Genomic DNA, 72,089 nt, shown 5'->3' with positions numbered 1-72,089 from the left:
TGTTTCTAACACACCTTAGTATGTGAGAAATTCCCGGACAATTTCAGCTTTACTTTTGACCTTGATTAAATCCAAATCTAACTTCCTTGCTAATTCTAAAAGTTTGGCCTTTATCTTTCCTTCTTAGATTTCGTGGCAAATTTGAGAATCATCATTAAACCCCTCTTAACTGTTTAACAGCCATTTTTCTCACTTTTAATTTAAACAAACACAAGTCATCGGAATTAAACAAGTTGTCTCACTGACATTTTACTTAAAGATCTCAGACACGAACGTGCAAATGTTTAAATATACTTTGTTTTCTTTTCATCCCTCAAATCTATATAAATCTGCTCAAACCTCAGACTGGATCTGTCTAAACCTGTTCATATCGTGGACGAAAGCCCCCAAGCTGTTACGACACAGGGTTAACCCCCTCCTAATTTAAACCAGCCACAGAGAAAAAGTTCATGCCATAATCCATTAAATTTCGAGATGCAAAGACCCATTTGCAGAGGTCACAATTTAAAGTAAAATTAACAATTTTGCTATTTAAGTACAACAGAGAATAATAAAACAAACAATTATTTAGAACTCCCTTCGGTTAAACGTATCTTTTACCTCCCACTCTACAATACTGGTCCGATAAAACAAAAAAAAAGCTTTACAAAAAATTATCATGTTTCAAAACCAGTGCACTTTGTCGATTCTCCTTTGTAGACTTTCCTCTGTAGGGTTTTCTCTCGATTGGCTTCGATGTTCTGCGGAGCAAACCTCTTACAAACAGGTACCTTTCAGAAAGTCCTGCAGCTCGCAGTCTATCTTTCTGGATGCCCTTAGCAGTTCTTCTCCCAAAATGTTCAAAATGTCCAGTTTTAAACATCGGACCATTTCATTGATTTTGATGTCATCAAGTATTTCAAACTCAATTTGATTTCAGTTTGTTGGGGCAAATTTTAAACTGGCCGAATTTGAATTGGTTTTTGTTTCGTGCCAACTCAGCTATTGATTGCACAGTCAAATGTTGCATTTACCTTCTTTCAGAACACTTTGTGCCAGCTTCCAGTCTCTCTTAAATGTAACATATATCTCTACACCTTCATAACAATAACTTTTATCTGCCCTGCATACCTTTCCATAAATTTGATCAACTTAGTAAGTTAACACATTCGTCTTTTCTGTCCCCAAAAGACCCATTTTCTCTCTTCCTTCCTTTACCTAAATCCTTCTTTCCAGTTATCATTCCAATTACTTACAATGTTACTAGTATTCTTCGACAAAGAATTACATTGTGTGGATGTGTGTGTGTATGTACGTGTGTGTGTGTGTGTGTGTGTGTGCTTGCATGTGTGTCTATGTGTGTATGCATGTGTGTGTGTGTGTGTGTATGTGTGTGTATATGTATGCATGTGTGTGTTTTGTGAATAATTCTCTGTAATTGGACTGACATGAAAGAATGAGATGTTATCACATTTCCATATGAAAGAGTAAATGTACCACGTTTCCAAGGTTTCTGATACCAAAAAAGATGTAAGAACCTCCTTTATTCATGATTGAAAAAGTGAACAAATGGTGTTCACAGACCGAACAGCAGTAATGAAATTAACCTTTATTGGGATCATTAAACGACCAAATATTTAGTTTTCGCGTGAGAGTTTAAATTCAGCTTTTCTTTTTCAATTGTGTGATGCATACCTTTTTATCAAAATGCAATCAACATCGGTGACAAAACCAGAGGTTTCTGGAAATGCTCAGTAGTTCTTTCAGTATCTCCTGTGAGAAAGCTGATTCAACATAACGTAGAGAATGGGTCTGGGTTGTGTTGCCAATAGTGTTCAGCGATGTGCCACTTAGGTGCAATAGTCAGGGGTAAATGTCGAGTAACAGAGTAGGGGAATGGGTCAGAATGGGTTACTCTTCAAAGTGTCAGCGTGGACGTGCTGTTTGAAATGGCCTGTTTCCCCACCGTAGGCATTCTATGATTCTATGATTTCTTTATAAAAAGGCAGGTCGGTGCCAGGATCAAGAATGTCTCCGAGCATGCTCAGGGCGTATTTAAATCAGAGGGTAAACAGCCAGATGTCGTGGTTCACGTTGACACAAATGACATCGGTAAGAAGAGTGAAAGGTTGAAAGGCCCTGCTAAGAAAGTTCAGGGAGTTTGGAGTGAATTTAAAAGGAGGATCTCCAGGGTTGTAATCTTGGGATTACTCCCCGGGCATCTAGAAGTTAGTCAAGGAAGAGGAAGATAGTCGAGTTGAACATGTGGCCAAGAGCTAGTTTGGAAGGAGGGTTTCTGATTTTTGGATGATTGCGATCATGTCCAGGGTAGGTGAGAACTGGACAAAAAGGAAAGTGCGCACTTTAACTGGAGGGGCCCCAAAATCCTGGAAGGGAGGTGCGATCACGTCGATTTAAGCTAATGATGCAGGAGGATGGGAACCAAAGCAGCAGGTCAGAAACTGAGCAGAAAGTAAAGGTTTGTCAAATAAACTTGAGAGCCATTTTAATGACCATGCTGAGGGAACTAATCACAACAATTTGAAAAATGTGAGTTGCAGGTTGGAGTAAGGCTCACTATTATCAGGGATCAATAAATAAAGATGAAGAGACTGTGCACACAAGTATTAAAAGAGAAAGATAAATTGATAGAACTTATTTTAACACGTTTTCTAACTAAATATGTGTAGTTGTAGTATTTCGAATAAAATGTATGAGCTGATGGCGCAAACAGTTATACATAAGTACGGCATGGTGGGCATGACTGAAATGTGGTTACATGAAGGTCCGGACTGGGGTGTTAAATGTCCAGGCTACTCAGTATTCAGATAAGAAGGAACAGCCATTGGAGTGCCTGTATTCGTTCAGGATTATGTCAAGGCTGTATTAAGAAATGATATTAGAACGTGGGACAAATCTGATGAATCAGTCTAGTTTGAAATAAAACACATTGAATGAAATATATTGGTAGGAGCATTTCCAGCCCACAAACTACCCCCACCCCACCCCGACAAATTACATTCAATGTAGGGAATAGCATGAACCAGGAAATAACGATGGCTTGAGACAAGAGCACAAGAGTGATTATGGGAATAAGAGCATGCAAATTGACTGGATTAATCAATTTGGCAACGGTAGCCTCAAAAAACGATTCGTCGAATATATGATGGATTATTTCTTTGATTAACATGTAATGGAACCAACCAGAGAACTGGCTTTGGTATTACATCATGAGGAAGGAGTGATAAATCATATTGTAGTTCAGAATCATCTTAGAAATAGTGACCACAACTTGTTTGAGTTTCATATTCAGACTGTAACAGCGAAGACAGAATCACATAGGAGAGATTTAGTGTTGGACAATGATAATTTTACTGGCCTGAGAAATGGCTTGGCCTGAATGGACATGTCAAAAAGATTAAAGTACAAGACATTTGAAGAAGAGTGGCAACTACTTAGGGAGATAGTCAAAACCCCTCAAAGTGTAATCCTGAGTGGAAGATGAATTGTAAAAAGATGAAAAGCAATCCATGTCTTAACAAGGAAGTCAACAATAACATGAAGGTTCTTGTCTGGTGGTAGTATCGCTGACTGCTAATCTAGGTAATGTTCTGGGGACATGGCTTCAAATACCACCACGGCAGATGGTGGAATTTAAATCCAATATGAACCTGGAATTAAGAGTATATTGATGATAATGAATCCATTGCTCATTGGTGGAAACACAAATATGTTTCATTAATGTTCTTTATGTCCAGAAAACACCATCCTTTACCTGGTCTGAGCGACATGTGACTTCAAACCCATACAAATCTGGTTGACGCTTAACTGCCCTCTGGGCAATTAGGGACAGACAATGAGTGCTGTCTAACCAGCAACACGCTCATCCTTTAACGAATTAAAGAAAAACACTTTAATTGTAAGCGAACGGCTACTAAAAACATCATCAAAATGGCTATGAAGGAAAATGAGAAGTAAACATAAGGAATGATAAAGAACACTTCTCAGAATAGTCAAAAAGCTTAAAAATGCTGAAATCAAATTTTGTCTTTGTGAGGATGAAAATGGCGAGGTAATAATGGGAAACCCAGAAATGGCAGAGGCAAAACCAACACTTTCTGTTTTCACAGTGCAAGATAATTTCTTCCCAAAATGTAAACAACTGCAAAGGATCATGATGGAAGTACGATGACGAGGAAGAAGATGTTAAATACATTGATGGCATTATAGACAGGTCAGACTCTCGGCCTGCAATATATCATATTACAGGATGTAACAGCAGTGATAGTGGATGTGTTAGTAAGGATATTAAAAAAATCCTTGAATTCTGGAACGGTACTGATCTATTGGAAAATTAATAATCTAGTACTCGTTCCCAAAACAGGAGATAGGCAAAAGTTCACAAACTGTAGACCAATGAGTTGAACCTCTGTAGTGGGTAAGTTTCTTCAGTCAACTGTAAAGTATGAAATAACTGAACACTTGGAAAAACAAAGATCAATTCACCAGTTTCAGCACAGTTTCATGATGGGCAGGTTGTGCTTGACAAACCTGCTGGAGTTCTTTGAGAATGTATCCAGCAAAGTGGATAATGGGGATGCAGCAACTGCTGTGCATCTGAACTTCAGAAGGCATTTGACAAGGTGCTGCATAAAGGACTGATCTAGGCAGTTAGAACCGAGGGGTTAAGGGTAGAGTATTGAATTGGATAGAGGATTGACTGACTAACAGAAAGCAGAGCATCGGGATAAATGGTCTTTCCCTGGCGAACTGAAACTAGTGAGGTGCTGCAGGGTTCAGCTCTCAGACCTCAATTGTTTAGAATCTGCTCAAATGACCTGGAAGGAGGGACAGAGTGTAGCAACTAAATTCACAGATGGTATTAAACTAGGTGGTAAAACAGGCTGTAATGAGGAGCTAAAGAGTTTACAGATGAATAATGGTAGGGTTGGAAAATGGGGCGAATTGCTATATCTGGCAGATGGTATTAAATGTGGTTAACTGCACCGTTGAATTTCCTACTGCCAGTCGTAATTTCTATTTTCTTCAGTTGCACCACCTACAGTTCTTTGGATTTTATTCACCGTTGGTGGCTGGGGTCACAGGAGTCGAGAGGTTTGGTTGTGGGAAATGCAGGTTGCTCTATGTGTCTGGAACAAGACATTAATGTGGAGAAAATATCGCAGTCAGGCCTTGTTGATTCCCACAGCAGGCCTGGCAACCAGATGGCCTATCCCTGTTCTTACCCCCTGATGTCTAATTGCCTGGAGTAATCCACGTCAAAATGTTGCAGTCAGATAGACAGTCTGTAATTAATATGCCCATTTCGTAATAAAGAGACAAATGACCACTTAGATCAGAATTAAAGACTTGGCAATTCTTTTAAGATTTAATGACTATTTGCTGCACATGCAGGCTGGAACTGGGTGATGGGACAACAAAACAGTTCAGCATTGTTGCAAATTTATAGGTTAGATATTGAGTAAAAATATTCTGTTCGAAAGGGTCCATACACTATATCTTATGAAAAATGTGTTGAAGGTATTGTGGGAAAATACAACATTGAATTGATTAAAACAGGAAGATGTGAAGTGGATATAAGTCATAGAACATAGAACATTACAGCGCAGTACAGGCCCTTCAGCCCTCGATGTTGCACCGACCAGTCATACCAATCTGAAGCCCATCCCACCTACACTATTCCATGTACTTCCATATGCTTGTCTAATTACGACTTAAATGTACTTAAAGTTGGTGAATCAACTACCGTTGGAGGCAAAGCATTATATAACGTTACTACTCTCTGAGTAAAGAAACTACCTCTGGCATCTGCCCTATATCTATCACCCATAATTTAAAGCTATGCCCACCCCGTAATCGCCATCATCATACTTGGAAAAAGGCTCTCCCTGTCCAACCTATCTAAACCTCTGATCATTTTATATGTCTCTATCACGTCACCCCTGAACCTTCTTCTCTCCAACGAGAACAGCATCGAGTCCCTCAGCCTTTCCTGGTAAGACCTCCCCTCCATACCAGGCAACATCCTGGTATCTCCTCTGCAACCTTTCCAAAGCTTCCACATCCTCCTCATAATGTGGTGTCCAGAACTGAACACAATTCTCCAAGTATGGCCGCACCAGAGTTCTGTACATCTATAGCATAACCTCATGGTTCTGGAATTCGATCACTCTATTAATAAATAGCGAAACCATTTATGCCTTCTTAAGAACCCTGTCAACCTGGGTGGCAACTTTCAAGGATCTGTGTACCTGGACATGAAATCTCTCTACTCAACACAACAACCAAGAATCTTACCATTAGCCCATTACTTTGCATTCCGTTTACTCAAACCAAGGTGAATCACCTTTGTCCACACTAAGCTCCATTAGCCACCTCTCAGCCCAGCTCTGCAGCTTATCTATGTCTCTCTGTAAACTACAATATCCTTCGTCACTACCCACAACTTCAGCGACCTTTGTGTCATCTGCAAATTGACTAACTCACCCTTCTATGCCCTCATCCAGGTCGTTTATAAAAATGACAAACAACAGTGGACCCAACACCGATGCTTGTGGTACACCACTAGTAACTGGACTCCAGGATGAACATTTCCCATCAACCACCACCCTCTGTCTTCTTTCAGCAAGCTAATTACTGATCCAAACTGCTATATCTCTCACAATCCCATTACTCCGCATTTTGTACAATAGCCTACTGTGGGGAACCTTGCCTGGCTGAAATCCATATACACCACATTAACCGGTTTGCTTTCATTTCTCCTTTCTGGTCACCTTCTCAAAGAACTCAATAAGGTTTGTGAGGCACGATACCCTTCACAAAAGCGTGCTGACTATCCCTAATCAAATTATTCCTTTCTGGATGATTATAACTAAAAGCTCTTATAACCTTTTCCAACACTTTACCAACAACTGACGTAAGGCTCACTGGTCTATAATTACCAGGGTTATCTCGACTCCCCTTCTTGAACAGGGGAACCACTTTGCCTTCCTCGAGTATTCTGGCATTATTCCTGTAGACAATGATTTAAAGATCAATGCCAAAGTTTCGGAATCTTCTCATTGGCTTCCCAGAGGACCCTAGGATAAATCCCATCCAGTCCAGGGAACTTATCTATTTTCACATTCTACAGGATTTCTAATACCTCTTCCTTGTGAACCTCAACCACACCTTGTCTAGTAGCCTGTACCTCTGTATTTTCCCCGACAACATTGTCATTTTCTAGACTGAATACTGTCGAAAAATATTCATTTAATGCTTCCCCTATCTCCTCTGACTCCACACACAACTTCCCACTACGATCCTTGATTGGCCCCAATCTTACTCTCGTTATTCTTTTAATACTTAAATACCGATAGAAAGCCTTAGGGTTTACCCTGATCCTATCTGCCAACAACTTCTCATGTCTCCTCCTGGCTCTTCTGAGCTCTCTCTTTAGGTCTTCCCGGACTACCTTGTAACCCTCAAACGCCCTAACTGGCCCTTCACATCTCATCCTAACATAAGCCTTCTTCTTCCTCTTGACCAGAGATTTCACTCCCTTCGTAAACCATGGCTCCCGCACTCTACATCTTCCTCCCTGCCTGACAGGTACATACTTATTTCGGACACTCAGGAGCTTTTCCTTGAATAAGCTCCACATTTCTAATGTGTCCATCCACGGCAGTTTCTTTCCCCGTCCTTTGCTTCCTAAATCTTGCCTAATCGCATCATAATTGCCTTTCTCCCAGCTGTATATCTTGCCCAGTGGTATACACCTATCCCTTTCTATCACTAAAGTAAACATAACAGAATTGTGATCGCTATAACCAAAGTGCTCACTTACTTCCAAGTCTAACACCTGGCCGGGCTCATTACCCAGTACCAAATCTAACGTGGCGTCGCCCCTTGTTGGCCTGTCGACATACAGTGGCAAGAAGCCCTGCTGCACACAGTGGACAAAAACTGACCCATCTATATTTCACATACCATAGCATTAGCAGTCAATATTTGGAAAGTTGAAGTCCCCCATGACAACTACCCTGTCTCTCTCACTCCTATCAAGAATCATCTTTACTACCCTGTCCTCTACATCTCTGGAACTATTCAGAGTCCTATAGAAAACTCCCAACAGGATGACATCTCCTTTCTTGTTTCTAACCTCAGCCCATTCTACCTCAGTTGACGATTCCCCAAACATCCTTTCTGCAATTGTAATACTGTCCTTGACGAACAATGCCACACATCCCCTCTTTTAACATCTTCTCTGTTCTTACTGAAACATCTAAATCCTGGAACCTGCAATAGCCATTCCTGTCCCTGCTCTAACCATGTGTCCGAAATGCCCACAACATTGAAGTCCCAGGTACTAGCCCATGCTTCAAGTTCACCTACCTTATTCCGGAAACTCCTGGCGTTGACGTAGACACACTTCAAACCAACTTCTAGCTTGCTGGTTCCATCTTGCATCCCTGAAACTTGATTTCGAACCTCCCTACTCTCAATATTTTCTATACTCGAACTACAATTTTGATTCCCATCCGCTTGCTGGATTAGTTTAAAACCACCCAAACAGCCTTAGCGAATTTCTCCCCCATGATATTGGTACCCCTCTGGTTTAAATGAAGACCATCCTGTTTGGAGAGGTCCCACCTAGCCTAGAAAGAGCCCCAATTATCCAAGAATCCAAAACCTTCATTCCCGCATTTCCCTGTAGCCACGTGTTCAATTCCTCTCTCTCCCTGTTCCCCGCCTTACTAGCACATGGCACGGGCAACAAACCAGAGACAACAACTCTGTTCGTCCTAGCTCTAAGATTCCATCCTAGCTCCCTGAATTTCTGCCTGAAATCCCCGTCTGGCTTCCTACCTATGTCATTGGTGCCTATGTGGAACACGACATGGGGCTGCTCCGCCTCCCCTTTAAGGATCCCAAAAACATGATCAGAGACATCACGAACCCTGGTACCTGGGAGGCAACACACCAACCGTGAGTCTCTCTCGTTCCCACAGAACCTCCTATCTGTCCTCCTAACTATGTAGTCCCCAATGACTACTGCTCTGCTCCTCTTCTCCCTTCCCTTCTGAGCAGCAGGGACAGACTCTGTGCCAGAGCCCTGTGTCCCACTGCTGTCCCCTGGTAAGTCCTCTCCCCAACAGTATCCAAAACGGTATACTTATTGTTGAGGTGAATGGCCACAGGGGATCCCTGCACTGCCTGACGATTCCCTTTCCATCTCCTGACTGTAATCCATTTGCCTTTTTCTTGTACCTGAGGAGTGACTACCTCCCTGTAACCCCTCTCAATAACTCCATCTGCCTCCCGAATGATCTGAAGTTCATCCAGCTCCAGCTCCAGTTCCCTAACGCGGTTTTCAAGGAGCTGGAGTTGTGTGCACTTCCCGCAGATGTAGTCAGCAGGGACACTAGTGGAGACCCTTACCTCGCACATTCTGCAGGAGGAACATTCAACTGCCCTCATCTCCATCCATTATTGTGAATTCCCAAAGAGATGTTAAAAAATAAGGAATAAAAAATAAACTCGCTACCTTACCAATCTGGCGCACAGAAGTTTGTTTTTGGTCAGAGGAGGAGATGGGTGGGAGACACGACCCGTGTAGTGTTTTGAGTAACGCAACCACACAAATATATGACTTCCCAGAAGTCGTTCGCTCCTCCCTCACACCTCTCAGCAAATGGTGGCCCGATTCCCAAGGTAAGTCCCTTTTAATTCTTTATATAGGTCTCGGCATGTCAAGGAACAGGCAAATATTGGTCTTTGGATCATATTAGGAAAATGTGCCTGTATTAGAGCACAATGACGAGTGGAATGGAAAAAACAGTGTATTATTTCAATGAATTTAGTTCAATGAATTATTTCCTTATTATTGAGTCTTCGAGTAAGTGGAAGAGCTACTCTTTGTTTTCCTTGTCTAGACCCCTCATGTTGTTAAACACTTCCATCAGGAGGACCTCTCAGCCTTCTTTGCTTAAAAGTAAAATCAAGTAGATCCAGCCTCTCTTCAGTTTGAGTACACTCTTTTCATGTAACTTCTGAAAGGTATCAGTGTTAAATTTCATTAGCGATTGATCTGTCCACCTGAACAACAGGTTTATACCCTCCTGTACCCTCACACTGTCCTCCTCACTGTGAACCACCAGCTCATCTTGGTGTCATCCACAACATTATTTATCATTCCCTCCAAACTCCATCCCTCCCATTCTCCTCCTCATCGTTTATGAAGTTCACAACTAAGCCATGAATTTCTCCTGTTCTTCAGATGTTGTTCAAGGGAAGGCATTGAGAATTCCATTCTCTTGTTTTTTCCTATTTTGGTGAATTTACAGCGTGATGCAGTTGAGTTCTTTTTCACGAGGGAGCCACCAATTTTATTTTGGACATGGAGCTGAATTCTACTTTTATACAATGCTCCTCTGTATATTTTATTGATTAGCTTGTACGTAATTAGTATTGGATTAGGTTTAGATGGCTTTCACTGCAACATTTGTGTTCCATGTGGATCTGGAAAATGTTCTTTATATCGTTCCCTGCAACAGCCAGAGCTGAAGCAAGTTTCCGTGTCGACGATAGTGACAGATTCACAATTTTGTTTGAAATAGTTGGAGTGATAAGGATAAAGATTCAGCTAATTTCTGTATATAGACGTACAGAAGGAGATCAAATCATTTCGTCAAGTCCACCTTGAACTGGAAACAAATTAATAAATTATATGCCCACTTTTCTTCTTATTACAAAAACATTTTCAAAAAAATGTTCTTAGAGCAGCGTGGATCTTCTAGCTGCTCCTGGGAATGCAGGCAGTTAAATATTTAATATAGTCTTTTTGCAGTTGATGTTATAGTTTATTAATTTAATATAATTATTTCCATTTTGCTTTATTAACATTCAAAAACAAACAAAACAGCAAAAAAACCTCATGATTTTCTTTCAAACGAACTTTTTTTTAAAAAGAGTTGTTTAAGGGTGGTTTACAAAGAAAACGAAAAGTCTATTTTTATTTTAAAATGTTTCTTTTATTATACTGCAGAAGGTTTTTTGTTTTGTAAAATTAATTAATTAAAATAAGGAGGTGTACCTTCATTCCAGAGAATCGTACACATTTTCAGCTCTGGAGAAGACTATTTTCTTCTCGGACTTTATTGAAGAGGAATATTTTTATTAATTTATTTAGTTAAATGGTTTATTTTGTTTAATCTTTCTATGTTTGATACGTGTATGTCTCTATTTTTCAATTTTAACTTTGTCTGTCGGTAATGAAAGGTAACAGAAGGTGCCGTAAAAAGGTTCTGCTTTTAGGCATAATATTATTAAGGTCTCATAAGGCACAGAGAGGACGGCTGGAAGATTTGGAAAAAAAAATACTATCCAGCATATCAGTCATATAGGTGTTTGGCTCTCAGGAAAGATAAGAAAGTAGTTCAAAATTCTCCTATGACTATTCCTCTACCAAAATGCTTTTCAGCTTTTAGAACAGCTGAAGGGGATTGTTTCTCTGAGGAAAATGGAAGAGTAATCAATTATTGGACACTTGGAATGATTCTTATGTTCAGCAGCTTTTGAGGATATTTAGTAGAATTATTGCTTCAGTGAACTTTTCTATCAGGGGCACTAACACAAGATTCTGTGGCATTGACCACTAATTCAGGATGCTTTGTTTATTTTCCAGTGCTAAGATTAAGAACGTCTCGAAACATTTCAAGCACGTTGTTCAAGATGACATTGAGTAGAGAAACATTACTGTAGATATTGGCAGTAATGATATGTTTTAGGGAAAGATTAAAGCAGTACAGAGTGAACTTAAGAGGTGAGGTAGAGTATTAATAAAAAAACTTTTAAAGCAATACTTTCTGGTTTACTCCAATGCCAAACCCAACTGGGAAGGAACAAAAGGTTAACCGAGAAAAACAAACGGCTGTAGAGCTACTGTGTTATTGAGGGATTTCGATTTTTGGGAAATTAGAATCTATTTTAGAATAGAAATGACCTGTTTGGAAAGGATTGGTCTAATCTAAACTGGAAAGCAACCAATATCTTAGCAGGGAGATTTGCTCCTTCTATGTAGGGAGACTTTATGTTGATAGAGGTAACAAGGGAGATATTCCAAGTAGAATTACAAATGGTAGGATGGATGGAGAAGTTTATGAATGTGAGGAGTACACAGCGATTAGAAAAGAAAAACAAGAGAGTCAAAAGTATATAGTAATGCTGAAGCACGAAATTGCATTTATTTCAATTGAGGGGTCTTACAGGGGAGGCTGATGAACTCGGGGCATATTTAAGAACATGGGATCGGGACATCATATGTATTAAAGTAAATTGGTTGAGAGATGATCAACTCGGAAATGTCGTACTGGGAAAGCACAACAGGTCAGGCAGCATGTGGGAAGCAGGACAATCAACGTTTTGGGAAAAAGCCCTTGATCAGGAATGGGCTGATGAAGGGATTTTGCTTGAAGTGTCGATTTCCCTGCTCCTGGGATGCTGCCAGACCTGCTGTGCTTTTCCAGCACCACACTCTCGACTCTAACTTCTATCATCTGCAGCCCTCACTTTCGCCTGAGAGATGTTCAAGCTGAGAGATGGCAATTCAATCTTCCAGTTGTTAAGCGTCATAGAAAGGGTGGAAAATATATACGGAGGGCAGGGAGGGGATGAACTGCATTTTTGATTAAGGAATAAATTGTTGCTGGAACAGGGAAAGGCATTTCTGAAAGATTATCCAGTTAAAATATGCAGGTAGTATTAAAAATAAGAAAATAAAGTTAACTTTGAACAGATTGCACTAAATGCTCTTTTATGAAAAACCGTCCAGTGAAAATATATTAGTCGAAATTAAAAAGAAGAAAGGAAAGTACACGTTGATTGTATTGTACCAGATGCTCTGCAACAGTAAGAAAGAAATTGAGAAACAAACATGTAGGGAAATCTCGGATATACATATAAGCTTAAGGTTGTGATAATGGGGGATTTTAATTTTCTAATAATTGATGGAGACTACCACAGCGTTAAAGGGTTGGATAGTGAAGAATTTGTCAAATATGTTCACAAAAATTTTCTTCATCAATATTTGGATGATTCTAACAGAGAAGGAGCAAAACTAGGCTTCTTTTGTGCAAAAGGCAGGGCAAGTGACTGAAGTAAACGTGAGGGAATGTTTTGGGCATTGCAATCATAATTCTATTAGTTTCATAATGGTTATGGAAAAGAAGAAGCCGTTCATTACTTTTTTTTATTTGGAGTACCATAAATTTTAATGGCATGGGACAAGGACTTATCAAGTTTGATTGGAGTAGACTGTCAGCAGGTAAAACAATGTCTGAAAAGTGGGGGCCATTCAACAGTGTGACGATGGGAGTTGAGGGAATTATGTTCCTGTTAAAGTGAAGGGAAGATTAAGGAACAGTGGACGACTACCGTTATTGAGCTTTTATGCAAGAATCAAAGAAAACCTTACATGAGATACAGACAACTTTATTCAATTTAATCTCTTAGACAATATAAAGAATGTGGGGCATTATTTCGAGAAAAATCAGGAAAGCAAAAAGGCGATATGAGATAGAATGGGCAGATAAGGTTAAGGATAATCCAAAAATATTGTGCAACTACATTAACAGCAAGAGGGCAACCATAGAGAGGGTTAGGCCTCTCAAAGATTATGAAGGACATCGATGTTTTGAACTCAGGAAATGGGGAATAAAATCATCCCATTCCTGGTGCAACAGACAGCAACAAACACACACAATTGCCTGCACCTCACATTCATCCAACTAGAACTCTATCTGCTATCTGTCAGTCTATTAACCCATTTCATCAAGATCCTTTTGTATTCTTAGAAATCATTCTTCACTGTCCAAGTTGCCACCAGTTTTGGTGTCATCTACAAACTTACAAACCATGCCTTCAATATTCTCACGCAAATCATTTACATACATGACAAACAAAGAAAACTCAGAACCCACCTCTATGAAACACTGCTTGGCATAAGCTTTCAGTTAGAAAAGCAACCACCCACCATTACTCTGTTTCCTGCCATTGCACCAATTGAAAGTGCTGGAGAGAAACAGCACTGTTCAGGCAGTATCGGAGCAGAGAACAATGGAATTAACTTTTTTTTAATCCAACATAACTTGTTCAAGATAGGTTCATATAAGACTCGATATATTAACTCTGTTTCTCTGCCCAGATCCTGTGTTAGCTGTTGCATTTCTCCATCATTTTGCATTTGCATTTCAGATTTCCACTATTTCTAATATTTTGCTTTTTCTTGATTGGTCTGGATGTTGGTTATATTTGGACAATATGCTCCATTCCTGTCCCTATCACCTGTGTCAGTGACACATGTATTACACTGGAGTCTGTTTCTTCTTTAAGTTCTGAAAATAAATGCGCGGATCACACCAATGTGATTTTGATTTAAAAGGCCTTTTAGAGACAGCTACACTAGATGAAAAGTAGGAATAGTTTATTAATTATGATATTGCCTGTGTGTTTTATGACTAGACTTGTCTCCCCAGTCTCAGAACATTTTCCATAAGACCATAAGACCATAAGACATGGGGGTGGAAGTAAGGCCATTCGGCCCATCGAGTCCACTCCACCATTCAATCATGGCTGATGCGCATTTCAGCTCCACTTACCAGCGTTCTCCTCGTAGCCCTTAATTCCTCTAGACAACAAGAATCTATCAATCTCGGCCTTGAAGACATTTAGCGTCCCGGCACCCACTGCACTCCGTGGCAATGAATTCCACAGGCCCACCACTCTCTGGCTGAAGAAATGTCTCCGCATTTCTGTTCTGAATTTACCCCCTCTAATTCTAAGGCTGTGTCCACGGGTCCTAGTCTCCTCGTCTAACGGAAACAAATTCCTAGCATTCACCTTTTCCAAGCCATGTATTATTTTGTACGTCTCTATTAAGTCTCCCCTTAATCTTCTAAACTCCAACGAATACAATCCCAGGATCCTCAGCCGTTCCTCATATGCTAGACCTGTCATTCCAGGGATCATCCGTGTGAATCTCCGCTGGACACGTTCCAGTGCCAGTATGTCCTTCCTGAGGTGTGGGGACCAAAACTGGACACAGTACTCCAAATGGGGCCTAACCAGAGCTTTATAAAGTCTTAGTAGTACATCTCTGCTTTTATATTCCAACCCTCTTGAGATAAGAGACAACATTGCATTCGCTTTCTTAATCACAGACCCAACCTGCATGTTTACCTTTAGAGAATCCTCGACTAGCACTCCCAGATCCCTTTGTTCTTTGGCTTTATTAATTTTCTCACCATTTAGAAAGTAGTCCATGCATTTATTCTTTTTGCCAAAGTGCAAGACCTCGCACTTGCTCACGTTAAATTCCATCAGCCATTTCCTGGAGCACTCTCCCAACCTGTCTATATCCTTCTGTAGCCTCCCCACTTCCTCAGTACTACCTGCCTGTCCACCTAACTTCGTATCATCGGCAAACTTCGCTAGAATGCCCCCGGTTCCCTCATCCAAATCATTAATATATAATGTGAACAGCTGTGGCCCCAGCACCGAACCCTGCGGGACACCGCTCATCACCGGCTGCCATTCTGAAAAAGAACCTTTTATCCCAACTCTCTGCCTTCTGTTAGACAGCCAATCCTCGGTCCATCCCAGCAGCTCACCTTGAACACCATGGGCCCTCACCTTGCTCAGCAGCCTCCCGTGTGGCACTTTATCAAAGGCCTTTTGAAAGTCTAGATAGACCACATCCACTGGGTTTCCCTGGTCTAACCTACTTGTTACCTCTTCAAAAAATTCCAACAGGTTTGTCAGGCATGACCTCCCTTTACTAAATCCATGTTGACTTGTTCTAATCAGACTCTGCTCTTCCAAGAATTTAGAAACCTCATCCTTAATGATAGATTCTAGAATTTTACCAACAACCGAGGTTAAGCTGATTGGCCTATAATTTTCCATCTTTTGCCTTGATCCTTTCTTGAACAAGAGGGTTATAACAGCCATCTTCCAATCATCCGGGTCCTTTCCTGACTCCAGTGACTCTTGAAAGATCTCAACCAATGCCTCTGTTATTTCCTCAGCCACCTCTCTCAGAACTCTCGGGTGTATCCCATCGGGGTCAGGAGATTTATCAATTTTAAGACTTTTTAACTTTTCTAGCACTATCTCTTTCGTAATGGCAACCATACTCAACTCAGCCCCGTGACACCCTTTAATTTTTGGGATATTACTCATGTCTTCCATTGTGAAAACTGACGTAAAGTACTTGTTAAGTTCTCCTGCTGTTTCCTTATCTCCCATCACGAGGCTTCCTGCATCAGTTTGAAGTGGCCCAATGTCTACTTTTGCCTGTCGTTTGTTTCTTATGTACTGAAAGAAACTTTTACTATTATTTCTAATATTACTGGCTAGCCTACCTTCATATTTGATCCTCTCATTTCTTATTACACTCTTTGTTATCCTCTGTTTGCTTTTGTATCCTTCCCAATCTTCTGATTTCCCACTGTTCTTAGCCACTTTATAGGATCTCTCTTTTTCTTTAATACATTTCCTGACTTCCTTTGTCAGCCAAGGTTGTCTAATCCCTCCCCGGTTAATCTTTCTTTTCTTGGGAATGAACCTCTGTACAGTGTCCTCAATTATACCTACAAACTCCTATCATTTTTTGCTGTACTGTCTTCCTGGTTAGCCTCTGCTTCCAGTCTATTTTAGTCAGTTCCTCTCTCATGCCCTCATAATTACCTTTATTCAACTGTAACACCATTACATCCGATTTTGCCTTCTCCCTTTCAAACTCCAGACTGAACTCTACCATATTATGGTCGCTACTTCCGAAGGGTTCCCTTACTTTAAGATCTTTTACAGAGTCTGGTTCATTGCAAAGCACTAGGTCCAGAATAGCCTGCTCTCTTGTGGGCTCCATGACAAGCTGTTCCAAAAAGCCATCCTGTAAGCATTCCATGAATTCCCTTTCTTTAGATCCACTAGCAACATTATTTACCCAGTCCACCTGCATATTGAAGTTTCCCATGATCAATGTAACCTTGCCTTTCTGACATGCCTTCTCTATTTCCCGGTACATGTTGCGTCCCTGGTCCTGACCACTGTTAGGAGGTCTATACACAACTCCAATTATGTTTTTTTTTGCCTTTGTGGTTCCTCAATTCCACCCACATTTTCTAATCGTTTCTATGAATAACTACAACAAAGATGGTTGTCATGCAGCCCATCATCACTGTACCAGCTCAATATGAAATATGAGCTGTCTTCCCTCTTACTCTGCTGGAACTCAAAGTAACCCAACACATTTTGTAATCTGTGTCTGTTTTTTGTTTCTGTATATCCCGTTCCGATATAAACAATCTTAACAACCTGTATAACCTGTGATTAAACAGTCTATATATAATATATAATGATGTACATCACATTCAAAATTGTCCTATTCCATTCACATTGTCGTTTAGCATTCCATGTACCAAAGGTCATCCGTTATCTTGCTCTGCATTGCATTTCATTCCATTTGTCAGAAACAGTGATGGCTGAATACTAGTAACTGGGAGATATTGCTGCACTCCCCTCAGATCTCCTCAACCACTGGCCGCAGCCTTTCTGTCTCAGAGCCATTATCATATTCATTCCGTCCCTTACTCATTAATTCATGACTTTTAATAAACAAGGTTATTATACATTGTTATAGACCAGGCCCGACCACTCAAAACATTCTTAAGCACGTAGCCCAGTCCTTAATGTTGCCATTTGTTGAAGGTAAGTGTATAGTGGATATTCCCAGAGAGAATTAGTTGGTCCGACGGTTGACCTTTAAACAAACAGAATGTATTTGTAAAAATAATGAATGAAACACAACAAACCGAAAACACCGTAACTGAATAATTCATCCTATCCAAAACTGTCAGGCTACCTCGAATTATGGATGCTGATCCAAATTACTTGCAACAATCCCAATAAACAAACTCACGAGCACAAAGAGTAAAAATTACACAAAAAAGCTTATAGTTTACGAAGTCAGAGGACGGAAGGTGAGGCAGAGCGTCCAGTTTAAACAGTGAACCTGACTCAACTAACCCTTGAACTGAACTGACCTGTGCAGCCGGAGAGCTGGCCACATCCCCTTGATTACACCAGTTTTTTAAAAAGGCTTGACAGCCTTCTGCCCGAGGCATTATCTGCTATGTAAAAAAAAAAATAGACCCCAATAAAGCATTCAATATTGAGACATGTTGGAACATTGCGTCATTTAGAACCTCTCTGAAAAAATTCAATGACAACATAACCTTGTAAAGGTACTACCTGTGTGACAACTCCCCCAATATAAAACAGAATCTTCAATATCCAAGATGGCTTCAGTTTTCAAAACTCCCAAAAATAGTAGTTTGTACTCTACAATGAGCATGTACATTCGTTTACTATAAACATGTAAACATGCACAATTACATCCTGTTTCAGGGTGTGGTCCTTCCATCATTGAGTGCCTCCATTTGTCAGTCAAGTCTCAACAATTCATTGGAAATCATGTTTTCAAGACCTGCCCCGTGCACAATTTTCAAATTGAATGGCTGTAACAACAGGCTCCAGCTAAGCAGTCTCGCAGTTTTCCTAACATTTCTCAAAAAAGACTTCATTGAGTTATGATCAGTGTAAATGGTTGTCTCCGATACGTTACTGTTAATATAAACACTGAAATGTTGTCATACCAACACAAAGCTCACTGTCTCTTTCTCAACTGCTGAATATTTCTACTAATGAACATTCACCTTCTTGGAGGAATACCCAATAGGTCTCTTTGTCTTCTCGTCATCTTCCTGCAGGAGTCCAACACCGAAATCCACATCATTCGCATTTAAATCCACCTGAATGGTTTTGCATAATCAGGTGTGTCTGATCGTGGGCAGTGGTTAACACATATTTCAAATGCCGTCAAATGCCTTCTGACAGTCCTCTGTCCACTGAAACGTCTTGCCTTTCTTTAACAATTCAGTGAGTAGAGCAGTCACACTGCAAAAATGAGGCACAAACATTCGATAAAATCGACTTAATCCCAGGAACTGCTCCTTTTGTCAACAGGATGCAAAATGTCCCAGTTACCATCACTTTCAAATCTCCAATGCACCATTCATCTATGTCCAATAGCATGGCCAAGGAAGGTGACGTTTGCTTTGGCACATTCACTTTTCGCTCAGTTTACCACCAAGCCTGCATTCCGAAGTCGATCGAACAAGTCTGATAGATGCTGTCGTCTTCCTTCCATGCGTCACTAAAAATCACAAGGTCATCAATGTAAACCACAGGTTGGGTAATCTGGCAACATATTGGTTAGTCCCTGTAATGTGGCCGGCACATTTTACATACCAAATGTAAGTTGCTTGTCCCACATTTTCAACACAGTTTTCCAACCGTGGAACTGAATATACATCAACCTTTTTAACTGCATTGACGTTACGATAGTCCACATATAATTAGAACATAGAACATAGAAGAATACAGCGCAGTACAGGCCCTTCGGCCCTCGATGTTGCGCCGATCAAAGCCCACCTAACCTACACTAACCCACTATCCTCCATATACCTATCCAACGCCCGCTTAAATACCCATAAAGAGGGAGAGTCCACCACTGCTACTGGCAGGGCATTCCATGAACTTACGACTCGCTGAGTGAAGAACCTACCCCTAACATCAGTCCTATATCTACACCCCCCCCTTAATTTAAAGCTATGCCCCCTTGTAATAGCTGACTCCATACGTGGAAAAAGGTTCTCACTGTCAACCCTAGCTAACACCTAATCATCTTGTACACCTCGATCAAGTCACCCCTAAACCTTCTTTTCTCCAATGAAAACAACCCCAAGTCCCTCAGCCTTTCCTCATCGGATCTTCCTACCATACCAGGCAACATCCTGGTAAACTTCCTCTGCACCCGTTCCAGTGCATCCACATCCTTCCTATAGTATGTCGACCAAAACTGCACACAATATTCCAGATGCGGCCGCACCAGAGTCTTATACAACTGCAGCATGACCTCAGGACTCCGGAACTCAATTCCTCTACCAATAAAAGCCATTACGCCATATGCCTTCTTCACTGCACTATTTACCTGGGTGGCAACTTTCAAAGATCTGTGTACATGGACACCAAGATCCCTCTGCTCTTCCACACTACCAAGTATCCGACCATTAGCCCAGTACCCCATCTTTTTGTTACTCTTACCAAAGTGAATCACCTCACACTTAGCTACATTGAACTCCATTTGCCACCTTTCTGCCCAGCTCTGCAGCTTCTCTATATCCCGCTGTAACCTGCCACATCCTTCCTCACTGTGTACAACTCCTCCGACTTTCACATCATCCGCAAACTTGCTCACCCAACCTTCTAACCCTTCCTCCAGGTCATTTATAAAAATGACAAACAGCAATGGTCCCAAAACAGATCCTTGCGGAACACCGCTAGTGACGACACTCCAAGATGAACCTTTGCCATCAACTACTACCCTCTGTCTTCTTCCAGAGAGCCAATTCCTAATCCAAACCTCCAACTCACCCTCAATGCCATATCTCTGTATTTTCTGCAGTAGCCTACCATGGGGGACCTTATCAAACGCCTTACTAAAATCCATGTATACCACATGAACCGCTTTCCCCTCATCTACCTGCTTAGTCACCTTCTCAAATTGTTGGGCACCATTTGGCTTTGGCACCATGACATTCGGTGATTTCCAGTCACAGTAACACATGTTGATTATGCCACCTTAGTGCTTGCATTCAATCGCCTTCTGAGCCTGTGCCAACTTTAGAGGATTAGGCTTGTAAGGATGTTGGTTAATTGTAGCAGCATCTCCTATAGTTACATTATGCACAATTAGGTGATTACTTCCAAGTTAATATCTGCATAATGTGATAGTGATAACTCTTTCTGATCATTTCAATTTTTTTCATGAAGGCAAATCAATAAATCATCCCAATTTTAGACAAGTACCTCATTGTCCACTTTAATTTGAGGAATGTCCGTTTCAGAATCCTCTGACTTCGTTTCTTACTTCTGTGCCGTATACATTAACAACTTGTCCTTTGGCTTTCCTTCCCTATCAAAGTACATTTTGAGTATATTCGCATGAGATACGCTGTGAGATTTCTTTCTTTCTGGAGTCCCTATCAAGTAGTTATCCTCTCTCTATATCCGTTGTATTTGATAAGGTCCACAAATCTTGCTTTTCATGGTTCACCTATCACTGAAAGTAACAGTTATAGCTTATCCCCGATCGCAAAATTGTTTTTTTAAATTTCCTGTCCGCTTCCTGCTTTGTTGCATGCTGCAATACTTTTAAATGCTGTCCAGCCAACTCCCCAGCACTATTAATCGTTTCCTAAAATTTGAGACCTAAGCCAAATGTGTGGCATTTGAATTTTGATTTACTACTTTCTCCTTAATCAATATTAATGATCCTCTCAATTAATGTCCAAAAAATAATTCAAATGGATTGAATTTGCTCTTTTAATTTGGTGCATCCCTGATTACAGAAAGCACAAATGGAATTCCCTTACACTAATCATCCGGATAGTCCTGATCTTAAGCCCTCAACATGGTCTTTAATGTTTAATGTCACCTTTCTAGCGCTCCCTGCAAGGTTTGATTGCATGCAGTCGATTTGAATTGCTTTATTCCTAAGACATCATCGTGAATAAATTAGATGTGAAGTTTGAACCTTGACCTCACTGTATCTCTATTGGTAGTCTGCGACTATTTTTTAAAAAAAGAGTAATTCCTTTGCAATTCTTTTAGCTATGATACTGCAGCTTGGGATGGCCTGTGGAAATCTTTTCGATACATCTATTGTTGGTAACGAATACCGGTGTCCAGGATTTGTTTGAGGTCAGGGACCTAGCCAATCAATTCAGACTCTTGTAAAAGGTTCTTCAAATGCTAGAATAGTTAAGAAAGGCGCAGGTTTTATTATCACTTGCGTTTTTTTCCAATTACCTGACATGTATGACACGTCTGACAAAATTCAACTACATTCTGTTGCTGTCCAGGCCAGTAAATATGTCTCTGTTTTTCAGCCTGTGTTTTCCTCACTCTTAAATGACTACTAAGTGGTAGCTCATGCGCCATTCACATCACCTCTTTCCTGTATCCCATTGGCAATACGATTTGATGAACTTCTGCCCAATTATCATCTCCTTGAGTATGTGATATTCTCCATTCCCTCATTTGGACATCGTTTTTAGTGTAATAACACTCAGGGATACATGCAAAATTCATAACGTATATGCTTTTTGATAAAACTGCTTTAACCTTTTATCTTTCTGCTGTAACTCAATTAGTTTAAATGAACTAAAATATTTGCATGATGCCCTGTTTACTCAATAGATTTTTTTTACAACTATGTGATTGAACAAAGTCTCGTTAAATGCCACTTCAGCTTCCTTAACTTTACATTTTTGATATCTCCTGTTTCAACTGGTCACATTGGGGCTTCGTTACCCACTCTCAGTAAACTTCCAGGATAAGACTCCTGCATTGCTTCAGTTACCTGCGTCTGCACTGGCTTTTTAACCAGAGTACGCAGTCCTCCTACCGGCGAATCAGCTGCATTTTGTGCAAGGATAGATTGTATTCCTGGAGCTGAGAGTTTGTCCAATACTCATGCCATAATTTCTCCACAAGTTTCTGGACACTCTAGCCTCGCTTTACATTATTATGGTCTTTTTGTCATAAGGTGAATTCCCTTTAGCAGTACCTTTTCTGGAAATAGTCCTTCTGGAGTATATATCTCCTGACCCTTCAGCATCACGGACTAAGAGGATCCTGTTTCTCTTAAAATTACATCCTCTTTACATGCCCTATGTCTGTAAACTTTCCCTTTGCAGGTATATTTTCTAAGCAGGTCTGCCACTTCCTCTTTAACAAACCTCTGATCAGCTTATACACTCTGATGCAGCTTTCTAGCTTCCACTGTGCTTTCTGTTACCACTCCAACAAAACTTCCAAGCTTATCCTGTTTTCCTGCATCTGCATTTTCTTTTCCTAAACACACCAACACAGTGATTTCATGTGACCTAATTTATTGCAATGAAAACACCGAACCTTTTTAACTTCTTTGTTTCCTTCAAGTGTTTCCTTTGTAGCCTGTGCGAAATTATCCTTATGACCTTCTTCGAGATCTACCTCTCCCTCCCACGTGAGGATTTCTCTTTGCCCCAGTTTCTATCCCTCATGGACTGAAATTGATTCTAGAAGCTAAACCACGTTTTATGGACCAATTCATAATCATCAGCCACTGAAACTGCCAGCCTTGCCGTTTTAACTCTCTGCTCTTCCAAATGTGTTTGCACTGTGTCATGCAGTGAATCTTTGAACTCCTCCAAAGTAATTTTCTCTCTCAGAGCATTGTAAAGCTCTTTTCCAGCTAACAAAATTACTTTGTTTGATCCTTTCAAACTCAATATATGTTTGATTAGGATCCCTCCTTATATTCCAGAAACGTTGTCTATCGGATTCTGGCAGAAGCTCATATGAACTTTCTTTACCTCCTCATGCACCCCAGATCACTCATCTGATAGTGTTGTGTCACGAATACTTGCCGAACTCAACCTACAAGTTTTGTTTGGATCAACAAAACCCAGATGCTCACTGGCCACTGCAATTGTTTGGCCACTTTTTCAAATGAAATGGAAAAGCTTTCCATATCCTGCTCATCAAATTTACGCAAGGCGTGAATATATTTAAAACGTTTCTTACCAGGTTTTTGAATACCATTGTTTTGCTCAACTACAATCTGTTATTCACTAAGCTCATCTTCCCCCTTCATCCCCATCCATTTAAGCTGACTTTCCATCCTAAGTGTCCATCTCTGTAGCACAAACCCTCTCTATTTTTCTTTATCTCCTGCTAAGGACATTCATTGTTTTTTTTCTTTCCTCTGCTAAACCTATTCATTCTCTTTCTTTCTCTTCTGATTTTAGCCGTAACTCAAAATGCTTCATTTCCACTTTTAACTCATGCTGAGTCATTTGCAATTGAAGTTTGCACATCTCTACAGATCCTGATGGAGTTGACAGCAAATTGGAATGCTGAGCTACTGCTGCAATCATCTCATCTTACCTCAGGTTAGGAGGTAGTTTCAACGCAAGGTTGTCTATTAATTCCCACAGCTTGAACTTATGTGCATTCTGTTGAAAATCCCAAGGTCACATCTTCCACCTCCAAAACATCCTTGGTTCCTGCAAAGGTCATTGCTATCTAAAGCTCTTTGTACCCACCAAATCAACACACGGAATAGGAGATGCTAATACTTGCCACTTGCTGCTTATATCCCGCAATTGGTCCCCATTCTCTTATAGAATATGCCCAATGCCACAGAACTAACCCAGACCATAACTTTGTTATTTCTTAAAAGTTAGTGTAGAGTGGATCTTCCTTGAGTCAATTAGCTGGTCAGACTGCCGAGTTTTAAACAAATAGCATTTGTTATTTGATATTGGCGTTCCAGTTTGTTATTTGACCAAATTACCAAATGATACACAAGAAACCAAAATAGAATACCTGAATAACTAATCGTATTTTAACCGGACAAGCTATCCAGACTTTAGGATCCTGTTCCAAAACACTAGGAACAATCCCAATAAGCAAACCCCTCAGTACCAAGAGTAAAACTGACACAAAGGCTTACAGGTTGTAAGGTCAGAAGGACAGAAGGAGGGGGAGAGCATACAGTTCCAACAGTTACCCTGACTGAACTAACCCCAGAACTGATCAGACCTCTCCAGTTAGAGAGTTGGCCACGCCCTCTTTATTATACAAGTTTCTTATTAAAGACTAGAAAGCCTTCTGGCTGATGCATTACCTGTTAGAAAAAAACAAAAGGATCCCAATTAAACTTTCAAAGTTCAGACATGTTGGAATCTTGGTTCATTTAGCCCCTCTTTATAAAAATAAAGACAACATAACCTTTGAAAAGGACCAGTTTTGTGACAACATGCCACATATGGCTTTGGACTGAATTCAATAAATGTAAGTCTTACTGCTTTGAAGCCAATAAACTGTATTATAAAGTATATTCAAGCGTTTGTGAGTTTACACAAAACAAATCTGAATCGCATTATGTGTTGAAGGTTCCACATTGTTTTGTTAGAGCAATACGAAGAATGTCCAGACAGATCCACACTTTCTGTGTATGGTCAGGGCAAATATTCCCAACGAGAATCTATTGGCTGGCGTCTGGTCTAGTTGAGGAGAGATCAGCACTTTAACTACATCTAGATTGCATATTTTGTGGGTGGCTGTTTTGGGAGGGCGGTGTTCAGGTGGTTACAGCATTGCAAACGGACAACACAGCAGAAATATCTAGCCTGTGATAAGGAAACATCCATCATTCTCCCTCATAATTAACTTTATGAGAGCAATTGGTGATGGGAGATGTGATCAATAGTCAGTGATGTCAACATTAAATCAAATCCAATTGTTATTTGTACCATACTGAAAGGTGTTAACTGGATCTGTTTGTTCAGTGACTGTGATTGATGTCAGTCTCCATGGATCCTAACGATGTCGCTGGATTGTTTCCTTCTTCTTTTAGTAAGTTACATCACCTGCAACATTAACAAGAATCAGCAGTTGCAGAGACGGGGAGAGGAGAGGTCAGAATCTGAGAGTAGACTGGAATGTTCCAACAATGGATCAGAATCTGAGAACAGTAGACTGGAATGCTGCACCAATGGCTCAGAATCTGAGAACCCAAGGATGGAATGCTACAACAACGGACCGGAGTTTATCCTGGGGTCTTTCCATTGTTTCCAGGTATTGGAACAGATTACCATATCGGATACACGGTGTACTGCTGATTATTCAGGCTGGTTACTTTCCCATGCTCGCTATTATTGGTGTTCCTGGTAAGTCTCCCCCTCTCTATCTATTTATTAATCCCATAAGCCATGATGAACTTCAGTGCTATTTCTGTTGACTATACTTGGCAAAGTTCGAAACTACTGCCTTCGGTTTCAAATACAAATCCATTAATTACCACAAATTTCAAAACCGCCCACACCCCCGCCCTCACACACATCTGAGGACAAGACTGTTCACAATCCGGAAGTATCTATTTGCCCTGAATTGATTTATGTCTTCACATTCTCTCCATCAACAAACAGACCCACTACCAGCTCCATGGTATCCCCATTCCCCAGCTTGACGTTTGTTCAGTTGCTAAATACACCATTATACATGCCTTGGAAAATTTCAGACTTCATGGTTCCAGCTCCCTTCTAATCATTCTTTCCATTACAATGTTTCCATCATGCCCTTCTTCTTGTCTCTAAAGTAAATTCATGTCAGGGACACTGTGTCAGAATAGTAATGTCGCTGGCCACATCATTCCGTGGTCCAGGGTATACCCGAAAGACATTGTTTCAAATCCTATCTCAGATGATGAGAGAACTTAAACTCAAATGATAGGAACTGGAAATAAAAACGAATTTCACTAATATAACCCCACTTTTGTCGATAAGTTAATCTATTTCACTGATGTCTTTTGGTAAAGAAATCTAACATTATTACCTGGGGTGGATAAAGACGACATCAGGTCCACAACAATGTGTTTGACACTATACTGCCTTCAGGCATGGCCTCACACTAAAGGACATTTAGTGAGGTCAACTGTGCCCTTAACAGCGATGAAGACAACCTATCCAATGACAACACTCAACGTTGGGAAAAAAATGATGCGAGAGATCAGGAGAATGATGAAGTGCCAGAGAAACCGAGCAGTTTTAGTAGTCTCGGATCGCGAGAAACATAGAATTGACATTTCAAATCTAATGGCCATCCATCAGAACTGCACACAACTGGGAAATAGTGTGAATGATGTTGGTGACAGGGATGTCTGTTGTAAATGGGACAAGGTGGGAGTTGAACAGATAGAGAAAGACAGAGATAGAGAGAAAGAAGCAAATTGAGGAATTGTTGATGACCAGCTGGAATGGAAATAAAAATCATGATTAATCTTTTTAATTTTTTCCTGCTGCCATTTTAACGAAAATCCTGTCCATGTATGGTATACATCAAAGTCACGGTTTGAATTGAGTTATGTCCCGTTGTATTCCTTTCCTGAGAGTAATCATATTTTTAAAAATTCATGAATGGGATGTTGGGACAGCATGTCATTCCCTTTCCACGTTGTCCTTGAGAAGCTGTTGGTGAGCTGCCTTCCTAACCACTGCAGTCTGTGGGCTGTAAGTATTCAATGCATAGTTCCGTCTGGTTTAATTTCTTTGAGACTTTATAGTGAATGATATAACTGAGTGGTTGGGCTTGGACATTTCTAACGGCAGCCGAGAGTTAACATCATTGCTATCGGTCTAGAGTCACATGTAAGCCCGAACAGGTGGAGGTGATAAATTTTATTCCTGGAAGGGCATCAGTGTGCCAGGTAGGTTTTTCTGACAATCGTTTCATTGTTTCATAATTTTGATATTTTATTGAACTCAAATTCCAATATTTGCTGCGGTGAGAATTGAACCTCTACTGTGGGTCATTACCTGTGTTGCTCCAATAGTTATCTGGAGATAATACAGCTAGACCATCGCCTCCTCAGCATCTCCAAACATCTCCAATGGCAGTAGTGATGTTGCTGTTGGCGTGGCTGTGCTGGAAGTATAGCGATTTGCAAGGCAAATAAATTATTTAGCAAAACATACCATCCTTCTCATTTTGTATGTATGAGAAGGGGAGATGATGGGAAGTGCTCTTGGTGAAAAGGAGCTGAATTCCCTTGGTCATGAGTCACTGACAGAATTCAGACAGAGCAGCAAGTAATCAGCACAGGATATTGTATAATGTCTTTCATTGAAAGATGATTCAAATAGAGGCGTGAAGACATCTCCCTGCAGTTGTAGAGAGATATTGAGACAGCACGTGGTGCACTGTGAACAGATTTTCTCTCCATTATAAGGAATGATCTCCTTGCCACAGTGAGATAGTGTAAAGGAGTTTGACCAGACTAATCCCTGCAGTGATGGTACCACTAGGAGAGAGTGAAGGAAATGAATGTTTAATCTGTAATGCTGCAAGAGTTTTAAAAGTGATTGCGATAAAACTTGAGCGTTTTGAACCCGGACTCATTATTCCCATAACAAAACAATGATAGCGTGAAATATCATGTGTTTTCCTGCAGTATATGTTTTCATATGTGTACAGATACGTTGATAGGAAAGGTTTAGCAGGACATGGGTCAACTGAAGGGAAACGGAGTTCACGTGAGTGGACGTTTTGGTTGGCATAGTACAATTTGGGCTAAAGGGCCTCACTCCCTGCTGTTAAACTCTATGACTCTCTGATAGTTTACACTCTCTGTGGAGACCCCATGTTGGTTGTAAGAGAGCTGCAGATTCTGAATGAACTCTCACCATCTCAACGTACAGTTGAAGTGAGACCCTGCACTAAGCCTCATGTTGTTCACAAACATGCCAGCAGCTATACTCTTATAGAGTTGGCCATTCCCAAAAGTTTCTGATCTCCATGCAGAAGACAAGCCTGTCTTCTCGGATATGGCAGCTGCCTCCTTGTGACTTGGGACAAGCCATCTGATGTGCTCCTCTCCATCAGCAAACCACATTAATGTAAAACATGTGTAGCTACAGCAATGGAGCCAGGAGGAACAACTTGGGCCAGTCTGTCTGTGCAGTCTCTGCTTCATTGGTTTGTCGTGTTGCAGCATCAATGACATCCTCCTATTTCAGTGTAACAGTTTGGAGGGGCTGAATGGTTTCTTATTTTCGTGTGTCAACCCCTTGAGGGGTTTCATGTCCTCCTGTTCATCCCAGGGAAAAGGTTCATTATTGGGTGACTCATGGTAGCTGCGAACCAGCGTGTTGTGCTGACTAGACTTCTTAAGGTCCTGTGTAATAATAGACAAACAGGAGGCTGGAGAACGCAACAAGCTAGGCAGCATTAGGAGGTGGAGAAGTCAATATTTCCGGTATAACTGTTCATTAGGATTGGGGGTGGGGTAGGGGGAGCTGCAGATAAAAACAGAAGGCAATGGCCAGTGTGGGGAGAGTAGGGGAAGGGGAATTGAAATGGTTGGTGAATGGGAGCTCACGTCTGCCCCTTTGGGCCCGTGAGTTATGGTTGGGAAAATGTGTCCTTAGTTTATGTTTGGTCTCCCCAGTGTAGAGAAGACCACATCGGAAGGACCTGATGCAGTACACTAGGTTTGAAGGGAGGCAGGTGAATCTCTGTTTCACCTGGAAGGACAGTTTGGGCGCTGGATAGAGGTGAGAGAGATTGTGTTCCAGCAGGTGATGCATCTTTTCCATTTGCAGGGGCAGTTGTCAGTGGGGATTGGAGGCTTTGTTGGGGAGTGCGGCATGCACCAAAGATTAGCGAAGGGAATGGTCCTTGTGAAAAATGTGCCAGGTCTTGGGATCCAACCCAGTTTACTGTATCTGGTGCTCACAATGTGGTTTTCTCTACACTGGGGATCCTAAGCGCAAACTAAGGGGATGTTTTGCTAAGCATCTCAGCTGGGCCCTCAAGGGCTGAGCTGACCTCCCAGTAACTGTCTATTTCAATTTCCCCCCCCCCACGCCTTTCCAACGTGGCCATCCTTGACTTCCTCCATTGCCACTATGAAACCAACTGCAAATTGGAGGAACAACACTTCATCTTCTGCGTGTGCAGCCTACAACCCGGGTGACTCAACATTGAGTACTCCAATTTCAAATAACCTCCCCTCCAAACCCCCAAATACATTCCCAGTCCCTCCTCCTCCCGTCCATTCCTCTGATAATCCCTTCTTCCATCTCCCAACTGGATTCATTCCTCCCATCGATCAACCCGGGCATAACCTCTACTTTTATTTACCTATCCCCACCTCACCATCCTGTCTCCAACTCCTCCACCCGGCCTCTTTAAATGTAGACCCCCTTAAACCGCACCCCCCCCCCCCCCCACACACACACACACCCAGTCCTGAAGAAGGCTTTGACTCAAGTCGTTGACATCTCACCTCCTGATGCTTCCTCTCTTGTTGTGTTGTTCCGGCGTCCTGACTGTCTACTTTGAATTCCAACATTTGAGATTTTTAAAAAATCTCTTCTTGCATAAGAAACAACAGAGAGTGAATGGGCTGTGTCTCTTGTTATCGAAGTGTTTCGATGGGCTGAATGGCTTTCTCACATTCCAATGAAATCAGCTTGAGATGCTGAATGAGCTCCTCTTTCTATACTGTGGAAATGTTCAGGGTCCAGCAGTGCTGACACACGAATGTTACCTGCACGTTAACAACAGGAGCTTGAATATTGTCCAGGTTTTGATGCTTCATGTGATCTTCACTGAACATCTTCACTTCTGATTGAATGACGGAAGGAAAGATATTGATGAAGCAGCTGAAGATATTTGTGCTAAGGAAGGTAACCTGAGGATCACCTAAAGAGATATCCAGTGACTGAGAGGATTGATGTCCACCAGCCACATTGTGTTCTGAAAGACGCAACCAATGGGGAATTTACAACTGATTCCTATTAAGTTCAGTTTTGTTCCGACCCTTTGAAACCTTGCTCATTCAAATCTTGATGTAATGTCAGGGCCAGTCACTCTGACACTGTGTTCATATCTTTTGCTCATGTAAATAGGCCAAGGTATATGTGTGGGGGTTCTTTCCTTCTCTCAGAGGATAGTGATTGTTGGGGCCGCTCTATCCCAGACATTTGCATCCCTGAAATGATTGGGAGGGGTTGAGGAGGGTGTCAATTAATTTTGAGAGAGTCGAGGGCTACAAAGATTTGGGCATGAAAGAGAAATTGCTGCCAAGAAGAGGTCAGCCATGACCTTACTGAAGGGAAGGGCAGATTTCAGGAGCTAAATAGACTCGTGTTATTCCAACATTCCCCAGAGTCCAGTCAGTTTGTGGCCTCTCCTATTTTCTGTGTTATTGACCTGAAGTAGCTGAATAGACTGATCCTATTGCTGCATAACAGGATACTGGTGCTCCATGAGAAAATCTCGGTACAATTGTATAGGTTCGATGAGCTGATTGACCTTCTCCTGTAACTGTATATCAGGCTCCCGCATTTGAAAATCCTTATCTTGTCCTGGCCCAACCGAAATCCATATTGACTAAATCTACCACCCTAGCAGGAAGTGAGCACTGCAGATGCTGGAGATCAGAGTCCACAAGTGTGGTACTGGAAAAGCATGGCAGGTCAGGCAACATCCGAGGAACAAGATAATCGATGTTTTGGACATTCCTGATGAAAGGCTTATGCCCAAAATATTGATTCTCTTGTTCCTGATGACCTACTGTGTTTTATCCAGTGCCATACTTTTCGACATCTACTGCCCCAACCTAGTCAACTTTCCTGGTCACGTCATCAAATAATTTAACGAAATGTTTCAAGTATGATCTCCCATGCACAAAGCCATTCTCAATATTCCTAATCAAACCTTGTCTTTCCAAATTAATGTACATGTTATCCTTCAAACCTTTCTCAATTTTAAAAGATGTTAAACTCACTGTTCAGAGTTTCAAGGCTTTGTTTTCAGTCATTCTTAAGTAAGGGCTCAATGTTTGATATACTCCAGCCTTCCAGGATCTAAACTCTAGTTAATGGTGATCAAAATCATCATTCAGGTCCCACGCAAATGCTTCTCTAGCCTCTTACAGTTTTCTTGGATATATCTGGTAAGGAACATGAGATTTATCCAACCTCAAGCATTTTAGTACGTCGAATACCTCCTCTACTGTGATATGGACTGTCCCTAAGAAATCACCATGAACCTCGCCAAGTTCCTAAGTATTCATGCCTTTCTCCATGCTAAACACAGAGGAGAAATTTCCGTTGATGATCTCGCCCATCTCTTATGGTTCCACACATACCTGTCACTTTGGTCTTTGAGGGGTCCTATTTTCTAGCTAGTTATTGTTTTTCCTTTAATATACAAAAGTAACATTTTGGATTCATCTTAATCTTCTCAGCCATGGCTCTTTCATGTCCCCTTTTCACACTACTGATTTCCTTCTTCAGTAGATTCCTGTTTCCCTTATATATCTCCAGGGATTCACTTGATCCAGCTACCAGTAACGGAGCTGCTTTATTTTTCTGGTCAAAACCTAAATATCTCTTGTCATCCAGGGTTCCCCATTCCTGCCAACGTTTCTTTCACCTCCACAGTAACAAATAGAACTTGAACTCCAGTATCTCACGTTCAAAGGACTCCCACCTGCCAGAGGTCCCTTTGATGGCAACGAACTATTCCAGCAAACCCCTGCAAACGCCTACCTAATTCCATCTAAATTCATCTTACCCCAGTTTAGAAATTGAAGCGGTGGACCAGTTTTGTCTCTCACCATAAATATGTGAAAATTAATAGAACTCTGGCCATTGGTTCCATAGTACTCCCACACTGTAACCTCCATCACTTGTTCTGTCTTATTTCCTAAGAGTAGGTCAAATTTTGCCGCTTCCCGAGAAAGCCAAACAACATACTGCTTGAGGGAAATTTTCTGGCGCAATTAATGGATTCCACCCCACCAAATCCCTTAACGCGCTGGCAATGCCAGTCAACGTTATAAACATTAAAATCCCCAATTATGACAATCCTTTTGCTTTTGCATATCCCACCTCTCTGCCAGTATGTTAGTTACTCTAATTCCTGGTGACTATTTCGGGGCCGATAGTACAGCCCCCATAACATCACCATACCCCTTCCTATTTATTAGCTCCATCCACAAATCCTCGCTGTTTGATCCTTCAGTTACTTCATCTCTGATTACTTCTGTGATATTCCCCTTAATCAGAAATGCAACTCCCCACCACTTTCCACCATCTGTGTCCTGCCTAAAGCAGCTATACCCTGGCACATTAAGCTGCCAGTTCTGTCCCTTCCTTATCTATGTTTCTGTAATGCCTGTAATATCCCAGTCCCACATAGCTATCAATGCTCTGAGTTCTTCGGCCTTACCTGTCGTCCTCTTGCATTGAAATAAATGCAATTTAATAAAAACAGGCATTCTTGCTCCCTGTTGTGTTCCAGCCTGACCTGTCTTTTCAATTTACTGTTTCTGGTTACTATATTTCCTTCCAGCCTCGCAGTTTCCTCCCTGCTCTTGAAGATCTCACCCATTGCCAATCTCATTTAAACCCTCCCTTGGAGCACGAGCAAACCTGTCTGCCAGGATATTGGTCCCCCCTCCAGTGCATGTGCCACCTGGCCCTGTTGAACAGGTCAACTCTGTCACAGAAAAGACCCCAATGATCTAAAAATCTGAGTGCCTTCCCCTACACCAATTATTTAGCTATGCATGTATCTGCCATATCCTTTTATTCTTACTTTCATGATCTCATGAAACAGGAAGTAATCAGGGGATTACCACTTCGAGGTCTTGGTTTTTAACTTTTCCCCTAGCTCTCTGTAATCACTCTGGAGGACCTCATTCCTATATCTACGTGTATCATTTGTGATGCCAACGTGCACAATGATTTCTGGCTGCTCACCCTCCCCCTTGACAACGTTTTGCTGCCGCTCGGAGACTTCCTGCAACCTGGCACCTGGGACGTAGCACAACTTGCTGGATTCCCGTTTGAGGCCCCAGAATCTCCAAAGTGTCCCTCCAACAATCGAATCTCCTATCTCTAAGACACTTTAAATTTACCCTTTCCTCTATGCTCCAAAACCAGTGGTAGTACCACTAGTTTGGCTACCGCTGCTTTCCTTTGAACGGACATTCCCTCCAACAGTATCAGAAGTGGTATACTTATTTTTGTGGGGAATGGACACAGGGGATAGCTGCACTCTCTGCCTACTTCCTTTGCCATTCCAAACCTACTCTTTGCCTGGAACACGATAGGGAGCAAGGACTAGCTGTTGGATTAAATTGTGTTTATTTAAATGCAACAGAGCAGACAGGTAAGACTGATGAACTCAGGGCATGGATCTTTATGTGGGACTGTGCCGTTATAGTCATAACAGAAACATGGTCAGGGTGGGTCTTGGGTTTGGCCACCACACTAAAACAGTTATATGTGAAGCTCGCAACATCTCTGATAATCCTGAGTGCATCCAGCTCCAGCTCCGAAACATGGTCTCCCAGGAGCTGCAGCTGGGTGCACTTTCCACAGGTGTAGTCAACAGGGACGGTGGAAAATCTCTGAGCTCCCACATCCCACAGGATGATCGTGCAACTGGCCTAACTGCCATCTTGACTGCTGTAATAATAAATTAAAATGACTTTATTTGAACTTGCCTGTCCTTTTTTTCTGAGCTGCTGCTGTCTGAAGCCTCTCAAACCAATGACTTACTACTTACTCTGCTACCAACTGCATTTTCTCCACTCCTCCACCTTTACTTTTGTTTAGGGAAGAAGGGAGACACTACAGTAATGCAATGTTTGTGCCTTAGACATTCCTTGACACCAAGCCCATGACGACCTGTCCTCCAGAGCACGTTATTACTTGTACTTGGAGGGTGTCTTGCTGAGTCTTCCTCCTGCTGGTGGTGACTGCCATAAGCCAAATAATCACCCCAACAGCCAATCCGCGTTGTCGCAGTCCCCTGCTCCTTTCTGTCTATTAATACTGTATTTATGAAATCCTTGAATCCATCGATTGCATTCCAAACTGTGTCTCACTCCAAAGGGAGAGAAGTTATTTTCCAGTGAATACAGGGCTGTTGGAAAAAGAATTGCATTAGACATTGGAGCAACATTCTTGCTATCCGCGCACTGAGTCTGCTTTTCTGTTCAATTCCATTATATTTATTCTGATAATCCCCATTCTCCATGACTCCATTTTCCCTATAATAAACCCTTGTTTAATAATCAGTCTGCCTCAGCCTTCAAGATGTTTAATGATCTAACCTCAACAGCCCTCAAAATTTTCTACAATTAATTCACTCTCACTATTGGGAGACTTGATGTTCTTTATTCCCATGTCTTATTTCTAGCACTCTGTGTGAGAGTTGTGCCAACATAATTTGTTATCATGTCCCATCACACCTTCGCTGTGGCCAGAGACAAGAGAAAAATAAAAAATGTCAGAGCTTGTGCTCTTCTCCCTCATTTTCCACATCAGCCCGGATCTGGGGATTTGTCCACTCTTTACCCTAAATAAACATCCAATTCTTCCTTGACTTCTGTATCAAATCATTCAAGGGGCACACTGCCACTCTCCCTGAATCCAGGAACTGCTTCTCCGAACTGAAGACCGATATGAAGCCCGTGGTTAACATATCCTGTGGCTCCGTGCACAGGTTGCCCCTTTGTCTCGAATACACCCCCCCCCCCTTCTTTCTGCTGTTACCCTCTGCCTCTTAATAAACTGATATAATGTCTTTGGATTCTTGTTACCCTTACCCACTAATGTTTTATCACGATTCCCCTTCAGCTCTTCTCCTGAAGTTTTAAGATTAGCCCGACTCTTTCTATATTCATTTAGTGCATCCATTGACCTGCTCACTTTGTACCTGCTTTAAGCGTCTCTTTCGTTTTTAATTCTGTTCGGATTTTTTTGTTGACACCCGAGGTTCTCTGGGCTTGTTTTCCAAATTTTCATCTTTCGTGTAACACGTTGCGCAGACACTCTCATTAATTCCATTTTGATCAAGTGATCCCCCAACCCCCTACCACATGCTGTTCTGCTTCAGTTTCACCCAGCAGCCACTGTACTCTGGACAGTTTCCGTCATATTTTTTTTTATAAAATCGGTCTCCCCAATCCAAAAAACCTTTTATTTACCAGATAGTGCATTTTAAAAAGTCTTTTCCTTACCAAACATAAAATGCATGATGTCATGGTCACTGGCCATATAATGCTCTCCCAATCCTGCCTGCAATATCCTGACTGGCTTCATTCCCCACAGTGAGGAACATCACTATTGCACCCATTGTTGTATCAGCTCCATGATGATACAAAGAATTTCTGGAAGAAATTTCAAGGCATCTGCCCCCTCTTAAAATATAATCACTGCCCTAATTAATGCTTGGAAATGAAATGCCTGTCTATAATAAACCTATTATTGTTTTGACACACCTCAGTCAATTGGTTTTATATCTGCTCCTGTACTTTCTTTTATCTGTGGGTCTATAATATATCGCCAGCAGTGCCTCTGCCATGGTTTTGATCCTGAGCTCTAACAACCAAGCCTCATTAGAAGATCTTTCCAAGATATCGCCCCTCCTTACTGTAGTAACTGACTCCATAACTAATCATGCAACACCACTTCCTATTTTACCCCTCTCCTGTCCTGCCTATAGTTCTTGTACCACACCACAGCATACTGAGTTGTCAGCCCTGACCTCCCACAAACGCATTTCTGCAATGGCAACAATATCACACTTCCACATGTCATCTTGTTCCATTATCACATGTCTGTCCGATAACATTCCCAGCATTAAGGTAAAGCACATCCACCCTGGAATATAACACCTGGAATACTCTGTACCTCGGAGTTCTTCAGTCATTCACTGTTCCTTATCAAGCTGCCCAATTCATGAACCAAAACTGTAACTCTGGGACTGAATTAGTATTTGTTGAAATGCAATTTCGTTTTTAATAAATGTATTAATGTAATGCAATTTTACAGCCTGACCAGTCTGCTCCACATACAATGAGATTCTGCTGATTAAATCCCTGCTCAGTGTGCAGGTGGGACAGCTGTCAGTAATAGGGAAAATGAAGACTGCAGATGCTGGAGATCAGAGTCGAAACGTGTGGCACTGAAAACGAAAAACCAGTCAGGCAACATCTGAGGCGCAAAAGAGTCAAAGATTTGGGCTTCATCAGGAGTGCATTCACGCCTTCCCATATTTTCCATTCCATGGTTCACAGGATATTGGGAACCATACATGCTCAGTGAAGCAGCACGGTTTATAGCCCTGAAATAGAAAACAGTCAATCAGTTGGTTGGACAGGGAGTAGACAATTTCAGGTGAAGTACAGACTAATTGAAGTACAAACATAAGAATAGATAAATCTCCTGGGCCAGAGGAGAAACACACTAGGTTGGTGCAGGAAGAGAGGGAAGAGATTTCTGTGCCTTTGGCGATGATCTTTGCGTATTCACTCTCCATTGGAGTAGTGCCAGATGATTGATGGTGGCAAATGTTACTCCCTTGTTCAGGAAAAGGAATTAGGATAATCCTGAGAATTACAGTCCATTCAGTCTTACATCAGTATTGGGCAAAGTAATGGAGAGGATTCTGAAAGACAGACTTTATGATTACTTGGAAAATCATAGCTTGATTAGAAATAGTCAGCATGACTTTGTGAGGGGCATGTCATGCCTCCCAAACCTTATGGAACTCATTGAGGATAGGATCAAACATATTGAAGAAGGTAGAGCAGTGGATGTGGACTGCATGGATTTTAAAAAGGTTTTTGAGCACGCTCTCCATGGTACATTCATTCAGAAAGTAAGGAGGCTGGGGATACAGAGAAACCTGTCTGCCTGGATACAGAATTGACTGGCCCATAGAGACACTATGTGGTAGTAAATGGGAAGTATTCCGTCTGCAGCTCGGTGCAAAGTGGTGTTCTGTAGGATGCGATTCTGGGAACTCTGCTGTTTGTGGTTGTTATAAATGATTTGAATGAGGAAGTGGAAGGGTGGGCTATTACATTTGTAGATGGAACAAAGGTCGGTAGAATTGTGGGTAGTGTGGAGGGTTGTTGTAGTTTGCACTCGGACATGGATTGGAATAACTGGGCTGATAAGTGGCAGGTGGATTTCAACCTGGAAAAGTGTGAAGCGATTCGTTCTGGACAATCAAATATGAATGCAGAATGCAGGATAAAAGATTGTTAGTGCTCGTCAGGTCCGCAACAATTCACCCTCCTCTCTAGGCACCTTCCCCTGCCACCAGAGGAATGCAAGACCTGTGCCCACTCCTCTCCCCCCCGGCCTAAAGATCTTTCCACATCAATCAAGGTTTCACCTGCAGTTCCACTCATGTCAGCATCTGTACCCGTTGCTCCCAATGTGGTAGTCTATACGTTGGGGAGATAGGACTTCTACTCGCAGAGTACTTCAGAGAACATCTCTGGGACACCCACAACAACCAACCCCACTGCCTCGTGGCCGAATGCGTCAACTCCCCCGCCCACTCTGCTCAGGACATGCAGGTCCAGGGCCTCATACATCGCTACTCCCTTACCACCTCATCTTCGACTTCGGGACACTCCAACCCCATGGCATCAATGTGGATTTCACCAGTTTCCACCCTTCCCCTCCTCGAACCTTATCACAGTTCCAAACTTCCAGCTTAGCACCACCCTCATGATCCATCCCATCTTTTTATTCAAAGTGGGAAAGGTTTTTTTTTAGAGTCTATACAGAGTGGAAGCAGGCCCTTTGGCCAAACAAGTCTGTACCAAACCTCCGAAGAGTAACCCATTTCTCTCTGACTAATGCACCAATAACTATGGGCAATTTAACATGGCCATTTCATCTGGCCTGGACTTCTTTGGACTGTGGGAGAAAACCGGAACACCCGGTGGAAACCCATGCAGATACGTGGGAGAATGAGCAAACTCCACACAGAGAGTCGCCTGAGGCTGGAATCTAAACTAGTCCCTGGCACTGTGAGCCACCATGCCCACCTGTCCATCTTCCTTCCCATCTATTTGCTCGACCCTCCCCTCCGATGTATCACCATTACCCACACCTCCATCCAACAATCACACTCTCAGTTACATTTCCCCAGCCCCAACCCCTTCCATTTATCACTCCACCCTCATGGATCCCTTTCTTATTGCTGACTAAGGGCTTTTGCAATAAATGTCGATTTTTCTGCACCTTGGAAGCAGTGATAGCAACATTCTGCAGTTTGAAACTCAGATTGAATGTATAAGGACAGAGTCACATATGACGGTTTTAGTGTTGAGCAATGATATTTATATTGGGCTAAGGAAGGAGTTGGCTTTGGTGGACTGGCCAGGAAAAAAAAACAAAACTATCAAGGGCAGGACAGATAAAAAAAAGGTAAAGACACAACGAGATACTAAATGACCTCTCGACTAAAGTATATTGGTGAGAGGAAGAGGAATTGCGCACTGGAGAAAAATCATCCATGATTTGACACGGAAATCAATAATAGCTTGAGGGAAAAGTCTCAGGCAAATCACATTACACAATTTAGTCACACTCTGGAGGACTGGGCAAGGCAGTGACACAGTGGTGTCATCGCTGAACCTTTAAGCGAGAAACCCAGCTCATTTTCTGATGACCTGGATTTGAATTCTGCCATGGTAGATGGTGCAGCTTGAATTCAAATGTGGAATTAAGAGACTGATGGTGATCATGAATCGATTGCAAGGGAAAATTCATCTGGTTCGCTAATGTCCTTTAAGGAAGGACATTTCCATCCTTACCATAGATTCATCACTCTCTGGCTGAAGACGTTTCTCATTATCTCCGATATAAAAGGTCTTCCCTTAACTATGATACTATTCCTTTGGGTCCTTTCTCTCCGAAGAATAGAAGCATCTTTCTGACATCTACTCTGGCCAGCCATTTATTACTTTGTATGATTCAATTAGATCCCCTCATCCATCTCAACTTCAGCGAGTTTAATTCCAGAGATCTCATATGTTAGGATTTTCATTCCTGAGGCCATTCCTGTGAACTGCCTCTGAACAAGCCCCGGGGCAGTATATCCTTCCTGAGATATGGGGCCCAAAACATCACACAACAATCCAAATGTGGTCTGATTAGAGCCTTATAGAGTCTCAGAATTGCATATATGCTTTTATATTCCAGCCCTCTCAAAATAAATATCATCATTGTATTTGCCTTTGTGACCAGCCTTGCCACCTGAAATAATGAAATTGTGATGGACAATAGCAAATTATCATGAAGTTACAAAAATGAATAATGATTAAAGCATGCTGGGAAATGGATCCCGGGCTTGAGTAAACTCTCTGTGCTAATCCACATGCTGCAGAATCCAGACAGGCTGCAGGTACCCACAGACGGTTTGTAAACAAACCTGACAGCTACAGATCCTGCAGTACAAACCTGGAGTTGAATTTGAATGGGACAACGGGATGCCTCCCTTGGGCCATCAATGTGTCGCCGCCTGGTTGGGTCTGATTGATCAGAGTTATCCAACATAGTCATTCTGTTGACAGATCTTCTATATACTCCCAAAATGAGGTGAAGAATCTGGAAAATGAGAATCACCACAAAACCACACTTAGCGCAGTAAACCGAGAATAACCAGCAAAGCAGAAGATATCTCCAAGTGCATCGTAAGAAAAAGAAATCAGCACGTGGAGCCAGGCAACGTTCTGTTGGGGTGGTATAAGATCATACAAAGTTAAGTTCAAGCAAAAGGTAGTTTGTAGTGTGTTTCATTACATTATAGTCCAATTTATTGTTCTAATATTAATTGTGTTCAATAAGCAGATGCTGTTGTTATGAGTCGAATCACAGTTCTTTTGGTGAATATAAGATTTTAAGACACACTGGTATAAAAGATATAAAAGTCATGATACAAAAGTTTCCTGACAATTGGTTCGCCTGCAAGGTTACCTTGAGACAATCTTGGTCGAGAACTTCAAGTCTCTTTGCACTTCAGACTGAAGAATTTTCCCGATTTTAGAAAATAGTGCATGCCTGTATTCCTCTTACAAAAGTGCATGACCTCACACTTACTCCCATCGTACTGCTACTTCTTTGCGCACTCTCCTCAGGTGTCTAATCCCTTCTGCAGCCTCTCCACTTCTGCAATGCTACCTGTCTCTCCATCTATCTTTATATCATCTGAAAGGTTAACCAGAATGCCCTTAGAACATTCATCGAGATCATTAATTTACAAAGTAAGAAGTCGTCGTCCCAACACTGAGCCTTGTGGAATATCACATGTCACTAGCTACCTTACTGACATGATCATTTTATCCTCACTCGCTGTTTTCTGCCTTTTTAACCCTTGTTGTTTCTTAATTCCACCCACACAGATTCTACACCATTTGTCCATATCTCAGTGATGGGAACTGAGTGATGGGACTGCAAAACACTTTAGCATTGTTGCTAATTTATAGCTTGGACATGGACTAAAAATATGACATTGTGGATTCCACTGAACTATGGCGACAACCTATGCCTTTGACGAAATATTCTGTTTGCATTATGGAAGAATATAAACATGTGAATCTGCTTGAGAGGACACAGACAATTTCAAATGTTTGTATTCTTCCATAATACTGATGGAATATTTGGTCAAAGACATAGGCTGTCGCCACATTCCAATGGACTTGACAATGTAATATTTTTACTTTTTAAATTTGTATATGAAGAATACAGAAGTTAATGAAGAGGTATAAATTGGTCAAAAGAACAACAAATATTGGTGTGTGGAGCATAGATTGGAAATGTGTCTGTGTTGAATTATGTTGGAAGTTAAATGGAAACGCACGAATTATTAAAACGGAGAGATTGCATTGAGGCACAGAGGAATCAGGCACCTGGATCACACAAAAAATGTCGTGTACATCAAGGATTTAGAGAGGCCAGACAAATGTTGAAACTCTTTTGAAACAGAATTCATTCAGAAGTAGTGAGACCACATCGAAAGAGCTATGGCCACAATGACATGCAAAGCAGTCCAGAGAAGATTCACTCAACTGACTCCTGTGAAGAATTGTACTTCAGGAGGAAATAGTGACCACACTGGCCCTGGATCTCCTGGAGTCTAGCTGGACAATATGTGATCTTGTTTAACGTCAGAATATTCCGAATAGTCTTTTTAAGTTGAGTTCTGAAATAATACTTCAGTTTATATGAGAGATTACAATAAGTGGATGGAAAGTAAATCTGAAGAATATCTCATTTCATAAGATGTGGGTTGTTTCAGCCCTCTGACAGTGTTGCGTGTTTGTGAAACTATCCTTCCAGAGAGCGATGAAGGCTAGGAAATTGAATATTCCTAAGGCAGAGGCAGGCAGATTCTTGACTAAGTTTGACCAACTAACGTTGTATGGAATAGGAAGGAAGACTTATGCCTGGTGCCAGTTTCTACTTTTTTGTTGTCTTCAGCTACCGAAAAATTAGGAGACCACTCTCATGAACATGAAGACTTTTCCTTTCAGATTGATGGACACAACTTTCCAAATTTGTTTTTTAAACAAGGGAAAAACTCCTTTGAAACTGCTTTAGAAATTAGATAATGTTGAATAGATGTCTCAATAGTGCAGCTTCCTTTCAGTTGTTGTTGTCAGGTGAGCTTCGTTAGAAAATCTGTTGCCTATGTTTAATTTCCACTCATAATGTGTAAGTGAACTCCAGTGGTTCACTTGGTGCAGGACCACTAACATTTATGTTTCAGAGAGAGTTACAGGATTCTGAACAAGTGATAGTGAAGGGAAAATGGTTTCGTTTCAAGTCAGGATGCAATGTGACCTTGGAGATTATATTCTTCACCAATTGATGCTCACAAGCTATGGAAATGATGAGTTATTTCTTGTTTTCAAGAATTAAAGTGATAGAGTCTTATGTGGCACACAAACAGGCCATTCAGCGCAACATGTCTACATCAATCTGAAAACATCAAACTACATTAATGAAAATTACCTCAATGTGCATGGCCGACTATGCTCTGACATTTTGTGCTCATTCAGCTGCTGATTAAATGCTGCATTAACTTGTGTTATTCGTGACCTGGGCTGTCAGTTGGCCTTTTATTTCAATGTATTCACGAAATGGTGTCTGCAAATGCATCACACTATTTCAAAGTCCGCAACAAGCTCATCTGATCAACAAACATGGTTACATTGTTCAGTTATTATGAGGAAAGTGGATTTTTCAAAAATTCATTTTGGATTTTAATGGAGCTAGTCCAACATTAATTGCCGTTGAGAAGTTCCAGCCCAGTTGGTGTTGGTCATTGCAAGTGGCTTTTGGGAGGGAGTACCAGCTGTGCATCTCATGTGCCAGTTTAGCTGGGAGTAAGTATTACTGGTGGTGGATGTAGTTTTAAACAAACCGCTGTACTGTGATGAACAGCTCGCAGAAAAACGCAGGAAAACTGACTCTTTGTCAAAGCAAATATATGGCAAGGAATTTAGTATTCTGCAGAGAAATAACAACTTTGCAACTCGAAGTCTATATAACGATGAAGGAAAGTTTGTTTGTATGTTATTGGTGTCCTTAAACTAATGTTGTCAAACAGCTGGAATAATGTCGGTGGGCTTATTGAACAAAACTTACACTGAGCATGTGAATTAACTTGGATATTTTCAGGGATGGACGGGCTGTCCTCGGTGTAGTAAAACCTGATGCTCCATGGGATGATGCTGATTTGTAATCTCCCCACTTACTGAGCACAGTTCAATGGAACAAACCAACAATTACCATTAGGTGGTGCTTCACAATATATCATGGAATCGTAAAATAAAGCAGATGCCTATCAAATCTGGCACCATCAAGTGCTGATACAAGTGTTTTGCCAAGTTTGTAATATTTCCTTCCTCAACCACCCTCACAGGCAATGCATTCCAGAAGCATATCACCCGCTGGATTCAAAGCAGATTTCACAAATCCTCACTCAATCTCTTGTCTTTCACTTTAAACGTGTATCCCCTTGTATTTAACCGTTTGACTAAGAGGAACAGCTGCTGTCTGTTCACTGTGTCTATACCTCTCATGCTGTTATACGCCTTTGTCAGGTTCTTACCATAACCTTCTCTGCTCCAAACTGAAGCAAAAGCAAATCTAGCCTAGCTTCATGGTTTGAGTACTCTCTTCTGTTGTTATTCTTTCAATGTGCAGCATCTCATCTAAAGCAGTGTTAAGTGTTTCGGTCATTGATCTGGCCGTTGGAACAATCCGATTGTACCCTCCTGTAACCTAACACTTTCGTCCTCACTCTGAACCACCGGAATAATCATTGTGTCATCCACAACATTGTTTATCATGCTCTAACCCCCACCCCCATTTCCCACATTCTTATCATCAACGTGTATGAATATCAGAAGCACAGCTCGATTTTCTACCTGTTCTAAAGTTGTTGTTGCAGAGGAAGTATTGATAATTCCAGTCTATAGTTGTCCTTCTTTTGGTGAATTTGTAGCATGATGCAGGAAATGGAGCCACAAAGAGTATTTTGGACATGGAACCGAGTTCTGCTTTTATACTCCGGCCCTCTGCATGTATCATTCATAAAGCTTGTACATTATTAACCTTGTAGTCGCTTTTGGCACTGTGCACTGCAACATTTGCATTTTATATGGGCCTGCAGCTCATTCTTAATAACATTCGCTGCAATCCCATCAGAGTACAGGGAACGTTTTATAATCTTCAGGATGGACGCAGGCTCATTCATGGAGTTTGTTTGAAAGAACTAAGGTGATGAGGATAAAGATTCAATTAAATTCTGCATTATAAGCATGCAGTAGAAGATCAAAACACATTCTCATTTCTACATTGAATTGGAAGCAAATTCATAGAAAAAACCAAACACCTACCTTTCTGGATATTGTTTAGTGACATAACGTGACATGATGTTGAGATAATGAATTGGAGAGAAAGGAAAATGACTGCACTTGATGGAGGTACACAAATATAGCGTGGATGTACAATATGAACAAGAATACTGTTAATATAAGAAGTATGAGAAACATTTTCCTCATATTCAAAGGAAACCAGATCCCAATTTTCCTTAACAGTGATGTTTAATTGGCCATCAACCTCAGTTTTCCAACTGCATGGTTTTCCCTGCCACAGATGGACCTTCTGATACACCACCTCTTCTTCTTCCTATTCTTTCCTTACCCACCTACTTCCCTTGCATTGCCCCTTCTGCTGTGACACACCCTTCCACTGACCATCTCCCTTCACACTTCTCGCACTGTATATCACACCATTTCCCTATCACTCCCACCTTCCCTGACTCTCCCTTTTGCTTTTTGCTCTCACACTAAATGCTGGAAATTGCTGACTTCTGTGCTACTACATGTCATCAGTGAATGGTGCGTTTGAAATGATCACTGTGCAACAGCAACAGAAAACAGAATGTTTGCCACAGTCTGATACGCCGTGAACAGGATGGCTTTGTTAACTGTTGCTAGAGTGGAGTTTCTTCCGGTCCCTTTATCACAACACTTAATCAAACAGCCTCATCACCAACAGGACAAGCATCTTGGGACTGAATTGGAACTCCATGCATCAATTATCTTTTGTATATTGTGAGGATATTGTTCAAACAAACAGTATTCTTGCCTTTTGCTCCTTGTTCTTTCAACTGATCTTCCAATATAATTTGAGGTGAGATCAGAGAGACTTCCCTTTCAATCGAAGCAAGACTTGACTGAGCGTGGAATCAAGGATCCTGAGCAAAACTGTGATTAATGGGAATTAGAGAACATTCTGCATTGGTAATGGGAACAATGGGAAAACAATCTCTACAAGTTATCTTCTAAGTTACATGCCATCCTGACTAGGAACTAATTTGCTGTTCCTAAACTACCAGTTTTAAAACATCTTGGAATGTGCAGCTCTGTGCGTATGTGCATCACTTGGACAGAAGAGATTCAAGTAGGCTGCTCTATGTCGCATTTTCCAGAGTGATTGTGTTTGACACGTAAAATCTGCCCATGCTAGTTCCTTCCGAAATCCGTGGATGACTATGTCCTGTACCAATCTATCTTATGCTTCCACAGTTTCATCTAAAGTTTCAGAAATGTAAGACCTTGCTGAATGACTATGACCCTAGTGATATTGAGGCAATGATTGGGGTCCTTAATTCAACTGGTTTCCTTTTGAGGATTGATCATGTGATTCGTGGCCACTGAATTGAATATTTTCATGGTGATTTATGACACGGAAAATGTTATGAATATTTAGGACTCTGTTAAATAAAAAGTTTTTATTTTTTCATTCAATGACTATAACCAAATGCAAGAGTTAACTGAAATGGCAGATTCACTGTTCCCTTTCATATCAGAAAAGTATCCACACTGCAAAAGCAAAAGGAAGCTGGAAGTGCTGGAAAACTTCAACAAGTCCAGCAGCATCTGAGCAGAAAGAGAATTAACGTTCTGAGACCGATTGAACTTTTTCAGAGCAGAATCATGTTCGTCTCAATATGTTAACTCTCTTATACTCTCAAGATACTGACTCATCAGCTGTGTTTCACCAACATTTTCCTTTCGTATTTGAGATTTCCAAGTTCCCACGTATACGCTAGCACAGTGGCATATTTGGGTGGGTGGCACGGTGGCTCGCACTGCTGTCTCGAAGCACCTGGGAACCTGCGCTCAATTCCACCCTTGGGCAACCGTCAGTAATCAGCTTTCATATTCTTCCCGTGTTTGCAAGTGTTTCGTCCAGGTGTTTCTGATACCTCCTAATTGACCATGAAAAATTGTTCATGTGCAACTATTTGCTTTAACTATGGGAGATAGAGGAATTGTGTAGGAGGGGAATCTGCATGCAATGCTCTTCCGAGGTTAAGTGTCAGCTCGATGGGCCGAATGTTTTATTTTAACACTTTAAAATTATATATCATTATTATAACAAAGGCGGGTGGTTACTGGGGCAAAAATATCTGCATCAGCACATAATGAGCTATATTTCTACTGATGTTCTTTCCATGGCCCTGCACATTGTGTTATCCATGTCGGGGTTTTTAATTCTGAATATCCTGTGCATCGAAGAGCCAGGAGGGGACATGAGATGTCGTTGGTAGATTTGGTCAAGGAAAACCCGAAGGCTTTCGATAACTATATCAGGAATAAAAAAAAATGACCAGAGTAAGATTAGAGCCTATCAAGTGTAATAGTGGAAATTTGTGCTTGGAGTCAGAGGAGATAGGGAAAGTGCTACGTGAATTTTTTCATCAGTATTCACACAAGAAAATAGTTGCTGTCGACGTTAATCCTGAGATACAGGTCAGTAGATTAGATAGGATAAATGTTCAAAAAGAAGAGTTTTTAGCAATTCTAAAAAGTGTAAAAATAGATAACTCCCCGGATGGGAATTATCCTAGGATTCTATGGGAAGCCAGGGAGGAGATTGCAGAACCTTTGGCTTTGATATTTATGTTGTCATTGTCTACAGGAATGGTGCAGGAGGCTAGAGGATAGCAAGTGTTGTTCCCTTATTCAAGAAGGGGAGTAGAGTCTAATTATAGACAAGTGAGCATTACTTTGGTTGTGGGTATAGTGTTGAAATTGTTAAAAAGATAGTGTTTATACTCATCTAGAAAGGAATAATTTGATTAGGTATAGTCAACACGGTTTGGTGAAGGGTTGGTCGTACCTCACAAACCTTACTGATTTTTTTGAGCAGGTGACCAAATAGGTGGATGCGGGTAAAATGGTTGACATAGTGTATATGACATTCAGGAAAACGTTTGGTAAGTTTCCCCACGATAGGCTTATTGCAAAAGAAAAGGCGGCATGGGCTTGAGGGTAATTTAGCGGTTTGGATCAGGAATTCTCTAGTTGAAATAAGACAGAGTGTGGTAGCTGATGGGAAATGATCATCCTGGAGTTCAGTTACTAGTGGTGTACTGCAAGGATCTGTTTTTGGGCCCACTGTTGTTTGTCATATTTATAAACAATCTGGATGATGGCGTAGAAAGATGGGTTTGTATATTTGCAGATGTATCTAAGGTCGCTAGAGTTATGGATAGTGCCAAACGAGGTTGTGGGTTACAGTAGGACAGAGATAATTTGGAGGCTGGGTTGTGAGGTTGCAAATGGAATACAATGCGGAACAATGTCAGGTGATTCATTTTGGATGGAGCAACAGGAATGTAGCGTATTGGTCTCTTGGTAAGACTCTTGGTACTGTAGATGAGTAGAGATTCCTCTGTGCCCATGTACATAGATCCCTGAAAGTTGCTACCCAGTTTGGTAGGGTTGTTCAGAAGGCATATGTTGCGTTTGCTTTTATTAGTAGAGGGATTGAGTTTCGGAAACGTTGTGTCATGTTGCAGCTGTACAAAACCCTGGTGCAGCCGCACTTGGACTATTGAATGCATTTCTGGTCACCTCATTCATGGAAGGAGGTGGAATCTTTGGAAAGGGTTCAGAGGAGCTTTACTCGGTTGTTACCTGGTATGGAGGTAAGGTCTTACGAGGAAAGTTTGATGGACTTGAGGCTGTTTTCATTTGAAAGATTTTGAGAGGTGACTTAATTCAGACATATAATATAATCAGAGATTAAAGAGGCTGGATAGCGAGACACTTTTTTTCTTGGATGGTAATGGCTAGCACGAGGATACCGCCGCTCCCTCACCACCAGACACCTGGAGGAAGAACGCCTCATCTTCCGCCTTGGAACACTTCAACCCAACGGCATCAATGTGGACTTCAACAGTTTCTTCATTTCCCCTTCCCCCACCCCACCCTAATTCCAAACTTCCAGCTCAGCACTGTCCCCAGGACTTGTCCGGACTTGTCCTACCTGCTGATCTCCTTTTCCACCTATCCACTCCACCCTCTCCTCCTTGACCTATCACCTTCATCTCTTCCCCCACTCACCTATTGTACTCTATGCTACTTTCTCCCCATCCCACCCTCCTCTAGCTTTTCTCTCCACGCTTCAGGCTCACTGCTTTTATTCCTGATGAAGGGCTTTTTCCCAAAACGTCGATTTCGAAGCTCCTTGGATGCTGCCTGAACTGTTGTGCTCTTCCAGCACCACTAATCCAGAATCTGGTTTCCAGCAACTGCAGTCATTATTTTTACCTCAAAGACCTGATTGGCAACTCCTGTTTCCTATTTAACACCGCAGATGTGTTGATGGCACTCCTTCCCTCCTCGTGTAATAGGCAGGAGGGACTGAATGGGCTATCCCTGTTCGCATTTAATAGTTTCAATGCATTGAATACATTCTGTTGAAACCAGCTTGAGAGGCTGAATGAGCTCTTGTTATTTAACTGTGGAACACTAGAAAGAGACATTTCTAGTAAGACTGTTACAGGAGTGTTACCATCACTTTAACAACACAGTTTGGATGCTATCAAGGTCTTGCTGCACATGGACACGGACTGCAACAGCAGTGGAGAGGTAAACAAATTATTCTTAATATTGCGTGATCTTCAGAGAATGCCTCCACTTCTAACTGTAAGATGTGGGAAAGACATTGAAACAGCTGAAGAAAACTACCTTGAGGATGCAGGCAGAGATGTCCTGTGACTGAAATAATTGGTCCACACAAACCACAAACATCTTCCATTGTCCTCTGAATGCCTCTAACCAGTTGGGGAATTTACAATTCATTCCCATTAGATTCAATTCTGTTCAGGTTTCCTTGATACCATCCACAGTTTAGTCCTGCCTTGATATCAGGGCCAGTCGCTCTTACCACGTGTTCATATCTTTTATTCGTGTGAATAGGTCACGGTGTGTTTGTGAGGAGTGTTTCCTTCTCACAGAGGGTGGTGACTATCGGGACTTCTGTATTCCAGACAGGTTGGGGAGGTAGATCACTAAGATATTTGGAAGGCAGCACACTGGAATATGAGGCATCAGAATGTTGAGGACTGCAGGGATTGAGCATTAGAGAGGAGTTATGGCTTTTGCAGATCAGCTATGTTCATGATGAAGGGAAAGACAGGCCAGAAGGGCTGAATGATGTATTCGCGTATCTGATATTCTCTCATTCTGTTATTGGGACGTTATTTTCCTGAAAATTCTGTTATTGGATGTTGCAGTCAGGGAGACCAGAGGATTTGGTGTGCCATCTCTTGGTGATATATGGGCGCTGTATTTACAGTGAATCTGAATCGGCAACATGACCAAGAAATGAAGACAGTTCTGGAAAGACAGAGGAATGAGATGTTTCACACCGTCACTGAACGTTTCTTTTCCTAAGGATATTTTCCAACGCAGTGTCAAACTGTGTGTGACAGTCTTCATCCGCTGAATGGTCTCTGCTGTTTCTGTTCACCAGATTACTGGGGTAAATGGCCTCCAACTGTTCCTGTCCATCAGGTTTGAGAGTTTCAGTGGATCATAGGAACATGGGACTGAGGAGAAGGGTTGGTAATTAGACACTTAAAGCCTTCTCCACCTGGCACTAAGATTGGGGCTGATCAGGTTGTGGTCTCAGCCTCACTTTCCTGTCTGTAGTTCATTGCCATTTACCATGTAATGACTAAGTAGCATGGCTTTGAATAGATGCAAACACATAGGCACCACAAACTTCCGGGGAAGAGCATTCCCACTCAAACAGCCCTTTGTGAATTTCTCCTCATCCCTGTTCAGACTGGTTTTGGCGAGGTCTCTGTTTCATTTTCTACTCCAGCTCCTCCATTGGTCATGACACATTTTAAATGTAACTCGGTTGGTCATATAGTCAATGATGTAGTTCTCGGACTAGGTCAGGTTCTTTGCTAAGCACAAGGCAGGTAGATATCTTTAATTTGGAAAAGTAATTTACCAAAGCAAACTTACTCCAGCTATGATGGAAAGATACATGGCAAGCAGTGTGGACAAGTATGTGCATTAATATTTATCTTTCAATTTATACTGAGACACAGTTTGAATACACAGAAATATACACATACGCAGACACATACAAAAAGACGCTCACACTGTCACACACACATACACATGCATGAAGACAAACAGAAAAAACCTCTGCAGAATATCAGGTTGAAAGAGCTTTTCATAGCAAAATTTAAGTTCAAGACAAAAGGAAATATTAAATTGTATTCTGCCTCGAGGTCATTCTGCTCACACAAGCTGCTGGCAATCGAATTCCTTCCTGGAACGGTTGGATTTGGCTGAATTCCCTTTGCTTCAGGCAGTGTGGAGATTCCAAAGAATCCTTTACTGGAAATCTTCATGAGTGCTAAAGATTACTAATGAGTGTACACCTCTTATATTTTGATGTGAGAAGGAACAAGGTAAGAGAGGAAGCAAATAACCGTGACTTTTCTAGCAGGTTGCATCTTCTCCAACATTTAGCTGAAATATACAATAATGTTATCTGACCACCTAACTAGACCATGTGAAGCCTCCTTGAACATCCTCGGGACTGTATGAATCCGTCCCTGTTCCCTGCTCCATGTAGGAACAATTTATAAGCTGTCATTTGAAGATGCAATTGTATATGTCCTCATAATTGTGTCCAATAAATTCATGTCTTTGCACTATCTGTATTAAAATGAATGCATATTTCTCTTAAATTTGAATACTTACTTCTCGTTTCCCATACCAGAGGAAATGTCCATCAGCCACGCACCTGAAACACTCTCCCCAAGATCTTATGTGGTACAATATGAAAATCTCTCATTCTTTACCCTGAAGTGCTCTGGTAGAGGTTTATAAAATCATGAGGGGCATGGAAATGGTGACTAACCAAGGACATTTTCTGAGGTTTGGGAAGGTCAAAACTAGAGCACACAGTTTGAAGGTGAGGGGGAAAGCTTTAAATGAGATAAAGGTGGTCACCTTTTCTCGGAGTGTATAGATTTAACTGTCAAATGAAATGTTGGAAGCTGGGAAAATTACAGCGTTTAAAAACCATTTGGATGGGTACTTGAATAGGAAGGATTTAGAGGGATATGGGCCAAATGCTGGCAAATGGGGCAAGATTAATAGAGGACATCTGGTTGTCATGGACAAGGTGAACCGAAAGATCTGTTTCTTTGCTGTATGACGGAATAAGGCCTTCATTCCAGGAACAAGTACAGTGAAACATCTAACAGAGCTTCTAAATCAATTGGGTATATTTACTTGTCAGTTTAGGGAATCATCACTGCACACAATACATCAAATGTGGCCACAGAAAACTCATGTACAGATGCAGTAAAGTGTTCTGATATCCTTTGCATTGAGTAGAATCATTCCATATACTTTCCCAATCACTGACTGCATTGGCATACTAACCTTGTGTGATGTATGTACTAGGATGCACAAATCCCGTTGCACCACTGAGTTTAGTGATCTCTCTCCTTTTTAAGTAGTTTACTGTTGTTTTAACCTTTTGTCACAGCATAAATTTCATTAGCCCAGGTTAGACTGTTTCTGTTGTAGTTTTATACATTAACGAACCCTGTCTCTATCCCATTACAGACTCTCTACCTCCATTTGACACCTTATTGATTGACTATCTTGGTGGCTGAGCTAATTGAGCTCCAATTCAATCAGTCCCCACATCCAAATCATTGACAGGTTCGATATAGTTGTTGATCTTGCACTGATCTCTAAGGCACTCCAACAAGTTAAAATTTACCAAACTGAAAATTAACATCAATCCCTACTGTCTATATCCTGAGAGTTACCCAGGGTTCCCTTCTCCAGTGTCGCATCCGAGAAAGGTTGGATAGCCTACCCCTGTGCTGTATAATGTGCTCAAATGGCTGAATGACTTTATCATCTTCATTTGTAAATCCATAGAAGGGCAGAAAGGTCTCCGCGTGCCTCATTGCTGACGGGCTGAATGGGAACTTCCTCTCCCTCTGTAAAAGCAACGAGGGTTTGATGAGAGAACAAGACATGGGTTAAGAGCAGCAGGGTTGCATGTTATTGTAACTAAACATCCAGTTCCTGTCTGTTCCCAATAAACATGGTTTCTTTTGTTTATCACTGATCTATGGAACTCAACCTTGAATGCTTGCAGTAACCCAGTCTTCACTGCTCCTTGGTCTTGGGAACACTACAGATCACACAGCCCTAAAGAGAAAGGAGGATCCCTGTCTCAGTCTGAAATGAGAATGCCCTTATTCTTTAAACGTCTCCCCCTCAAGCCAACCACCAATCTTTTGAAACAAGGGTTCGACAATTAAAAACAGGTATAGACCATTCAAGCTCTCAAACCTGTCTTCAATTCCTATGACACTTGACAATCAAATACTTAACACATTTAGCCTCAATCGAAGTTAAATTAATTCCAGATACCATAAGCTCACAAGAGTGTAGGAAATTAGGACGTTGTACGGTACAGCACAGTACAGCCCTTCAGCCTTCAATGTTGTGCGAACCTCTTTATCCTAGTCTAAGATTAAAGTAAACTTCATACCCTTCCTTTGGTTATGATTTATTTGTTTATCCAAGAGTTGCTTGAATATCCCTAATGTATCTGGTTCTACTACCATCGCTGGCAGTGCATTCCACGCACCAATAACTACCTGTGTAAACAACCTTCATCTGACATCTCCTCGAGGCCTCCTTCCAATCACTTTAAAATTATGCTCCCTGCGTGATAGCCATTTCGACCCTGGGAAAAAAAGTCTCTGGTTGTCCACTCTGTCTATGCCTCAGCATCTTGACACCTCTATTAAGTAAGCTCTCATTCTTCTTCACTCCAATGAGAAAAGCCTAGCTCACTCAGAAATTCTTCAAAGACATGCCCTCCAGCGCAGGCAACATCCTGGTAAATCCTGTCTGCACCCTCTCGAAAGCTTCCAATTTCTTCCCATAAACGGGGCGACTGAACTCAACACAATAATTCATGTGTGATCTAACCAGTGCTTTATAGAGTTACAGCATAATCTCCTGGCTCTTCAACTCAATCTCCCTGCTAATGAAAACCAACTCACCGCACTGCTCTTAACACCCCTATCAACTTGAGTGGCAACTTGGTGATACCTATGGACGTGGGCGCTAAGGTCCGTCTGCTCCTCCACACGGCCAAGAACGCTACGTTTGACCATGTAATCTGCATTTGAATTCGACCTTCAACAATGAATCACTTCAGAAAATAGAAAATTGGAGTGGAATTAAGCCATTTATCCAATTGGATCTGCTGTGCCATTTAATTAAGGGTGAAATATTTCTCAGCCGCATTCTTTTACATTCAGGAACTGATCAATTGATTCCCTTATTAATGAAAAACGAATTCATCTCTATCTTAAAGATACTATTTTTTCTGTGTACGGGAGTGTGCATGTGTTACCGTGTAAGTGTTCATATCTGTATCTATATGTGTTGTGTATTTAATGCGCCTATGTATGTTTGTGTGTCTCTCTGTCGTCATCTCTGTGAAATGCAGCCTTTGTGGTTTTTGTGGTAAATCCACTGAAACTGAGATCAACACCCTCCCCCCTTCCCCCATCTCTCCTGTCTGTCAATGTTAAGTGTAGAGTCATACGATGTCACCCTCTGCTGGCCTCCCCATGCCACTGCACTAGTGTCAGATGTTTTCTCTCTCTCTCAGAGCACATCAAATACTATCAATCTCTCACATTGCATGGCTGTTTGGTTTTTCAAATAATGTCTTTCGAAGCACAGAGCCGTTTCGTCTGATACCTAGCGATAGCGTTCCTGAGATATTACCACCATGACTGTGTCAGTTTCAAGACTTTTCAATCTTTTCTCATTTATAATTTGTAGGAGTGTATTATAAAAGATTTCAAGTAAATGAACGTGCAATAACTTCATTGCATTAACTTACAAATCGTTCCATCGACATTGCTTGGATGCATTTGCGGTGGAAATACTCTTTAATTTGTGCACTCTGTGTCAAAAATAATCTTTAAAGACAAATAACTTCCACATTGCAGAGCGAGCATAGATATTACTTTACACGAACATTCTCCACTCTGAGGGTCTTCAGTGCAATTACAATCCTCCATATACCAAACTGTGTGTGTACGTGTGTGCGTGTGCAGATGGTTCTATCAGTTTTGATGTCGCTATGAGCTGCCTTCCTCCCCCTCCCTCCCAGACTGAATCCCTGATGTTTGTCACCATGCGGGGCTGTCAACGCAGAGGAGTGGGAAGGCCAGCAGAGGGAGAAATTGCATCACTTTAAACACCAGAGAGGCTGACAGATCCTCTGTGCACATGGACACACAGATGCACACAGAGACGAATACAGGCACGCAGACAAAACGCAGAGATGAAAACAGACACGAAATTACACAAAAAGACAAATACAGACACGCAGATGCACAGAAAGATGAACGCAGACACACAGATATACACAGAGACTAACACAGATACGCTGGTATGCACAGAGATGTATACAGAAACGCAGATACACACAAAGGCGAATACAGACATGCAGATACACACAGAGATGAATGCAGATGCACAGGCGCACACAGAGACAAATGCAGATGTGCAGCGACACAGAAACAAATACAGGCACGGAGAGACAAATGCAGACAGGCAGATACACAACAGAGATAAATACAGGCACGGAGATACACATAGAGACGAATACAGACACGCAGATACAGAGATGAATAGACTCACACAGATGCCCACAGAGATGAATACCGACACAATGATTCACACAGAGATGAACACAGACACACAGAGACAAACACAGACGCACAGATACACACAGAGACGAATGCAGACACACAGATACTCACAGAGATAAATGCAGGCATGCAGATAGACATAGAGACGAACACAGACATGCACGTATAGATATGAGTACAGGCATGCAGATAGACATAAAGACGAATACAGACACGCTGATACATAGATGAATGCAGGCACGCTGTTACAGAGACAAGCAGATATGCAGAGAGACGGATAGATACACACAGATATACACAGAGATGAATACAGACACGCAGATACACACAGAGACAAACACAAACACGCAGATACACACAGAGACACGCCGATACACACAGAGATGAATAGAGTCACACAGACGCCCACAGAGACAAATACAGACACACGGATACACACAGAGATGAACAGAGACACACAGATACAGAGATGAACACAGACGCACAGATACACATAGAGACACGCAGATACACACAGAGACGAATTTAATTACACACACATACACAGAGATGAATACAGACACGCAGATGCACACAGAGATGAATACAGACACGCAGATACAGAGAAAGACAAATATAGACACGCAGTTGCACACAGAGACGCATAAAGTCACACAGATACCAAAAAGACGAATACAGATACACGAAGACACACAGAGTTGAACAGAGATACACCGTTATACACAGAGACAAAAACAGACACGCTGATACACGCAGAGATGCGCAGATACACACAGAGACGAAGAGACACACACAGACACACACAGAGAGGAATATAGACGCGCAGATACACACAGATGTGAATACAGTCAGATACACACAGAGAGGAATACAGACATACAGATGCACACAGACTCAAATACAGGCACAAAGAGATACACAGAGATGAATGTAGACACACAGACACACAAGGAGATTGATGCAGTAGCACAGATACTAATACAGACACACAGAGACAAATACCGATACACAGATGCACATGCACACACAGACACACTACACCCACTGACACACTGACGTTTATATAAACATTGGGAAGCTGCCAGTATTTATTTTTCAGGTGGTGACTTTCTCAATATTTCACTCACTCTGTGTGGCTTTCTGAAGTTCCATAGGTAAATCTCTGCATGTTCTCTATAGCTTCCACCTCTTTCCTTTAATGAGGTGACCAGAACATGGTATTACAAGTGTGGTGTTATGACACGGCGATGAACCTTTCTGCTAATTAAACCAAACACTCAGAAAAGCTCACCTTGCTCATAATCTGTTAAGGTCGAGTGACAGAAAGCTCGCAAATTCCAATACTTAATAGAAAATAATATCAATGTATTCCTTAAACTAAAAGTGAACATTGAACAACAACAGTTATTCCCAACTCTAAGCTTCCCTTTCTCTGAACTGTTTGTTATCTTCCTCCACCTTTAACAATATACACTTCCAATTAAAGAAAAATTGCATTAAAATTACATAAACCAGACAGTGGCTGTAATCACCAATGCCCTCCTTCTTTCCACCGAATATCTCCCTGGGTCATGTTTTGTGTTTTAATGCAAGGGCTTTTCATCCAAAAAAAAATGTATCTTCCACAGAGAATGTTGTTCATGGCAGACTCTCACGATGGTAGTTTACTCTCTGTCTAACTTTTAAAATGCGTGCCTCTTTATTCCCTCAACATCAGCTCATCTCCTTGGTTTGATGCTGGCAAAACAATAAATTTAAAATCGATTGGGTTGAGTATAGTGGGATATAATTTCAACTTGATTGGTCAAATTCTAATAGTTGCCAAAAGAGCAACCAAAGCCCAACATATCTGTTTCACAGCCAGATGTTACATAGTTTTAATTGTCCAGTACACTCTGAAAATATTAGCTAGTCATATGACAAGAATTTGCAAGTTCTCAATGCAGAACAGCTTTCAACTTCATCACAGTGGGTTAAACAGTGGGATTATAGATCTGCAGTATAACCTCACAGCTCTGAAACTGAGCTCCCCGGCTGTGAAAGCCAACACATCATACGCCTTCTAAACAACAGCACCAACCTGGATGGCAACTTTGAGGATCGAAAGACATGGACCCCAAGATCCCGCTGTTCTAGATTTATCTTGAACGGTCACGCATCAGCTCAGTTCTGTCAATGACCTGTAGTAACCTACAACAGCCGTCCATACTAACCACGAACTCCACCAAAGTTCGTGACATCGGCGAATCTATGAACCCACCCTTCCAATTCGTCATGAAACTCTCTTATGAAAAAAATCACAAAGAGCAGAGGTCCCATAACAGATCACCAAGCTCGTCACCAAGCTCCAGCCTGCATCTGTTCCTCGACTACCACCTCTGTCTACTGTGGGCCAGCAAATTCTGCATCCAGACAACCAGATCTCCCTGTAAGCCACGTCTCCTTATCTTGTGAATGAGCTTATCGTGGATAACATTATCAAACGCCTTGTTGTAATCCGTATATACCACATCCACTGCTCTAATTCATCAACGTGTTTTGTCATATCTTTAAGGAATTCAATAAGATCTATGACCTGCTCCTCACAAAGCCATGCTGACTGTCTCTAATCATTTATAATTTTCCAAATATTGTTGTGGTTCTATAGCCACTATAAATACCGGAGAAAACAGCACAGAAGCGCTTCACAGGAGGCTCCCAAGCACTGAGGATGTCACCTAGACAGGGGACGAAAACTTTGCAAGACAAATTCCCAGCTCAGTGAATAGAACCACAACAACGAGCACCCGAGCTACAAGTCTTCTACCAAACTTTTCCAAATATTCATAAATCCTGTCTCTCAAATCCTCTCCAATACTTTGCCCGTCACTGGTGTAAGACTGGTTAGCCAATAATTCCCAGGATTATCCCTATTCCCTTTATTTAACCAGGGAATAACTTTTGCCAGCCTCCTGTCATCTGGCACGACTCCAGTGTACAATGACGATGCAAAGATCATCGCAAAATGCACAGCAATCTCTTCTCGCTTCCTATAGTATCATAGGGCATATCCTGTTTGGCCAAATAAATTTATCTATCCGTGTGTTTCTCAAATTTTTCAACACATCCTCCTGTTCTAGCATATCCGTCTGTATCATGCTGTCCTCAGAAACGTCAAGGTCCCTCTCATTAGTGAATACTGAAGCAAACATTCATTATGAACCATCCCTAACTCCTCCGACTCCTGGCGCAAGTTCTCTCCACTATCACTGATCAGCCCTACCCTCACTCTGGCCATCCTCTTGTTCCTGACATAAGTGGAGAACGTCTTAGGTTTTACCTTAATTCTACCCCCCAAGCCTTTATCATGCACACTTTTATCTCTCCCGAGTTCATTCTTCAGTTCCATCCTGGTTACCTTGCAACCTTCTAGAGCACTGTCTAACCATTGCCTCCTCAACCTTATGTAAGCTTCATCCTTCCTCTTGATTAGATGTTCTAAATCGCCTGGCACAATGAAGATATGGAACTGTAAATGGATGGGAGATGCACATCCTGTCACTTCCAGCATGAGCTGCAAGTTTCGCGACAGTGGGCAGTGATCAAACACAGTGTTACTGAGCAATGCACTGGGATAGTGGACACAGCTCTACATGCTGGAAGGGTAACTGCTCCAGGTTTACAGAGTTATTCACTGCACAGCTCACCGTGGGCTGATGTGGTCTGCACAGTCTACAGATTGCTGGGTTGTATTGAGCGGTACACCAGCCTTGTCTGCACAGTGCTTCACGCTGAATAGATACCTCATCTGGATTATGATGTCTGATTCTGTGAGGTGGAGTTGGTATCGAGCATAACTGACCATTTGAGCTGATCTGACAGCATATTTATTTTATGTTCTTACTCTTGTTATTTGACTCGCCAGGTCTGACTCTGCCGGCAAACCCCATTCCTCTGAGAAGAGCCATGTTTATTCAACTTGTTGATCAAGTAATCATCCAAATATAACCCGAGTATCTGTCTTTCTGCACCTTAACCTGAGCGTTGGTGCTAATATCCCTGAATCCCCGGGGACATAATTATGATGTTCAGAAACAATGTGCAAAGTGCATGGCTCATGCTCTTCTATACATCACGGCTGTGGGTCCCATTTGGATCCTTAATGTATCAAGAGCTGGCACTGTGAAGCTCAGAAACAATGAAAAGGTGCGTCTCAGGCTGTTCACTTCCTGGTGTGTCCCATGTGGTGCTCCATGAACAGTGGAGTGTGTGTTGGGCTGTTGTTCACTTCCCGGTGTGTCCCATGTAGTGCTCCATGGTGGACAGGGGGTTGCAGCACCTTTGAGAAACGTCTTTGAAACTTGGTCTGTGCCTGTTCACTGAACATCTGTATTTGTCCCTCTCAGCTGATCATGTGGTCGGTTACACGAGGAAGCCCCTCGAGTATTATTGTTAAGTACCAGGCAGCAAATTTGTAACTGAGGGGCTCCGGACTGACTCCTGTTAGTGGAAAGTTAGTGGAGGTGCTTGGAATGGTTTGCTGGAAGTTGTGCTGTCAGCTGCCTCAGACATTCAGAGAGACCTGAGCATTTGGTGACCCAACTCTGGATGGAGGATGGGGACGATAGTAACAGCATCTGGGTCTGTAACATGAACAATAAATAGAGCAGAGGTTGCAAAGAGGGGAAGCTCTGAAACCACGGAGTGAGAGTGGGTCTGGGGAAAGGGATCTGCTGGATCCACCCCCGGTTTTCCAGGAACACCTTCCCAAGCTCCAATTAACCCAGGAGCAGAGTGTGAGGGAACCCTGACGGAACAAGGAGCTGTTCATAGAGCGGTGTCACCTTCTTTAACACGACCTGCAGCTTCTCATCAGAGGGAGGACCGTGCTACCAGTGGTTTTTGTGTCAGAGTTTCATTCAGCTTCTATGTTTCGGAACTTTCCAGGCAGGAGTGGGTGACAGCTCCATCATCTCTCCGATCTCAACATCAGTGTCATCATTCAGTGACGGAGGATATATATGGTGGATGAGAGCAATAGGCCCGCTGGGAACATCAGGCAGCAAACGATCAGGGTGACGGAGCAACACATGCCATGTCTGCACGGCTCAGAGTAAACCCTTCAGTACACACGGTATCACTAAGTCCTGTAATCCCTCTGTATTTCAGTAACATACTGCCGGCCGTTCTTCCTTGAAGAAAATGACAGAATATATATGATGTTAAATCCCACCTGCCAAACTTTTATCCATTGATTAACTTGTCCATATCCATTTACAGACTCTACAACTTCCATTGATTATTTAATTTCCTGCTTATATTATTTCCATTGGCAAACTTAGTTACAGTACATTTGGTCCACTCCTCTAGATTATTGATATAGATGGTAAATAGCTGAAGACCCTGCACTGGTCACTGTGTGACCCTACTGGTTACATTGTTTTAAACTGATTAAATCTGATTTATCCGGAGTGCCTGCTTTCTGTCCGATAACCAGTCCCCCGCCATTCCTGTGAAACACATTCGAAGGACTGAAGAAAGATGAGGAACCTCAGTCAGCAATCCAGCTCCTCCAGCCTGCTCCACCATTGAATACAATCATGGCTGATATCAGCCTGCTCCACCAATGAATATAATCATGGCTGATGTCATCTCGGTCTCAGTCCCAATTTCCAGCCCACTCTCCATATCCCCTCAGTTACTCAATATCCCAGCATCCACTGCACTCTGGAACAGTGAATTACACAGATTTAAAATGCTTTGATAGAAGTTCTCTCATCTCTGCTTTAATTCCTCTCCACTTATCCTAAAACTGTGATCTCTTGTTGTAGGTTGCCCCACATGAGGAAATACCCAATGCATGTCGACATTATCAATCACCTTTAGCATTGTCCAGACCTCAGTGACATCACCTCCCATTTTTCTAAACTCCAGGGAGTCTAGGCCTGAACTGCTCAATCTCTATTCAGAGGACAAACTCCTTATCTCTGGAATCAGTCTAGTAAACCTCTTCTGAACTGCCTCCATGATTTTGAGTGGGAGCAGCGGCCGAGGAAAAACGAACCCGGGAGACTACAGCTAAGGTAAGACAGTTTGTTTCAAAATTACTTACCTGTAGCGGGCAGCGGAAGTGAGGTTGGAGCGCATAGCTGGGCGGGAAGGCAAGTGATTAGTATTTGAGTGGGTGTGTTCTAGACCCCAGGTCCTACTTCCGTAGGGCCTCCCTCCCACCCTCCTCCTCTAACCTAACTTTAAAGTCCACAGGTTATTGACTCAGTGTTCTTGTTTTTGGAGACAGTGTACAGTCATGGCAGCACAGGCGGTGGAATGTTCCTCCTGCAGGATGTTTGAGGTAGGGGTGACCACCGATACTCCTGCCGACTTCGTGTGCAGGAAATGCAGTCAGATCCTGATCCTCACCGAACGAGTTAGGGAACTGGAACTGGAACTGGATGAGCTGAGGATTATTCAAGAGGCTGAGAGGGTGATCGATAGAAGCTACAGGGACATAGTTACGCCAGAGAACAGAGGTAGCTGGGTAACAGTTAGAGGTGGGAAGGGGAAGAAGCAGGCAGTGCAGGGTTCCCCTGTAGTCGTTCCCCTAAAAAATAAGTATGCAGCTTTGGAAACTGTTGGGGGGGACAGCCTTGCAGGTGTAAGCTGCAGTGAAGGGGTCTGTGGCTCTGAGATTCAGAAGGGAAAGGGGGAGAAGAAGAGAGCGCTAGTTATAGGGGACTCTCTAGTTAGAGGGACGGACAGGCGGTTCTGTGGACATGGGCGAGACTCTCGGATGGTTTGTTGCCTCCCGGGTGCTAGGGTCCGAGATGTCTCGGACCGTGTCTTCAGAATCCTTAAGGGGGAGGGTGTGCAGCCAGAAGTCGTGGTACACATTGGCACCAACGACATAGGTAGGAAGAGGGGCGGGGAGGTCATTCAAGAGCTCAAGGAGTTAGGCTGGAAGCTAAAGGCTAGGACAGACAGAGTCGTCATCTCTGGGTTGTTGCCGGTGCCACGTGACAGAGAGGCAAAGAATAGGGAGAGAGTGCAGTTGAACACGTGGCTGCAAGGATGGTGTAGGAGGGAGGGCTTCAGATATTTGGACAATTGGACTGCATTCTGGGGAAGGTGGGACCTGTATAAACAGGACGGGTTGCACCTGAACCAGAAGGGCACCAATATCCTGGGGGGTAGGTTTGCTAGCACTCTTCGGGGGGGTTTAAACTAATTTGGCAGGGGGATGGGATCCGGACTTGTAGTCCAGCAAGTAAGCTAGCTGTGTGTCAGGATGTCCAAGACTGTAGGGAGGCTGTGGAGAAGGTAGCACTGACAGGGACTACTTACAGACACAGAGATGGGCTCAAGTGCGTATACTTCAATGCAAGGAGTATCAGAAATAAGGTGGGTGAACTTAAGGCATGGATCGGTACCTGGGACTACGATGTTGTAGCCATCACGGAAACATGGATAGATGAGGGACAGGAATGGCTGTTGGAGGTTCCTGGGTACAGATGTTTCAGTAAGATTAGGGAGGGTGGTAAAAAAGGAGGGGGGGTGGCATTGCTAATTAGAAATGGTATAACGGCTGCAGAAAGGAAGTTTGAGGGGGATCTGCCTCTGGAGGTAGTATGGGCTGAAGTCAGAAATAGGAAAGGTGCAGTCACCTTGTTGGGTGTTTATTATAGGCCCCCCAATAACAGCAGAGATGTGGAGAAACAGATTGGGAAACAGATTTTGGAAAGGTGCAGAAGCCACAGGGTCGTAGTCATGGGCGACTTCAACTTCCCAAATATTGATTGGAAGCTCTTTAGTTCAAGTAGATTGGATGGGGCGGTGTTTGTGCAGTGTGTCCAGGAAGCTTTTCTAACGCAGTATGTAGATTGTCCAACCAGAGGGGAGGCCATATTGGATTTGGTACTCGGTAACGAACCGGGACAAGTGGTGGGCTTGTTCGTGGGTGAACATTTTGGTGATGGCGACCACAATTCTGTGACTTTCACCTTGGTTATGGAGAGAGATAGGTGCGCACAACAAGGAAGTTTCTACAATTGGGGGAAGGGAAATTACGATGCTGTAAGACAGGATTTGAGGAGCATACGTTGGGAGCATAGGCTGTCAGGGAAGGATGTGGTGGAAATGTGGGACTTTTTCAAGGAGCAGATACGACGTGTCCTTGATATGTATGTACCGATCAGGCAGGAAAGAAATGGTCGTGTGAGGGAGCCTTGGTTGACGAGGGAGGTTGAATGTCTAGTAAAGAGGAAGAAGGAGGCTTACATAAGGTTGAGGAAACAAGGTTCAGACAGAGCAGTGGAGGGATACAGGATAAGCCAGAAGGGACCTGAAGAAAGGGATTAGGAGAGCTAAGAGAGGGCATGAAAAATCCTTGGCGGATAGGATCAAGGATAACCCCAAGGCATTCTATGCGTATGTGAGAAACCTGAGAATGACGAGAATGAGGGTAGGTCCGATCAAGGACAGTGGTGGGAGACTGTGTATTGAGTCGGAAGAGATAGGAGAGGTCTTGAACAAGTACTTCTCTTCAGTATTTACGAACGAGAGGGACTGTATTGTTGAAGAGGAGAGTGTGAAACGGACTGATAAGCTAGAAGAGATATCTGTTAGGAAGGAAGATGTGTTGGACATTTTGAACAACTTGAGGATAGACAAGTCCCCCGGGCCTGACGGGATATATCCTAGGATTATGTGGGAAGCAAGAGAGGAAATTGCAGTACCGTTGGCAATGATCTTCTCGTCTTCACTGGCAACGGGGGTGGTACCAGGGGACTGGAGAGTAGCGAATGTTGTGCCCCTGTTCAAAAAAGGGAATAGGGATAACCCCGGGAATTACAGGCCAGTTAGTCTTACTTCTGTGGTAGGCAAAGTAATGGAAAGGGTACTGAGGGATAGGATTTACGAGTATCTGGAACGGCACTGCTTGATTAGGGACAGCCAGCACGGATTTGTGAAGGGTAGGTCTTGCCTTACAAGTCTTATTGAATTCTTCGAGGAGGTGACCAAGCATGTGGATGAGGGTAGAGCAGTGGATGTAGTGTACATGGATTTTAGTAAGGCATTTGATAAGGTTCCCCATGGTAGGCTTATGCGGAAAGTCAGGAGGCATGGGATAGAGGGAAATTTGGCCAATTGGATAGAAAACTGGCTAACCGGTCGAAGGCAGAGAGTGGTAGTAGATGGTAAATTTTCAGCATGGAGTCCAGTTACAAGTGGAGTTCCGCAGGGATCAGTTCTGGGCCCTCTGCTGTTTGTAATTTTTATTAATGACTTAGATGAGGGAGTCGAAGGGTGGGTCAGTAAATTTGCAGATGATACAAAGATAGGTGGAGTTGTGGACAGTGAGGAGGGCTGTTGTCGGCTGCAGAGGGACTTAGATATGATGCAGAGCTGGGCTGAGGAGTGGCAGATGGAGTTCAACCCTGCCAAGTGTGAAGTTGTCCATTTTGGAAGAACAAATAAGAATGCGGAATACAGGGTTAATGGTAGGGTTCTTGGTCAGGTGGAGGAACAGAGGGATCTTGGGGTCTATGTACATAGATCTTTGAAGGTTGCCACTCAGGTGGATAGAGTTTGTAAGAAGGCCTATGGAGTATTATCGTTCATTAGCAGAGGGATTGAATTCAAGAGTCGTGAGGTGATGTTGCAGCTGTACAGGACTTTGGTTAGGCCACATTTGGAGTACTGTGTGCAGTTCTGGTCGCCTCACTTTAGGAAAGATGTGGAAGCTTTGGAGAGGGTGCAGAGAAGATTTACCAGGATGTTGCCTGGAATGGAGAGTAGGTCGTACGAGGATAGGTTGAGAGTTCTCGGCCTTTTCTCGTTGGAACGGCGAAGGATGAGGGGTGACTTGATAGAGGTTTATAAGATGATCAGAGGAATAGATAGAGTAGACAGTCAGAAACTTTTTCCCCGGGTACAACAGAGTGTTACAAGGGGACATAAATTTAAGGTGAAGGGTGGAAGGTATAGGGGAGATGTCAAGGGTGGGTTCTTCACCCAGAGAGTGGTGGGGGCATGGAATGCGCTGCCCGTGGGAGTGGTAGAGTCAGATTCATTGGCGACCTTTAAGCGGCATTTGGATAGGTACATGGATGGGTGCTTAATCTAGGATAGAAGTTCGGCACAACATCGTGGGCCGAAGGGCCTGTTCTGTGCTGTATTGTTCTATGTTCTATGTTCTATAATTACATCCCTCCTGCAGTCAGGACACAAAAGCTGTACACTGAACTCAATTGCGATCTCACAAATGCCTGGCATTATTGCAGCAGTACCTCCCTCGCTTTATAATCTATTCTTTCAGAAATATATACCAAATTTGCAGTTGCCTTTCTCATTATCTGCTACACCTGCATCTGTGTCTTTTGCGATATGGATGAGGATACCAGATCCCTCTGTACCTAAGCACTACGTAGTTTCCCTCTGTTTGGATAGTAAGTTGCCTTTCTGTTACACTGACCAAAACGGCCGCATACTTTTCATTGTTTCGTTTCATCTGCAACCTATCCTTAATCATTCATTACAATTTCTGAACTGAGTCAGTGTCATCTGAAGAACTGATTATAGCATGTCCATCCCCTCAAATAGGTGATAGTATTTATTGCTAATAGTTGGGGCCTGGGGACTGAGCCCTATGGTATTTTTGGAAACAGAAAATGAACCAGTTATTCCAACTCAATGCAATTCTTTGTTTCGCCAAGCCTACATCCAAGTGAATAAATTACTTCTAACCACATGCAATCTTATTCTGTAGATTAATCTTTTGTGCACACCTTAGTCAATGTCTTCTGCAAGTCCTGATTTTCCATCTCCAGGATCCTCATTATGCAGCTTGCTTGTCACATTCTTAAAGACTCAAATAAATAATGAAAATATGATTCATCTTTTGTAAAATTATGTTGATTCTGATCGATTGTGGCTTCCCTTTGTAAATGTCCTTTCTTTAATTCCTGAATAATCGATTTTAATAATTTTCTTAAATTCCAGCAGTTTTCTCGCTACTTTATATTCCATCGTGAATGTGGTAAGCTTTCACCTCTATATATTCTCTTCATTCCCTCCAATCCTGTATAATTGACACATGGTGTGAAATGACCTACTGTGGTTGCTGTGTAAGAAGCATGAGTGGCTGAATGGACTCATTCTCTTCCCTGTGCAAAAAATCAATGGGCTGATGTCAAAACAAAATCAAAACAAAACATAGATTAAACCGAGCTGAACCAAGGCAAATTAACTTAAATTACATGAAGTTACAACACCCAGCACATTCCTACCAAAGCTCCCCATCACCGGTAGCATGAGTTGCCATACCCGTATTTGTTCAGAATTCTTCCTCTCAGAGCCCTCACTGTTACACAAATGTCCTGACCAATATAGCCAATAAAACCATGTGTATATGGTTGAAATAGGGCCGCCTCGTCCTATGACAATGTTCATTTCTTGGGTGCCCATACTCATAAGGAAGTCGAGGGGAATTGGCTCCATAACTAGCCTACACCACGATCAGAGTCCTGGGAGGTTTCCTGGGACCCAGTTTATCAGAATGTTCTTCCTCACACAAAATGAAAGAATACTAAACAATTTATTCCCGTGCAAGTCCAAAGAGGGAAGATTCAGCGAACACAAGAGGAGGGGCACTGGATTTGCCTTGACCTTGGTTCCCAAAACACCTTCCAAAACACTTGCTATAGTGCACCAATACCTACGAAGCTTGTGGCATGATCACAAGCAATACGTAAGTATACCAACATCTATTGTACATTTGGGGCATATTGGGGACTCTCCTGTCTTAAATTTGACAGGCTGCTCGGGTGTCAATTAAACCCTGCGGAGTACCTTCAACTGCACAGCCTACATCCTATTGCAAATTGAAATCTTCCTTACGGTTTCCCAAATATCTTCCCACTCCTCTGGTGAGATCTCCACCCACAATTCCTGAGCCCAGATTCCATGCAGCCGCTCTATATCATTTGAGACACTGCCTCTTAATAAATGATAGAGGCTGCTGACCGAGAGAGCACCTGTGGACGAAGCACTCTTCCCTCCATTTCCGACCTATGGGGACTAACCATTAATGTAGTCTTTTTTTTCTGTCTAAAGTTCCTCATCTAAAAATAACGAAAGTGGCCCCTCCAAGATAACTCATATTTCTGGCTCAGCTGCTCTAAAATCACCATGACCACCACGTAAAATAATTCCTCGAAACAGGAAACTCCTCTGGACTCTCAGAGCCATAAGGCAGAGTCCATCAATCCCAGCTGGGATCCTACCAATCCTACAATGGGAGCCAAAGGGGAAGATCATTTTTGTAAATTGCCCTCACTTTGTCACATCATTTTAAAGGCTTTAACTATTTTATGGACAATTGGATTTCTGCAATGGTTCATAACAATCCTCGTCTTGTCCATGAACAACAGATTAATGAGGGGACATTTTGCCTGGGATGCCTCAATGTCCAGCCAAACTAACCACAGGTCTTTGCAAGCTCAATCAGCCACATACGACTGCAGGGAACCTCGTTGGTATTTCTTAAAGTTCAGAAAATCCACACCCTTAATCTCCTGCAGAAGCTGCAATTTGGCGAGCTTCATAAGAGGCCACCTGTGGTGCCAGGTAAACAAGCTTAACCAACTGTAAAGCCTCCATAGAACCGACCTGGAGAGCATCAAAAGGACCATTTGCATGGGATAGAAGAAACGAGGAAGTGCATTCATTTTAACCGGAGGTATTCTACCCAACCAGGATATTGAAATGTCTTCCCAGAGCTGAAGGTCCTGTCTTATCTTCTCGAGCACTTGCACGAAGTTTGCTTTATATAATTGACAGAAGGCTGGTGTGGTAAAAATGCCTAAATAGAGGAAACCTTCTTGTGACCATCTGAAAGGGAATCAGATTGCACCCCCCCCCCCATGATCAGGTACTCGAATAACACCCAACAGGCATGGCGTCCGATTTCATAAAATTGATGTTATACCCCGAGATAGATTCAAATAAATCAATCACTTCTTTAAAACGGGGCAAAGATATCATCAGGTTAGGTAGAGAGTGAAGAACGTCATCTGTGTAAGGATGATGTCATGCCTTCCTAACCCTACCACCCGTTCAGTTATAGTGGGGCCCCTCTGGGTGGCCTCTGCCAACGGCTCAATCACCAATACAAATAATAATGGCGAAAGGGGCACCTCTGCCAATGCTAAAATTATACCATTAGACCTTATACCATTAGTGAGAACTCCTGTCGCTGTTGCGTCACTATATAATTCTGCCATCCAACAGGCAAAGACACCTCCAAGGCAAAACAGTTCCAAGACATAAAAGAGGTACGGCCACTACACCCAAGCAAATGCTTTCTCTGCATCCAGCGAGACTACCAAGCCTGGAATCGACCTTGCTGGCACACCTCAACCATATTTTGCACTCTCCTAATATTAACAGGGGACCTGTGACTCTTAATAAAACCTGTCTGGTCCCCTTTCACAATGAAGGACAATATCTTCTCCAGCCTCAACGCTCGTATTTTCGACAAAAATTTTAAATTCTCCGTTTAATAATTGTATAGGCCTATACGAATAGGCAATCCTCTGGGGGTTTCCATCTCTTGAGAATAAGAGAAATGTTTGCTTCTCTCTGAGAGGATGGGAGGCAGTTCTGTCCACAGGAATAATTGAATATATGCAACATTGGCCCAGCCATCATGTCTATGAACTCCTAATAAATTTCACTCCACAAGCCATCTGGCCGATCGGTCTGCCACTCTGGAGCTGCCTTACCATATCCTGTATCTCTTGGATATCACGGGGCATTCAAAAGAGACTCCTGCTCTGAAGTTATATCTGGGAGGTCCAGGGTCTTAAAATGACTCCGTTTTCACCAATCTGTCCGCACAATCCTCTGACTGGAGCAACCCAGAGTAGAACTTTCTGAATGCTGCATTAACCCTTTTGGGACGGCAGGTGATAGTACCAGCACCCTCTCTAATGGATGTAATAGATTGGGGGCACTCTTCTTGCTGGCCAAGTGCGCCAAATACCTTCCCAGTTTAGCACCATACTCGAATAACCTCTGTATCGCAAAGGAAATCTCCCTGTTTGTGGTCTGAGTGAGCGCAGTGTTCAGAGCAGCCCGGAGCACTGTAATCTGCTGCAACTTAGTTACAGACAGTCTGTCAAAGAATGCTGTCTCAGCTGCCTTCAGCCAAGCCTTGAGCATACGCTACTGCTGTCCCTTCTGCCGCTTCTGAGTCACCGAGTAAGAAATAATCAAACCCCTTGTATAGGCCTTGGCAGTCTTCCAGAACACAGATGGGTTACTGGCCGTACCCAAGTTAATGTCCCAATAAAAACTTCAATTCCCGCGAAAAGTATTCAATGAATTTGCTATCTTTCAGGAGGCAAGGACCCATGCACCAGTCCTGCGAGCCTGTCCCATCGCCATCGGCCTTAACATCCACGTACACTGCTGCACGATCAGAATTTTGCTGGGCAGCATCGAATTTAAAAAGTCCAATGGGGCAAAAAATATGTCAATCCTGGTATAGCACTTACGTGGGTTAGAAAAAAAGGGGAAGCCCCTACCTTCAGGGTGAAGACATCTCAAACGTTCACCAACACAGCTCCCTGTTCAGGTCCACCAGCTTCCTTAATGGCTGGGAAACATCCGCGAGACCCCTTGACATCCTATCTACTTCAGGGTCCATAAGTCGGTTAAAGTCTCCCCTTTAATTGTACAATGTTCCCCAAGGGTCATCAACCTGGAGTGCGCATTTGAGGGGGTGTGGTGGGGCAATATTATACAATGTCCCATATTCCTCTCCATGTATTAAAGCTTTAAGGATCAGATACCACTCACATTTGTCATTAATTTGGTCAAACAACTGAAGCGGAAGGTTTGTATGAATGAGTGAAGCTACTCCTCTACTTTTCGAATTAAAGGATGAAATAAATATCGGACCGAACCTTCCCTGCTGTAACTTTAAGCGCTCCTTATCAGTTAGATGTGTTTCTTGCAGCAAGGCTACATTGACCCCTTCCTTTCTGAGGCTTGAAAGTATCTTCTTCTCTTAATGAGTGAGTGACTCTCCTTAAGGTTCCACGTGCACCATTAAACAAGTGGTTAGCCATAACTATCCGAAGCAGCCCATGACCCATTAAAAAAAGTCCAATGGGGCAAAAAATATGTCAATCCTGGTATAGCACTTACGTGGGTTAGAAAAAAAGGTGAAGCCCCTACCTTCAGGGTGAAGACATCTCAAACATCCACCAAGGCAGCTCCCTGTTCAGGTCCACCAGCTGCCTTGATGGGGCAGCCTTGATGGAGAAGAACACATTTATAGCACGTCAAGTTAAAGCAGTAAACAGTTCATACCAACTTGAAACTATAACTACAATAACAACCAAATCAAAACTTCTCACAAATATTTCTAAAATGAGCCAACATATAACACTAATAAGTGGAGAGATCCCCCCTTCCTGCAGAGGGTGTACATATTACCCATTAATCCCCCATGGATCTTCCGAGCTGAAGCTGCTCATCATATCCAGGCAAAACAATGTTTTCAAAAGTTGCATGCGTCTTACAACAAGAAAATTAAAACCATCCAATCCATACTTTGACCTCAGGCAGTCCGGGTGAAACAAAATGTAACCACCCCCACCATCCCTAAACCCACTTTCTCATTCGGCGGTAAGTGAGAGAAATGAAAAGAAGTTGACGAGCTGGCCGTTTTCTTCTCGTTCTGGCAGCCCGACCAGGCTGATGTTCTTCTGATGGCCCTGATTTTCGAGGTCGTTGACCTACTCTACTAAGGCCCTTAGCTACCATTCCAGGGCTTCGACACGACCCGCCGAGGATTCTGCCATGGTTTCCAAAGTCGCGATCTGCTGTTCCACCTCGACGATGCACGGGCTGAGACGCTGGGTCTCCTGATCCTGCTTCTGCAGCTTGGCTGAGATCAGTTCCAGCCTGGTTCAGGTCTCCTCCTTCGCTGAATCAATCTTCTCTCGCAGGCTCTGAACTCTGAGGCCAGGCTCAACTCCACAGATAAGTCTCCTGGAGCGTTTGCAGAGGCCGACGTCACAGCCGCGGGCGTATCCATTGCTGCGGTGCCCTGCTGGTTGTGATCCTCATGATCCTTTTCCCTTAGTTATTTTCCGTTACTCACTTAAAATGGCATAGAGCAATACTGGGGATCAAAAACCTCCGATTTTACCACAAGACAGAGATGGTGAATGCATAACTTTGGCTGGGTTCTGGTGCAGAGCTCAGCAGGGCAGACCGACTGGATCACCACCATCTTGGATCTCACCCGAATAATCACTGTTAACAAACTTTTTTTGAAATGGTTTGAAGATGATTCTTGTAGGGGGAGACAATGGAGAACTATTGGATGTGATACAGTTAGATATTCAGGTGGATGTTTAAGAGTTCAGAAAGTGAATAGTAAATAAAATTGAACCAACGTGGTTCAGGGGCGACTTTGGGAAACGGAAAGGCAAAAGTGAAGTTGGCCTTCAGTTAACGGAAATTGGAATATCGAAGTAAAGGCGTTCTGCACAGACTGCATGCAGTGTGGATGAGATTATACCTGTGTTCTGTACTGTTTCAAAGAATGAGAGGTGATCTCAGGGAAACTTAGAAAATTCACCCACAGCAGACTGACTAATACAGGGGCATGGAAAAGTGCAGCAGGCAATGTTAGGGGGAACCCAAGATGTTCTACAAAAGCAAGCTGAACAGAATAACCAGGAAAAAATTAGGACCCATATCGAAACCAATGGGGTAATCAGTATGTGAAACCGGGGAACATTGATAGACTGTGACATGAGAGCTTCACATCTGTTTTATTTGAGAAAGGAAGATGCAGGTACAGAATTCAAGAAGATGGACTGGGAAGTTCTTGAGCAGATTTATATAAGATGCAAGTTGGGATTAATGGTTTTGGATGATGTAAA

Source organism: Chiloscyllium punctatum, chromosome 50, assembly GCF_047496795.1.
Source record: "Chiloscyllium punctatum isolate Juve2018m chromosome 50, sChiPun1.3, whole genome shotgun sequence".
NCBI classification, from domain to species: Eukaryota; Metazoa; Chordata; class Chondrichthyes; order Orectolobiformes; family Hemiscylliidae; genus Chiloscyllium; species Chiloscyllium punctatum.
Note: the sequence above shows the minus strand (reverse complement) of the source record.